At 43.4% G+C, this 72,089-nt stretch overlaps 1 protein-coding gene across 1 annotated transcript; it reads right to left on the bottom strand.

Moving 5' to 3' along the window:
* Positions 1 to 20,162: 20,162 nt before the first annotated feature.
* LOC112610956 (endoplasmic reticulum export factor CTAGE5-like) lies at positions 20,163 to 22,518 on the bottom strand. The gene is given in 2 exon segments (XM_025364604.1): positions 20,163 to 20,216; positions 20,218 to 22,518. Coding segments are annotated over 2 exon segments (2,355 nt in total).
* Between the last annotated feature and the right edge of the window lie 49,571 nt (positions 22,519 to 72,089).

Here is a 72,089-nt window from a genome sequence, read left to right as displayed (position 1 = left end):
ACTTACAACACAAACACATTATATAGCTGTACAAAAAGATTTTCTTTGTATCCTTATAAGCTTTTTTTCTATTAATTTTTTTTTAACTCTTTAATACTTTTTTGTTAAAAACCAAGACATAAACACACACATTAGCCTAGGCCTACAAAGGGTCAGGATCATCAATATCAGTGTCTTCCACCTCCACATCTTGTCCCACTGGAAGGTCTTTAGGGGCGATAACAGGCATGGAGCTGTCACCTCCTATGATAACAATGGCCTCTTTTGGATACCTCCCGAAGGACCTGCCTGAGGCTGTTTTACAATTAACTTTTTATATATATCTATATAAGTAGGAGTACACTGTAATGACAAAAATTATAGTACAGATTGGTCCAATGGCAGTGGGTTATCAGAATATATTAACATTTAGTGTCACTAAAGTTGGTATACAGCCCACCACTGTTAAATTTGAATGGCTTACTTTTAAACAAAACAAAAAAAGAAAAATAGGCTGGGTGCACTGGCTCGCATCTGTAATCCCAGCACTTTGGGAGGCCGAGGTAGGCAGATCACTTGAGGTCAGGATTTCAAGACCAGCCTGGCCAATATGCTGAAACCACATCTCTACTAAAAATACAAAAATCAGGCCTGGGGGAGCACACCTGTAATCCCAGCTACTCAGGAGGCTGAGGCAGGAGAATCACTTGAACCCAGGAGGCAGAGGTTGCAGTGAGCCAAGATAGATAGCACCACTGCACTCCAGCCTGCACGATAGAGTGAGGCTCTGTCTTAAAAAAGAATCATATAGTATATACATAAATCAGTAACATAGTTGTGTACTATCATTATCAAGTATTATGAACTGTACATAATTTTATATGACTGGCAGTGCAGTAGGTGTGTTTATACCAGCATCGCCACAAACATGAGTAACATGTTACACTAAGACGTCATGATGACTCTGATATCACTAGGCAACAGGAATTTTTCAGCTCCACTATAATCTTATGGGATAATTGTCATATATGCAGTCCATTGTTGACTGAAACATCGAGTGGTACATGACTGTACTTAAGATGGTCCCTGCCCTAAGGCCGGGCACGGTGGCTCACGCCTGTAATCCCAGCACTTTGGGGGGCTAAGGCGGGAAGATCACGAGGTCGGGAGATCAGGACCATCCTGGTGAACACAGTGAAACCTCGTCTCTACTAAAAATACAAATATATATATATTTATTAGCCGGGCATGGTGGCATGTGCCTGTAGTCCCAGCTACTTAGGAGGCTGAGGCAGGAGAATGGTGTGAACCTGGGAGGTGGGCTTGCAGTGAACCGTGCAGTGAGCCGAGATCGCACCATTGCACACCAGCCTGGGCGACAGACAGACACTCTGTCTCAGAAAAACAACAACAACAAAAAGAAGATAGCCCCTGCCCTCAAGGAACTCTGCTAATAATTGTAATTCATTCTTAAGTATGGCTCTAGATTATCCAAGATATGTTGATAATTGAGAAAAGCAAGTTGTTAAACATTTGTATGTATAATTTTATCCATTAAAAAAACCTAGAGCTTTATGCAGAGGAAAATGTATGAAGTAATGTATACCAAAATATTGTATCTTAGGAATAAGAATATAGAGAACTAGCTATTTTATATTTATCTGATCATTTTTCTACAGTTAACATGTATTATCTCACACCTGTAAACCCAGCACTTTGGGAGGCTGAGGCAGGAGCCCAGGAGTTCAAGATCAGCCTGGGCAACATCGCTGCACCCTGTCTCTACAAAAAAAATTTTTTTTAATTAGCTGGGCATGGTGGCACACATCTGTAGTTCCAGCTACTCAGGAGGCTGAGGTGGTAGAGTCACTCGAACCTTGGTGGTCAAAACTGCACTAAGCCCTGATGGCACCCATGCACTCCAGCCTAGGCAACAGAACAAGGCAAAAAAACGTTTTTTTCGTTCTTGAGTTTTAAAACTTTTTTTAAGTAAAAGGAAAGAAGGATGCTGTAATGAGGCCCATATACTTAACAATGGTGACTTTTACATACATAACTAAAAATCCAAAAAGCTGCGGTAGTGGCCAGGCGCTGTGGCTCATGCCTGTAATCCCAGCACTTTGGGAGGCTGAGGCAGGGAGATCACCTGAGGTCAGGAGTTAGAGACCAGTTTGAGCAACATGGAGAAACCCATCTCTACTAAAAATACAAAATTAGCCGGGCATGGTGGCACACACCTGTAATCCCAGCTACTTGGGAGGCTGAGGCAGGAGAATCGCTTGAACCTGAAAGGGTGAGATTGAGGTGAGACAAGATCGCACCATTGGACTCCAGCCTGGGCACCAAGAGTGAAACTCTGACTCAAAAAAAAAAAAAAAAAAGCGACTGTAGAATTACTTAGTTACAGGATACAATGCGTTCCATGGTGATTGATTTAGAAGGACCCAGACATGTTGGTCAACAGCATACCAAGCAATAGAACATACCCACTCTCTAGATCAGGGAGGGAATCGTGCCAGGGAAGCATGTGTGGTAAGCCAGTAATAGTAAATCCACATTTTATTGTTTTTATTTTTTCAGATGGAGTCTCACTCTGTCTGCCAGGCTGGAGTGCAGTGGTTCCATCTCGGTTCACTGCAAACTCCACCCCTCCAGGTTCGAGCGATTCTCCTGCCTCAGTGTCCGGAGTAGCTGGGATTACAGGCTTGCACCACCATACTCAGTCAATTTTATTTTTTTGTATTTTTAGTACAGGTAAGCTTTCACCATGTTGGCCAGGCTGGTCTCAAACTCCCGGCCTCAACTGATCCACCTGCCTTGGCCTCCCAAAGTGCTGCGATTACACGTGTGAGTCTCCATGCCCGGCCACATTTTAAGAAAGACACTGATGGCAGGTTGCGGTGGCTGACGCCTGTAATCCCAGCACTTTGGGAGGTGCAGGCAGGTGGATCACCAGGTCAGGAGATGGAGACCATCCTGGCTAACACGGTGAAATCCCATCCCTACTAAAAACACAAAAAAATTAGCCGGGTAGGGTGGCAGGCACCTGTAGACCCAGCTACTCTGGAGGCTGAGGCAGGAGAATGGTGTGAACCTGGGAGGCAGAGCTTGGAGTGAGCCGAGATCACACCACTGCACTCCAGCCTGGGGGGACAGAGCAAGACTCCCACTCACAAAAAAGAAAGAAAGGAAGGAAGGAAGGAAGGAAGGAAGGAAGGAAGGAAGGAAGGAAAGAGAGAGAGAGAGAGAGAGAGAAAGGAAGGAAGGAAGGAAGGAAGGAAGGAAGGAAGGAAGGAAGGAAGGAAAGAAAGAAAGAAAGAAAGAAAGAAAGAAAGAAAGAAAGAAAGAAAGAAAGAAAGAAAGAAAGAAAGAAAGAAAGAAAGAAAGACAGACTCTGATAAACCAGTGAAGGCTATGTGACTGCTGAGGCTCTGCTTAATTGATCTATGAATGAATGAATAAATAAATAATCCTAGAGGAAACTGAGAATGTTGGAAGAAAACACTCAATCCACTGAGTAATTGAAGTCAAAGTGACTTGCAAAGTGCTAATTACTGTAGGAATAAGAGTGGAAAAAATGGTCAAAGAAATCCATAGATTGATGTGTGTGCTTCTTGTAAAGGTATCTGAGGAAAGACAGTAATAAACGTGTTCAGATATCTGATAGCTCATTGCTTGAAAAAGATGAATAGATTCACTCTCTATTGCCTTGGAGGCTAAGAATTATTGAAATGTGCCAGGAAGTCATTTTCAGCTTAAGATGGTAAAGAACTTTGCCATGAGTTCACTGTTTGAAATTGTTACCTTGCAACATAATGCAAACTTCTGGTCCCTTGAATTGTTCTAACAGGCTGTTTTTAAAAATGTAGGGTTTATTCTTATTCAGGTATCATGTCTCAGTCCATTTTGGGCTGCTAGAACAGAATACCACAGACGAGGTAATATATAATAAATGGAAGTTTGTATCTCACATGTCTGGAGGCTGGGAAGTCTAAGATAAGGATGCCAGCATCTGGTGAGGGCCTTCTTGCTGTGTCATCCCATGGTGGAAGGCATCATCACATGGTACAAGGGCAAAGAGAAAGCAAGATGGGGCAAATTCACTCCCAAGGTAACAGCATTAATCTGTTTATGAGGGCCCTGCCCCCATGACCCAAACACCTCCCATTAGGCTCCAACTCCCAACACTCCCACAAAGGATCAAGTTTCCAGCACAGGAACTGTGGGGGACACATTCAAGCTATAGCATATGGCGAAGCTAACAGATCAGGAGATGTCTGCCCTGGAAAAAATAGTTTGCAACTCACAGTTTCCAAGAGCAGGACATGCCACACCATGCAATGCCACAAGCAAGTGCTTGCATCCATCTAGAGGCAGAGAGCTGTGGAGAAAGCATGGCCATGATTCTTTGTTGTGGTTTCCACAGCAAGGCAGGGTAAGCCAATTTAGGATTCACTTGCTTAAATAATTTCTCAGGCTCTGGGACATAGTGGTTGTATCCCTAGTTGTCTGGTACCTGGCACTGGGGTGACCAGGATGGGAATACTGACCTGGAGCCTAAGAGCCTGTATTATTTATGTGACTGCTCTTCATTAGCACAAATAAACAGCAGTTAATTATTCGCCCACCATCATCCCTGGGTTACATACAGAAAAGCAGGTATGGCCCTAAGGGCAGATAGTGAGAAAACATTTTGTGTGTGTGTGTTTGTGTTCCATTCTTGTAATTCTACATACACCAAGGCTCTGAAAATTCACAATTCTTGAAACTAATAAAGTTTACTACAACCTATCTCTTGCAGTTGGTACTCTTGAATTTTTTCCTAAACTATTTCTCCAACAAAATTGACATTAGAAAAGGCTTGTTACGGCCAGGCATGGTGGCTCTCACCTGTAATCCCAACACTTTGGGAGGCTGAGGTGGGTGGATCATAAAGTCAGGAGATCGAGACCATCCTGGCCAACATCATGAAACCCTGTCTCTACTAAAAATACAAAAAAATTAGCTGGGTGTGGGGATGGGCACCTGTAGTCCTGTGAGGCGGAGGTTGCAGTGAGCCGAGATCGCACCACTGCACTACAGCCGGGTGACAGGGTGATATTCTGTCTCCAAAAAAAAACGAAATGGCTTTTTACCTGTCGGGTTTTACAAATTCAGACTTTATGATATTCAATCTCTAAAATGTCTTTTCATAGTTTTATATTCAAAGGACTCTTTAAAGCAAATATTATATAAATTAGGTTGGGAGAAATGTGTAAAACCACCACAAAAACAATTTTCCAACATTTTAGAAGCATATGTCTCCCTATAGTTAACTGTCATGCTAGTTGTAAAACTGTTCCTGCCTATTTGATAGTGATCCTGGAAAATAAGATCGGCATAATTGGCATAATTTAATTATTTCAAGCCTATTCTCAAGGAACAGTGGTAGAAACTGCATAAGCTCTTATAATGCCAACATTATATAGCAAATGTCCTTTATGATTATTTTGGGAGGACTGAGCTTATTCATTCAGCAAATATTTTCGGCATCTATATATTTTCGGCATCTATATGCCATGGACAAGGCTGGGTTGCAGATGCAAAGCTGGGTAAGACACATGCTTTACCTTCAAAGAATCGTAGGACGATGCTCATGACTCCACCAGCGCTAACAGAAGGGAACTGACAGGGACTGGTCTTTTCTAGCAACATGGTGAAAATATTTCATGGTGACAATAGACTAGAATCCTTAGGATTAGTATCACACACCTTGGTTTAGGGAATTTGTATTGTCAAGAGAGAATATTTAGTTAGAAAATCTCTTTCGTTCCTACTGCAGAGTTAGATTTTTAAGAAGTAATGATTCAGGATCTTTATTACTATTATACTTTAAGTTCTGGGTTACATGTGCAGAACGCGCAGTTTTGTTACATAGGTATACACGTGCCCTGGTGGCCTGCTGCACCCGTCAACTCATCACCTACTTTAGGTATTTCTCCTAATGTTGTCCCTCCTCTAACCCCCAACTACCCCGACAGACCCTAGTGTGTGGTGTTCCCCCGCCTGCGTCCATTAAAAATAAAATGGGAAATACAGGCCGGCAGCGGCGGCTCACGCCTATAATCCCAGCACTTTGGGAGGCCGAGGCGGGCGGATCACGAGGTCAGGAGGACCAGACCATTTTAGCCAACATGGGGAAACCCCGTCTCTACTAAAAAATACAAAAACTTAGCCCGGCGCGATGGCTTGTGCCTGTAGTCCCAGCTACTCGGGAGGCTGAGGCAGGGGAATCACTTGAATCCAGGAGGCAGAGGTTGCAGTGAGCCGAGATCGCACCACTGCACTCCAGCCTGGCGAAAGAGCAAGACTCTGTCGCCAAAAAAAAAAAAAAGGAAACATAAACACTTAAAGCCCACAAAAGACAGCTCTATCCAAGCACAGTTGCTTCAGTAATCATTGCAAAAGCACTAGTTTTGCTTTAATTATTTGAGTAATTGCTGCAATCATTATTACATGTCGATTGCTAAAAATACTAATTCAGTTCATAGATACATATGCCTTGAAATAAACAATACATCTAATCTGCAAATACTGTTTTACTTGAATCTATTATAATGGCTATAAAATATGGCCCATTTGAACAGAGCCAAACATCATGGCTGACACCTGTTAATCCCAGCAACTCTGGACGCTGAGGCAGGAGGATCACTTGAGGCCAGGAGTTGTAGACCAGACAGGGCAACATAGCGAAACCCCTTCTCTTGAAAAATGTGCAAAACATGAGTTGGGCATGATGTTGGATGCCTATAGTCCTAGCTACTGAGAAGGGTGAGGCAGGAGGGTCACTTGATCCCAGGAGTTAGAGGCTGCATGGAGTGAGCTATGGTCATGACACCACTGCACTCCAGCCTGGATGACAGAGCGAGATGAGCACTCTTAAAAAGAAAAAAGAAAGAAAAAAAGGCTGGGCATGGTGGCTCATGCCTGTAATCCCAGCACTTTGGGAAGCCGAGGCTGGTGGATCACTAGGTCAGGAGATCGAGACCATCCTGGTTAACACAGTGAAACCCCGTCTGTACTAAAAACACAAAAATTAGCCGGGCGTGGTTGCGGCCACCTGTAGTCCCAGCTACTCGGGAGGCTGAGGCGGGAGAATGGCATGAACCTGGTAGGCAGAGCTTGTAGTGAGCAGAGATCGGGCCACTGCACTCCAGCCTGGGTGATAAGAGAGAGACCCCGTCTGAAAAAAAAAAAAAAAGAAAAAGAAATAGAAAAAAAAGGCTCATTTGAGATTTGTTTTTGTTTTTGTTTTGAGACGGAGTCTCGCTCTGTCACCCAGGCTGGAGTACAGTGGCACGGTCTTGGCTCACTGCAAGCTTCGCTTCCCGGGTTCACGCCATTCTCCTGCCTCAACCTCCCGAGTTGCTGGGACTACAGGCGGCCACCACCATGCCCGGCTAAGTTTTTGTATTTTTACTAGAGACGGGGTATCACCGGGTTAGCCAGGATGGTCTCGATCTCCAGACCTCGTGGTCCACCCGCCTCAGCCTCCCAAAGTGCTGGGATTACAGGTTTGAGCCACCGCGCCCGACCCCATTTGAGATTTTGAGATGATCTGTCGTTTAACCTTTTCTCTGATCTAGATTTATACAACACAGTGTTTCCTCAAAGTGTGTTTTATAGAACAGTAGCTCAGGAGGTCAACAGTTACTGTATTTACTCTGGGATTTTCAAAAGTCAACCTGGTAACCGAGGGAGTATATATGTACAACGTCACCGTAACATATAATCCAAGAACTCTTTTTCTCAGAACAGGATGCTGGGCAACACTTCTTCAAAGACTTATCTAATGAATGCAGAAAGGAAAATAACTGACAGTGGGTTCTAGGCATAATACTGTAACTTGCTTCTGCATTTCAAAGAGACCAGGAAAGAAAATAAAATTGAGCGTTAACTGTATGCCAGGCATTGTTTTAAGAACCTCACATGCATTGGCTCATTTAATATTCAAAGGACTTTATAAGATGGGAACAATCACCCCCTTTCTATAGATGCAGAAACTGTCCAGGTTTAGACAGTGGCAAGTGGCAGAATGAAAATTCAAACCCAGGTGGCCTCCAACAGAGACTGTTATTAACTATTCCACTACGCAGCATTTCTAGGCTTACCCTTCTCTTATCTTTTATTTTGTATAGATGGAGGTCTCACTATGTTGCCCAGGTTGGAGTGCAACAGGCTATTCATAGGCACCATCATAGCCCATTACAGCCATGAACTCATGGGCTCCAGCAATCCTCCCCGCTCAGCTCTCTTCCCAAGTAGCTGGAACTACAGGCACGCACCAGCACACCCAATCTTCGGCTATCTTTTTTGAGACAGGGTCTCACTTTGTCACCGAGGCTGGAGTGCAGCCTCCAGCTGGAGTACAATCTCAGCTCACTGAAGCCTCGACCTCCCAGGCTCAGGTTATTCTCCCACTTCAGCCTCCTGAGTAGCTGGGACCACAGGGAGTTGCCACCACGCCCAGCTACATTTTTGTATTTTTTCATGGGGAGGGGGGTCTCACTATGTTGCCCAGGTTGGTCTCGAACTCTTGGGCTCAAGTGATCCACTCGCCTTGGCCTTCCCAAAGTGCTGGGATTACAGGCAGTGAGCCACCGTGCCAGGCTCCTTCTGTTATCTTGATCTTGAGCAATATTAACTGATTTAGTTAATGTCACTTTCTAGAATTTTTCATATCCTACAGGACCCATATCCCCCCTGTACTCTTCTTTTCCAAGATTCTGATCACTATTTTCACTTGTTTATTCTTCCAGATAACTCACATTAGCTTGTAAAGTTCAAGAAGCAAAATAAAAATTCTGTGGGACTCTGCAGTTGTATTAAAACTCAAGGTTACTGTGGGAAGAATGGACATTTCAATTTTCTCATCTAGAAGTGTGATCTCCTTTCAGGATTGTTCTGAGGGTAGGAGGGGACAGGGTCTGGTTCTGTCACCCAGGCTGCAGTGCAGCTGTGGGATCTTGGCTCACTGCAGCCTCAGCCTCCTGGGCTCAAGCAATCCTCTCACCTCAGCCTCTGAATTAGCTGGAATTACAGGCGCACTACCGTGCCTGGTTAACTTTTTAATCTGTTTGTAGAGATGGGGTTTCACTTCGTTGCCCAGGATGGTCTCAAACTCCTGGGCTCAAGCGATCCTCCCGCCTCAACCTCCCAAAGTGCTGGGATACAGGAGTGAACCAGCACACCCAACCCAGGATTTTTTGAAATCTTGGGTCTTCTTTTATTTCTCAGGCAGTCTTATAGTTTCCTTCAAGTGTATTGTAAATCATTCCCTCTTTCTTTAGAGAATCTTTGGGTTAGGGGAACTCCCTCCAAAGCCATCTCAGCCCCTCCTACCATGCTATCCCCCCATCCCCAGCATTTGGCCCATCTTCTCATTCCATAATCTAGCCCCTAAACTGCACTTCCCTCTGTACTTCTTGATAGACTTTTGAAGTCTTCGTCTCCTATTTGATGCTTCTGTATTATTTATGCTGCTGCTACCATCCCCTGAAGTCCTCCAGCAAGGCCAGACCCCTGGACTCTACGTCCCGCAGAGCCATTTCCCTTGTACCCCTCCATCTACCATCGCACAGCCTGGCCCTCCCCCTGCCCAGACTTAGCTATTATTGGAATGCGACCCCCACTCGCATCACAGGGTGTACACCCACCATGAGATTAGAGTAATATTTCTCTTAGATATTACGAAAAATATCATCAGATGGTGTACATCCACTGCAATGTTAGGAGTAAGGCTCCCTTAGCTATTATGAATAATATTGCAGATGTATACCCACTGTGATATTAGGAGTAATATTCCCTTTAGATATTACAAATAATATCTTCACAGGGTGTATGCCCACTGTGATATTAGGAGTAATATCTCCTTAGATAGTACGAATAATATCATAACATGGTGTATACACAGTGTGATATTAGGAGTAATATCTCCCTTAGGTATTACGTATATCATCACAGCGAGTACACACAGGGTGTACATCCACTGTGATATTGGAAATATCTTCTTAGATGTTACGAAGAATATCATCATAGGGTGTAAACCCACTGTGATGCTAGAGTAATATTTCCCTTATATATTACAAAAAATATCATCACAGGGTGTACAGCCACTGTGAAATTAGGAGTAATAGCTCCCTTAGATACTATGAATAATAATATCACAGAGTGTACACCGACTGTGATATTAGGAGTAATATCTCCCTTAGATACTATGAATTATATCACAGGGAGTACACCGACTGTGATATTAGGAGGAATATCTTTCTTAGATATTACAAATAATATCACAGGGTATATAACACAGCGTGTACACCCACTGTGATATCAGGAGGAATATGTCTCTTAGATATTATGAATAATATCTCGGTGTACACACATTGTGAAAACCCACTGTAATATTAGGAAAAATATCTCCCTTAGATATTACGAATAATATCGTAACACGTCTACACACGGGCTGTACACTCACTGTAATACGAGGAGAAATAGCTCCTTTACATATTACCAGTAATATCATGGGTCTACAGTCACTGTGATATTATGAAGAATATCTACCTTAGATTTTTCCAGTAATATCACAAGGTGTACACCCACTATGGTATTAGGAGTAATATCTCCCTAAGATATTATTAATAGTATCATAACAGTATGTACACCCACTGTGATTTCAGGAGTAATATCTCCGTTAGATATTACTATTAATAGCATCACAGGGTGTAAACACAAGGTGTACATGCACCATGATATTATAAGTAATATCTCACTTAGATTTTAGAAATAATATCATCACAGAGTGTACACCCATTATGATATTAGGAGTAATAGCTCCCTCAGGTACTAGGAATAATATCATCACAGGTATGCACCCACTGTGATATTATGAGTAATATCTCTTTTAGATATTACAAATAATACCACAGGCTGTACACACACTGTGATATTATGAGTAATATCTCCTTTAAATATTACAAATAATATCATCACAGGATCGACACCCACTGATATTGTGATATTAGGAGTAATATCTCTCTTAGATATTGAAAATAATCTCATCACAGGCTATACACATACTGTGATATTAGGATTAATGTCTCCCTTAGATACTATGTTCATATCATTACAGGGTGTACACCCACTCTGATATTAGTAGTAATATCTCCCTTAGATATTTCAAATAATCTCATCACAGGGTGTACACTCACTGTGATATTAGGAGTAAAATCTCCTTAGATATTACAAATAACATCATCACAGGGTGTACACCCACTCTGATATTAGGAGTAATATCTCCCTTAGATAATATGAATCATATCATCACAGGGCGTACACCAACTGTGATATTAGGAGTAATATCTCTCTTCCATATTATGAATAATATCATTACAGGGTGTACACCCACTATGATATTAAAACTAATTTCTCTTCAGTATTACTAATATCATAACAGTATCATCACAAGGTGTATACACACGGTAACATTAGGAGTAATATCTCCCTTTGATATTATAAGTAATATCATCGCAGCCTTTACACCCACTGTTATATTAAGAGTAATATCACCCTTAGATATTATGAATAATATCACCACAGAGTGTCACCCACTGTGATATTAGGAATAATATGTTCCTTAGATATAGTGAATAATAACATCTCAGGGTCCGCATCCACTGTGAAATAAGGAGTAATCTCTTTCTTAGATATTATAAAAAAATAAAGTCACAGGGTCTAGTCATTCCTAATATCAAAGCCAGTGTACACCCTGTAATGATATGATTTACTACTCATATGATATTACTAGTCACTCCTAATATCACAGTCGGGGTAAACGCTGTGATTATGTTATTCATAATATCTAAAGGAGACATGACTCCCAATATGACCTTGGGTGTATACCCTGTGTATATACCCTGTGATATTATTCATAGTATCTCTCTTAGATATCTCTCATAATATCTAAGAGAGATATTACGAATAATATCATCACATGGTGTACACTTGTGGTATGTATTAGTATCTAATTAGAGATATTAGTATGATATTATGAATAATATCATAGGATATACACACAGGGTGTACGCCCACTGTGATATTAGGAGTGATATCTCCTTTGATATTATGAGTAATATTATCAAAGAACATATATCCACTGTGATATTAGGAGTACTATCTCCCTTAGATATTATCAATAATAATACAGCGGGGTGTACATTCACTGTGATATTAAGAGTAATATCTCCCTCAGATATTACAAATCATATCACAGGGTGTATACCTACTGCAATATTAGGAATAACGACTCCTTTAGATATTATGAATCACGTAATCACAAGGTTTACCCAACTGTGATATTAGGAGTAATATCTCCCTTAGATATTATGAATCATATGATCACAGGGTGTACACCCACTGTGATATTAAGAGTAATATCTTCCTTATATATTATGAATCATATCATGACAGGGTTTACAGCCAGTCTGAAATTAAGAGGAATATCTTCCTTAGATATTAAGAATTGTATCATCACAGGGTGTCCCCCCACTGTGATATTAGGAGTAATATCTCCCTAAGGTACTATGAATAATATCACAGAGTGTATAACCACTGTGATATTAGGAGGAATATCTTCCTTAGTTCTTATGAATAATAAAATCATAGAGTGTACATCCTCTGTGATATTTAAAGTAATATCTCCCTGAGACATGACGAATAATATCATCACAGGGTGTAAACTCACTGTGATATTAGGAGTAATTTCTCTCTTAAATATTATGAATAATATCATCAAAGGGTATACACCCACAGTGATATTAGGAATCATATCTCAGATATTATGAATCATATCATTACAGGGTATACACCCACTGTAAATTACAAGTTATTTCCCTTAGATATTATGAATAATATCACAGGGTGTACACCCACTGTGATATGAGAAGTAATATATCCCTTTGATATTATGAATAATATCATCTACTACAGGTGCCTGCTACCACGGCCGGCTATTTTTTGTGTATTTTTAGTAGAGACGGGGTTTCACCATGTTAGCCAGGATGGTCTCGATCTTCTGACCTCGTTATCCACCCGCCTCGGCCTCCCAAAGTGCTGTGACTACAGGCGTAAGCCACCACGCCCGGCCGCCCCTATACTCTTAAGTATGGTTTTATTTTGTTGTTTTGAATAGTTCTCGAGATTTCGGTTAAATTTATATCCAGTAGAATTTCTGTTTTTCTCCAGTAGAATACTCCTCTCATTTGATGATGAAGTCCAGCATACCAAATAAACCATAGTAACACCAGTGTTTCTGGGTTCTTCCACGTCCATGTGTCTGTAAGAACACAATCCTCTGTTGACATTTATTGAGTCCCCACTCTCAGCTGGGCACTGCAGAGAGTTTATTAACAAAAAGAGAAGGTGGCTGGCTGCAGAGGCCTGTAATCCCACCATTTTGGGAGTCCAAGGCAGGAGGATCGCTTGAGCCCAGGAGTTTGAGTCCAGCCTGGGCAACAGGGCAAAACCTTGTCTCTACAAATAAATTAGTTGAGCATTGTGGTGTGCACCTGTAATACAAGCTACTCAGGACGCTGGTGTGAGAGGATAATTTGAGCCCCAGAGGCAGAGATGAGGTAAGATGGCACCACTGCACTCCAGCCTGGGCAACACAGCCACGCTCTGTCATAAATAAATAAATAAATGAAGGCAGTGGCTCTTGTTCTTCAAATGTTCCCGTTTGTGATGTGTGAGTGTGGGACAGACTCCATCAGAAATCTTATTTTCTCAGCTTCTGCTCTGGGTAAAGACCAGGCCCCTGAGACTGTATTAAAGGGAAGCTTGTCATCCAGACACTTCATAAGGAAACAGAAGACCTCAAGAAAGCTTCCCTCAATCAGTATCACTGTCCATTTTCCTCCCTGAGTCATAGCCTGGATGGGTGGGAACCAGATCGTCACTGGACCATCCGTGTGGACAGCACAGGAACTGAGACTGGAAATGAAGGAAGTGAGTCCTTTAGGTTGTTGGTCTCCAGGGAAGAGGGGCAGAGGCTTCAGCATCTTACAGTCTCTGCTGTTTCCTAAAATAAACCTTTTTCAGGACGAAGAGCTATTTCATGCTCTGTTCCACTGTCTGTCCATTATTAAGGCAGTAGGTCTTTGGCTTCATCTTATTCAGGGAAATAAATGTTTATACTGATGGCTCAGAATGCAGTGGTCTAGAATGAAGAATGTGGCACTTTTACTAAAGGTAAAACTGCAGATGTGCCACTAGCAGATAGCTCTAAAACGTTGTGGCCTTTTAAGCCAGGCATAGTGGCGTGCACCTGTGGTCCCAGCTACTTGAGAGGCTGAGGCTGGAGGATGGCTTGAGCCCAGGAGTTTGAGGCTCAGGGAGCTATGATCATGCCTGTGAATCGCCACTGTGCTCCAGCACAGGCAACATAGCAAGACCCTGTTTCCAAATCAATAATAAAAATTTTAATAATTGTGGTCTTCTTAGTTATTACCAGTGGCTGAGCCACCCTCTTTTCTCCCCCAGGTTACTGCAGTGGCCTCCTCACTAGAGGACTGGCACCGAATCTGGCCCCTCTGAGTTAATAGGTGAATGTTTGATGTGTCTCTTAAGACTTCAACTCAATCTGTTGACTATAACAGGTATTTAGTGCAACGTAGTTAAGAAAAGCAAATATGAGCCAGGCGCAGTGGTTTAAGTCTGTAATCCCAGCATTTTTGGAGGCCAAGTGGGAGTGGATCACCTGAGATCAGGGGTTCGAGACCAGCCTAGCCAACATGGCGAAATGCCGTCTCTACTAAAACTACAAAAATTAGCCGGGCGTCATGGTGGGCATCTACCCAGCTACTCAGGAGGCTGAGGCAGGAGAATTGCTTGAACCCAGGAGGTGGAGGTGGCAGTGAGCTGAGATCACACCATTGCACACCAGCCTAGGTGACAGGAGCAAAACTCCGTCTCAAAAATAAAAGAAAGAAAAGAAAAGTAAAGAAAACAAAATACAATTCTGATCATTACCAGACAGAAACATTTTACTTTATTTTACATGTTTTTCTTTTATTAATCAGCTTTCTCAGGTTGAAGGAAACATTTTCATGAATTTGTTTCCATCCATCTGATGACTAGTTTTTGTTTGTTTGTTTGTTTGTTTGTTTGTTTTAGCTGGAGTTTCACTTTTGTCATCCAGGCTGGAGTGCAGTGGTGTGATCTCGGCTCACTACAACCTCCACTGGCTGCGTTCAAGCAATTATCCTGCCTCAGCCTCCCGAGTAGCTGGGATTACTGGCACCCGCCACCATGCCTAGCTAACTTTTTGTATTTTTAGTGGTGACGGGCTATCACCATGTTGGCCAGGCTGGTCTTGGACTCCTGACATCATAATTCACCCACCCTGGTGAATTCCAAAGTGCTGGGATTACAGGCTTGAGCCACCGCTCCTGGCAGACCACTAACTTTTGCTGAGCCTCTCCTGCATTCTGTTTTCTTCACGTCAGGCACTGGGCAGCCCCTGGTATGTAGGTAACTTGGTAAGACATGATGTTCTTTGCCTCTGAGGAGCTTACAGAGTGATCAGGACAAGAGATCTGTGAAGAGATCATTACAGCATGACTCTACAAAGAATATGTAATGGGAACACGCAGAGGGAACAATTACCTGTTCTTTCTTGGGATGGAGGAGGAATAGAACTAGTTTTTCAGAGATAAACAGCATAGTCTCAACCTAAAGAGACACACATTCCAGGCAGAGGAGGCAATGTGCACAAGCACAGGCCTGGCCAGGGAACAGTGAGCAGTAGGCAGGGGCGGGGGTGAAAGGAGGCTGGGGCCCACAGTGGCGGGTCTCATATGTAGGCTAAGGAAGTAATCCTTTATCCTCTAGGAGCCAAAGAAGCATTCTACATAGGCGGATCTAGTAACTCCAGCAGCAGGGTAGATGATGGTTTGGCGTAAGGAGAGAGCAGAGACAAGGAAACCAATAGGAGGCTGTGGCCAAGGTCCAGGAGACATTGAGTCTGAGATAATGTCTTAAATCTTGTGAAGTGGGCCAGGCATGATGACTCATGCCTGTAATCCCAGCACTTTGGGAGGCTGAGCTGGGAGGATCGCTTGAGCCCAGGAGTTTCAGACTAGCATTGGCAACATGGTGATACCCTGTCTCTACAACAACAGCAGCAAAATAAACATTAAAAATTAACCAGGGGTTGTGGACCGTGCCTGTCATTCCAGCTACCGGGGAGGCTGAGACAGGAGGACTGCTTGAGTCCAGGATGTCAAGGCTGCAGTGAGCTATGATTGTCGCACTCCACTCCAGCCTGGGCAACAGAGCAAAATCCAGTCTCAAAAAAAAAAAAATCTTGTGAATGAAGGGGAAATAACCAAGGCCTTCTCAATTCACTGAAAGGAAGATTTATTTCTCTGTAGCTTTCAAGGATACTCTTAGTATTAAATGAAGAGGGTTTTTAAAAACGGGTAAAAAAGACCAGCATGGTGGCTCCCGCCTGTAATCCCCTATAATTCCAGCACCTTGCAAGGCCAAGACAGGCAGGTCACTTGAGGTCAGGAGTTCGAGAGCAGCCTGGCTGATGTGGTGAAACCCTGTCTCTAGTAAAAACACAAAATGGCTGTGAAAGGCTGAACTTTGAGCTTGACCTTAGTGCTTAAGCTATCAGAAAAGTAAATAATGATTCTTATATGCTGTGTCAGAGACTGCTTGTTATCTTCTATATCTGTTCTGTTTTACTCTTCTTTGGTAATTTAATTTTTTGTTTTTAGCTGACCACGTGGCTATAGGGAATAATGATGGTGATTTTTAACCTCATTTGCAGCTAGATACACTACGTTGTTTATTTCTTCTGACCCACAGGATGTGAGCAGATGTGTTATGTGTCATTTCCAGGAAGTATCATTAAAGGGTGGAATGTGTACCTTCTTCCTAGCTCCCATCTTCTTATGACCAAAATGAGAAGGTAATGCCTACCACCTCCGCAGCCACTTGAACCACAGAGTGATCTACAGAATGGATGCAATGCACAGCAGAGCAATGAAATAGAAGGTTTCTTGGTCCCTATCATCATGAAGCTGCCCCGCACTGTTCACCATCAGACCTATACAGTAGAAGAACTAAGTTTCTCTCTTGTACAAACCATTTTTTATTTTGCACGCAAACCTAATCCTAACCCTAAGTGGCTTAAAATGAAACTTGAAAAGGAACCTAAAAGCTAAGCTTCATTTCAGCACCTTTTAGACTCAAATGATCTCAAAGCCCTTAGTGACTTAACCTTGAGGAGCTTCATACTTACTTGTACATTTGTTGCTGCTATAATAGAATGCTACAGACTAGGATGTTTACAGATAATTCAAGTTTACGTGGCTTATAATTCTGGAGGCTGGGAAGTCCAAGATCAAAGGTCTGCATCTTGTAAGGGCTGTCTTGCTACATCATAACATGGTGGAAGGCAGCACTTGGCAAGGAAGTACATGAGACAGAGAGAGGAATGTGGCTGAACTCCCAAATTAATGAACACACTCTTGTAAGAACAGCATTAATCCATTCATGAGGGCAGACACCCTCATGACCTAATTGACTCTTAAAGATCTTACCTCTTAGTACTCTTACAATGGCAGTTGAATTTCAACGTGAGTTTTGCAGGGAACATTCAAACCATGGCATTCATTTGTTTATGTAGTTTGGAAACACTACCACAATTTGGGAAAGGAAAAAGGAAATAATTGAGATGGCCAATATCACACAGCTTTTGGATTATTGTTGTTTCACCACAAGCTCCAGGAATCCGCCACCCTTGTTGGAGTTGCCTGGGCACGTCCACAGGGAATTCAGAGGTGTCTCATTTCCTCCAGGGAAGCACTTTTCTCCGCCCCCTTGAGCATGGTGGGTGCAAGTTAGGTTGGTCTGAAAGTGAATGTGCTGCTGTTGGCTGTTCTAACATGTCTGTCATAAAAAGCGACAGAGTGAAATCTCATTACTGAGGACTACACTTCTGTAACAAACTCAAGAAGAAATACATTTCCATAAAAGTTAATGATGCTATAGAAAAATTTTTTAAAGTGAAAAACAACTTCCATGAATAAATTCTCAACTAGTTCAAAAGAGCAGGAACACAATTTGAAATGCACGATGATTACCAAAACATCAGGAGTTCAGTCTAGGTCCTGCTGCTTACCCCAAAGAAAGCCAATCACTGAGACAATGATTCACTCAAAGATCACCCCAGAGTTCAAAGTGGCTGCTGAGGCTCTAGGCGTTGCCTCTTGCCAAGGAAGAAGGCTTTAATCAGGTGCTGCAGCTGAGAAGATGGAGATCAGTCTCAACTCCATCTCCCTGGACAACTAAAATTAGGGGTTTATATAGCAAGGAAGAAATGTAACAATGTGTAGGCAAATGGGAACTCTTGAGAGGCCTAAGGAAGAAATCACAATGAATGAGGGGTCTGGCATCTCATTGTCTGCATGTGGTGATCTAGTGAGTTTCAGTTCTTTATACTTTTTGAGAAGTCTGGGGTCCTTTACTGAGGAAGGAACTCAGATAAAACAAATATAAGTTTCAGGCTTTAAGACCAGAGGGGTAAATTTCTATCTTCATCAGAAAGAACTGTCTTTGGGACTATTGGGTGCGTTTCAGTCCCCTCTTTTATCAATTCCTCATTTTTGGGGAATCTGGTCATAGATCTTTCCGGCTGCTCTTTCGTAATATCTAAGGCAGATATTACTTCTAAAATCACAGGGTATACAGCCTGTAGTGATATTATTCATAATATCTAAGGCAGATATTACTCCTAATATCACAGTGGGGGTACACCCTGTAATGATATTATTTGTAATTTCTAAGGGAGATATTTATCCAGTATCACGGGGGTGGACATCCTTTGAAAATATAATTTGTAATGTCTAAGGGAGATATTACTCCTAATATCTTCTTTTAGATATTAGAAATAATATCACAGGGTGTACACCCACCCTGTGGTGATATTAGGAGTAATATCTTCTTTAAAATATTACTAAGGTTTTACATGACCTTGTGGCTTCTGCTGTCTTGAATGGCCTTTGACATCCCCTAAGGGAGCTCACTCTAGAGGCCTTCATCAGAGGCCACATGAAGACAGAGGCTCTGATACCATATTAACCATGTTTTTTTATGTATCCTGACGCTTTGACATCTAGGGCCTTGCTGACCTTGCCAGGCCTGTCCCTCCCAGGGTTAGCCAGTTCCTAGAGACAGTAAACAACTTGCCCATGAGCGTGCTTTTCACACACAAGCTAACCAGTCCAGAGCTCATGCCCCCAGTTACCTACTCCATCAGCCTTCCACAGGACTCACACACTCTAGGCCACTGTTCCTCTGCCCTAAGCACCCCAGGGCCAGGTACCAGACAACTAGGGACAGCCCCTATACCCAGAGCCTGCTGAAATTACTCAAACTTAATAGCTAACCTTAACCCTGCTCATCTTGCCTCACTCCTTCCCGTGGAAACCACCATAAAGGCTCTGCCCATGTTTTTCCATCACTCCTGCCTTCTCGCTGACCATAGTGCCTCCCTATATGGTGCTGCATGGCACAGCACTTTCCCTTCTCTTGGGATCTGTGAGTAACAAACTCTCTTTTCAGTGGTAATCGACCCTTGATCTGTCGGTCTCTCCGTACCTGAAGAATAATGCAACTCATATATATTTTTAAATCAACTAAAATTTATTTAATTAAGCATAAAGTTACTTTCACATTTGGCTATAACCACAGTAAATACAGTTCTTGGCATAAGGCCATGGCCTTTAAAATTTAAAGCCTCCCCACCCGCAAAATTACATATATAAAACTCCCACTATTGTTTCTATAATAGTGGATTTGTTCATCAAATTAAAATAGTTATACTATCTAGAATAAAATAAAATGGAAATAATTTACTCATAAGATTCATATTTAAATCATCCTTATTTACAATATACTATCCTGAGAATTATAATTCCATTAAGTTTCAATTTGAACAAAGTGTAATCATTGAAGTAACAGCAGTTACTTCAACTGAAATGAGAACAGTCAAAATGACTTTTGAAGAGAGCAAAAATATTGTCAGTTTTCTTGCCGTGGTTCTGGATCTTCAGTAGCAGGCTCATTTGAAGGCAGACTCAACCCTGAAAGGAACTCGCTCTATCTTCAGAATGTGGGGGTGGGGGGGCAAAATCCAGGTCTTGGGGGAAGGTAAGGAGGAAAACCCCTCGGTGGATAGACATTTCTCATTGCAAATGGAGCACGTGGTGGACCTGGGACATCCCTTGGTGGAAAATAATCTGGAGAAGCTCCAAACATGGTTCCTGGAGGAGGTGGAGGGAAAGGAGGTCCTCTTCTCATGAACGGGCCCCTCATATCCACTGGCAACAACGGACCTCTGATTGGAGTGAGAGCTGGAGGAACAAAGCCCGGGCCAGTTGCTTCATTTTCAGCGGGGAGAGATGAATCAGGCACATTTAAATTACCAAGATTATCTTTGGTATCATTTCTACTGGATTCCATTTCTGAAGGCATTGACCCATCCATTTTATCCGAAGAAGGCATATTAAAACTTCCGAGTTCTGCTGGTCCAGAGCGTCTAGCAGAATTAGAATAAAATGTGTCTTGCCTTTGTGGAGGAAGAGCTGAATCAGGATATGATTGTCCTGGTGGAGGAAACATCATCCTACGGTCCTGTTCCCACGGAGGCGACAGGGGCCCAGTGTCAGAAGGAGCCCTATGAGGACTGGTTAACCTCTCACAGCTTGATTCTCCTCTTTCATTGGTAATCTGATGGTCCAGAGGATTCCCTGGGCCTCTTGGGCCTCTCCCTCCTCCCATTGGAAGCGAAGGTGAGAGTCTCAGTGGACCCTCCGACAAAGTTGGAGGATAGAGAAAAGCTCTCATTTCAGATGAAGGCCGACCCAGTGGAGAGGGACCATATGAGGAATGCTGTCTGCCAAATGCTGTATTTGGAACATCAAGTGCATAAGGATCTTTTTCTAAAAGTTTCATTTTAAACTCTGTTTCGGCTAATTTTTGTCTGTTGTGAGCATTTTCTTTCCTTAAATCATTGAGGTTTCTTTCAGCAATCCAAGCTGCAAAATAATTACCATCTACTTTTTTCTTATAGGAAATAATCTTCCCTTGATAAAAATGAAGAACTCTCTCAAATTGTTCTTCCAGATCTTTGGCTTGCTTTCTGCAGGTCTCCAGCTCTCCAGTGCCATGGCTGATCGTTTCATCTACTTTAGAAAGTTTCTCTTCTTTCTCTAACCAGTAATTTCCCTCTACTAGTAATTTCCTGTATAGCTTCATTCTATTTTCTTGATATAATTCTGTCATTACCTTTAGTTTCTGTTGAAGCTTCTGATTCTCACTTTCAAAGTGTGTGTTTTCCGACTGCAAAGATGCTTGTTCCGTCTGAAGGTTTTTAATATGCTCTCTGAGTTCCTTCTTGGTTTCATCAACTTCAGATAACTGAATATAAAGTTCGTTTCTTTCTCCTTCTAAGGTTGTTAAAGAATCATTTAACTTATTTGCACGAATCAGTTTCTTCAAAGCTCGTTTTGGAGGATTGTCTAAGTTAGCACCATCTTCTGATTCACTGTTCATTTCGAATTCCAAGTTACCATCATCTGTTATGTCTTCTTCCAGCATAGCACCCAGATCTTTCATCTTTTGCAAGCGTTCAGTCAGAGTCTTGATGTGATTTTCTTTACCATTTAGAACTTGTTCTGCATGTACTTTGGAGTCTTCAAATGTTATTTTCTGTTTATTAAGTTCACTCACTTGTTCTTTCCATACTTCAGCTTCTTGCAAAAGCTGTTTCTGGCTTTCCCGAAGTTGAGAATTTTCATTCAAAGCATCTTGTATTGCTATCTTCAGTTGTTCTTCATTCATTTGAAATCTCTTCAAGGTCATTTTGGCTTCAGCTACTTGGGATTTGAGGGATTTTGACTCATCTTCTAGAGACTGTATGCCTTTGGAAATATCCGCCATCAATTCATCTTGTTCAGAATGTTTCGATTTCTCTTCTTTTAACTCTTTTTCTAGACAGAGTATTTCATGCTCAAGTTCAGAATTGGACCGGTTCAGCTTTTCACAGGTGGCCTCCAAACTTTGTGCTTCTGTTGCCTCCTCAGAGCTGGCATCCTCTAAAGATGACTCTACTTCATAGGCTTCATACTCTTTTTGAACAAGGCTAAACTTTTCAAGTAATCTACATTTTTCTTCAATTAGTCCAGAAAGCGCGTCAGCAAGGTTTTTCTCTCTTCCCGCATAAAGCTGACTCCTAACCGATCTAAAACTTCTCCACAAGAAAAAGGGAACAGCAAAAAATCCAACGACAGCTGCACGTATCACCAATTCCCATGGAAAACCATAAGGAGTCGAATCTGGTCTCCTGCCTTCAGGCAGTGCTGCCACAACCCTGCGTGGCTCCTCCAGGAGCAGCCCCCAGTAAGGCTGAGGGGTAGTCCCGGGCTCCTCCATAGCGCCAAGGCTGCTCTGGCGGTGGCCACCGCAGTAACCCAGCCGTCCGGGCCACAGTTAGCCGCGAAGAACACACAGGCTTAGGTTAGGAACAGAATCTGCACCTGGCCACCGGAGCAGACCACTGCGGTTCCGGCTGCGGGGGGAGCTGGGGGACGCGGGAACCCACAGACCTTAGGGGGACGCGGGAACCCACAGACCTCACAGGCCCATAGAAAACGTACAGTAAAAATATAGCATTAAAGATTTTTTTTTAAAGATATCCTTCTATAGAGTACTTATCATAAATAAATGGAGCTTGCAAGATTGAAAATTGCTGTGGATTAGTTAGTAAGTGGTGAGTGAATGTGAAGGCCTAGGGCATTACTGTACACTACTGCAGCCTTCACAAGCACTGCACACGTAAGCCACACTAATTAATTAAAATTGTTTTAGTCAATATAAATTAACCTTAGCTTACTGTAACTCTTTTACTTTATAAATGTTTAAATTTTTTTAACTTTTTTACTTTTTTGTAATAACACTTCACTTACAACCACATTGTATAGCTGTACAAAAATATTTTCTTTATATCCTTACTTTGTAAGCTTTTTTCTATTAATTTTTTTTTTTTTTTTTTTACTTTTTAATAGTTTTTTGTTAAAAACCAAGACATAGACACACACATTAGCCTCAGCCTACACAGGGTCAGGATCATCAATATCACTGTCTTCCACCTCCACATCTTGTCCCACTGGAAGGTCTTCAGGGTGGATAACACGCATGGAGCTGTCGCCTCCTATGATAACAATGCCCTCTGTTGGATACTTCCTGAAGGACCAGCCTGAGGCTGTTTTATGGTTAACTTCTAACCGTACACTCTAAAATAATGACAAAAATTATAGTACAGGTTGGTCCAGTGATAGTGGGTTATCACAACTTACAACATTTAGTGTCACTAAAGTTGGTATAAAACCCTCCACTGCTAAATTTAAATGGTTTACAGTTTTTGTGTGTTTTTTTCTTTTTGTTTTGTTTTTTGAAAAAAATAGGCTGGGTGCACTGGCTCATGACTGTAATCCCAGCACTTTGGGAGGCTGATGCAACCAGATCACTTGAGGTCACGATTTCAAGACCAGCCTGGCCAATATACTGAAACGTCTCTATTAAAAACACAAAATTAGTTGGGCATGGTGGTGCACACCTGTAATCCCAGCTACTCAGGAGGCTGAGGTAGGAGAATCACTTGGACCAGGAGACAGAGGTTGCAGTGAGCTAAGATAGCACCACTGCATTTCAGCCTGGGCAATAGAGCGAGACCCCATCTTAAAAAAAGAATAATATAGTATATACATAAATATCAATTCCTCATTCATGAGGAATCTTGTTGATCATTCCAGTTTCTTCATATTGAGGAGGGGCATCCTGGGCAACCTCATACCATGGGTAACTATGTCGTCCCCCAGGAATCACAGGTTAATCTAATACTGTCCTTTTCTTCTGAAACAATCTTTCTTTTTCCAGTCCCCTACTTCCACCAAAGATAAATGTCAGCAAGACAAACCTACCTGCAAAATAAGCTGCAGTCCCATGAACGTGGCCTGATTACCCCAGAAAGTGCAGCAAGAATTACTGTCCACGTAGGCTCTCCTAAATTGGCCTTGCTGGAACCTCTCACAAGGTCATTTCAGTCAAAGACCTGGGTAAATAGCCAGTTCATCCACCTGTGTCACAGTATAAAATACAATAGATTCTTATTGAACTTATGCAAACAAACACATTGCCATTAATTAAGAATATTCACAAATAATTTACAAATTATGAAGAAATTAGGCATAGAGAGAACTATACCTCAAATTCTGTTTGAGGAAAGCACATTGTATTCAATATACTTAAAGTATACTCAGAGGCAATGAAAGCTCCAAAGAAAAAAAATTCTCCAGGCTCTGAAAAACAAAAAAAAAAATCAGCAATATTTCAAATGAAAAAACCATAAAAAATTATTTAGTCTCCATTAATTCAGTCCATGCAATCAACTTCTGGTATGCTTCATACTGAGTTAGCAATCTTTATGAACATATCAGCATTTCAGTTAGTGCCCTGGAAGTTTTCTCTCTAATCCAATGGCACAGTCTACAAAGTTATCAGAAACCTGCATTCGAGAGGTTGAATTTTTCATAAACTTCCCCAAGGAAGAAAGCCCTGGACTGTAGCTGATTATAAGTCACTTTTTGAGAAGGATCAAAGCAAAACTACAATTGTGGATGACTAAAGTTTTAAGACAGCCATAGTTAAAGGCACAGTTAACGAGGGTACTTTGTTATTCCTGTGGCATACAAGTTAACATAATAATAATAATAGTGTGACAACATATATTAAGACGTATCAGAATTTTAGAACTCTCATATCATCCCGGAACTTCAGGAGGCCAAGGTGGGTGGATCACCTGAGGTCAGGAGTTCAAGACCAGTTTCGTCAACATGGCAAAACCTTACATCCACTAAACATACAAAAATCAGTTGGACATCATGACTCATGCCTGTAATCCCGGCTACTTGGAAGCCTGAGGCACAAAAATCACTTGAACCTGGGAGGCATAGGCTGCAGTGAGCTGAGATTGTGCCACTGCACTCCAGCCTAGGCAACAGAGCAAGACCCATCTAAAAAATAAATAAATAAATAAATAAATCCCAAAGGAAGCTGAACACCACCTCTGATTGACAATGCTTCCTACATAATTCTAACATAACAAACAAGCCAAATAAATGTAATATATCCCTCTTGGACTTCAGGGAACCTTATACCCAAAAAAGTTAGTTTGAGGTCAAAAAGACTGAATTTAGAACTTGAAATTTTGCCATTGGAAAGTTTGTCAGAGATGAAAGTTTTGAGACACCTGACATCACAAAATAGGATTATACAGGTCACTATAAAATAGCCATTCATTTAGCAAAAATGATAATACAAAACAGCTTACCCTTTGATAGTGAGGAGACTCAGCTTCCCAAACAATAAGCCGTAATAAAGAGAGCATGAGGCCAACTAAGAGGGAGAGACTCTCTTTTTCTGTAGTTTTACCCAAAAATCTCTTATCTCTTACATGAACATTTTGTTGAAGAGAAAACCAAATTTTACCTTTATATGGTATATTATTAATGTTAAAACTAATTTTAATAAAACCTTATAAACAAATCTATCCAATTGTAATCAGTTTGATCATAAGGTAAGATTTCCATAAACTTTTTATAATCTTTTACAATTTTCTATTAAGGAGTAGATTAATGCTCCAGAAAGGCCCAGATGCTGGCCTTGCATCAGTGTGGTTTTGGTGTTAATGTTTAATTTATAGAAAAACTGAAATAATTTTTTTTTTTGAGACAGAGTCTTGCTCTGTCACCCAGGCTGAAGTACAGTGGCATGATCTTGGCTCACTGCAAGCTCCGCCTCCCAGATTCATGCCATTCTCCTGCCTCAGCCTCCCGAGTAGCTGGGACTACAGGTGCCTGCCACCACACCTGGCTAATTTTTTTTTGTATTTTTAGTACAGATGGGGTTTCACGGTGTTAGCCAGGATGGTATCGATCTCTTGACCTTGTGATCCACCCACCTCAGTCTCCCAAAGTGCTGGGATTAGAGGCATGAGCCACTGCACCTGGCCCTGAACTAATCTTATCCCTCAAAACCAGCCCTTACAATCTCATGTGCCTACCTCTTCTGCAGTAGTCCCTGAGCCTAGAGGGATTGAATACTTTTAATTTCTGGCCCTGTGTCTTTTTTTTTTTTTTTTTTTTCTGAGATGGACTGTGGCTCTGCCACCCAGGCTGGAGTGCAATGGCACAATCTCGTCTCACTGCAAACTCCGCCTCCCAGGTCCAAGCGATTCTCCTGCCTCAGTCCCCCGAGTAGCTGGGATCGCAGGTGTCTGCCACCATGCCCAGCTAATTTTTGTATTTTCAGTAGAGATGGGGTTTTACCATTTTGGTCAGGCTGGTCTCGACCTCCTGACCTCAGGTGATCCACCCACCTCAGCCTCCCAAAGTGCTGGGATTACAGGCGTGAGCCACTGTGCCCAGCCAGCCCTGTGTCTTTTGAAAGCAGATCACGGCTGGGCACAGTAGCTCATGCTGGCAGATCACGTTAGGTCAGGAATTCAAGACCAGCCTGACCAACATGGTGAAACTCCATCTCTGCTAAAAGTACAAAAATTAGTCGGGCATGGTGGCACATGCCTGTAAGCCCAGGTACTCAGAGGCTGGAAGCAGAAGAATTGCTTGAGCCCAAAAGGTGGAGGTTGCAGTGAGCCAAGACTGCACCACTGACTCCAGCCTGGGTGACAGAGTGAGGCTCCATCTCAAAAAAAAAAAAAAAAAAAAAACCCAATCATTTTGATTGTCAGCTTCTCCCGGGTCTGACGACAAGGCTTTGACTGGTGTCAATGCTCAAGATTAAGCAGAAGTCGGTGCCTTCTTCAGACCCAAGAGTCAAAGCCCTGTAATTTAACAGCACAAGGATTAGTTAATAGATATTTTTACTGCAGAAAATCCTATCATTCTAATACGTCACAAATTAAAGCACTGTGATTTGGTGTTTAGGAGCTACTGCCTGCAGCACTTCAAACCACAGTATTAAAGTAGTTAGGCTATTCATTGCATGTGCCTAATTGCTAGCATTCTAGTGACAGAATTGTGGCTAAAAGCATAAAAAATGTGATAGGTCCTACGCGGAACTTATCAAAGTAAGACAACTAACATTTCTCTCCATCACTAAAATATGGTAAATACAAATACCAGTTTTGGAAATTCAGTATGAGGATAAATAATCTCCTTTCACTTAAATGCTATACAACGAAACAAGCACAAAGTAAGAACAAGCGCACAATAATTTCTTTTCAGCTATTTAAAAGAGCATCATTGTCAGGTATGGTGGCTCACACCTGTAATCCCAGCACTTTGGGAAGCTGAGGAGGGCATATCACTTGAGGCCAGGAGTTCAAGACCAGCCCAGTCAACATTGTGAAATCCCGTCTTTACTAAAAACATAAAAAAATTAGCCAAGCATGGTGGCACGTGCCTGTAATACCAGCTACTTGGGAGGCTGAGGCACGAGAATCATTTTAACCGGGGAGGTGAAAGTTGCAGTGAACCCAGATCATGCAATTGCACTCCAGCCTGGATGACAGAGTAAGATTCCATCTCAAAAATAAAATAAAATAAATAAATAAAAGAGCATCATCATACATTTCCAAGATTGGTTTCTAGATACAGTACTGTCAACTGACTAGGTAACTTTCACCACTAAAATTTTCAGACCAATGCAACATTTGTGGATATTTTGTTTTCAAGTATACATAGGAAGGCCCATCAGTGATAAACACCTTGGGATCAAAAATCACTAGAAAGTCTCATACTTGTTTTTGTTACTACTTAATCCAAGTTGATGCCACTTAATGTTTTTTGTTTTTTTATTGTTTTTGTTTTTTGAGATGGAGTCTTGCTCTGTCGCCCAGGCTGGAGTGCAGTGGTGCAATCTCGGCTCACTGCAAGCTCCACCTCCCGGGTTCACGCCATTCTGCCTCAGTCTCCCGAGTAGCTAGGACTACAGGCACCTGCTACCATGCCCAGCTAATTTTTACTATTTTTAGTAGAGACAAGGTTTCACCACGTTAGCCAGGATGGTCTTGATCTCCTGTCCTTGTGATCCGCCCACCTCAGCCTCCCAAAGTGCTGGGATTACAGGCATGAGCCACTGCACCTGGCACTTAATGTTAATAATAGTAAACACAACTAAGGTAGTTTGAAAAAAATCTCAATCAATATAATTTCCATAAGGACAAGGCCAGTTTTTCCTGAGCATTAAAATTTTGTACCCATATTACTGTTGTTCCTCATTAAAGGAAAACATCTGAAACCAACTCAAATTATTGATTTCATTGAATTACCTTGGAAATAGGCTAGACATAGTGGCTCATGCGTATAATCTCAGCACTTTGGGAGGCCAAAACGGGTGGATCATTTGAGGTCAGGAGTTCAAGACTAGCCTGGCCAACATGGCAAAACCGCGTCCCTACTAAAAATAAAAAAATTAGAGGTGGTGGTGCACGCCTATAATCCCAGCTACTCAAGAAGCTGAGGCACGAGAATCGATTGAACCCAAGAGGGCAAGTTGCAATGAGCCGAGATTGTGCCACTGCAGTCCAGTCCAGCCTGGGAGACTAAGCAAGACAATATCTCTAATATTAATAATAATATGAAAAGAGTCACCTTGGAAGTAAACACCATTTAAACATTTTAATTCTCACCTATCTTTTCAAACAGCAAAATAAATGTACTATCTGCTCAAACGTTATAAAAAACGACTTTTATTTATTTATTTATTTATTTGCCAAGAACCTTAAGGCTCTCATAGATCTCAAGATCATCAGAGGTAAGGAAACCAATCAAAACAATTGTTTTATAGTTTAAATTCTGGGATACATGTGCAGGACATGCAGGTTTGTTACATAGGTATACATGTGCCATGGTGGCTTGCTATACCCATAAACCCATCATCTACATTAGGTATTTCTCCTAATGTTATCCCTCCTCTTTAGGTCTTATGTTTAAATATTTAATCCATCTCGAGTTAATTTTTGTATAAGGTGTTTCAGTTTTCTGCATATGGCTAGCCAGTTTTCCCAATACCATTTTTTAAATAGAGAATCCTTTCCCCATTGATTGTTTTTGTCAGGTTTGTCAAAAATCAGATGGGTGCAGATGTGTGGTGTTATTTTCGAGGCCTCTGTTCTGTTCCATTGGTCTATATATTCGTTTTGGTACCAGCACCATCCTGTTTCGGTTCCTGTAGCCTTGTGGTATAGTTTGAAGTGCAATCTCCACCTCCTGAGTTCAAGCGATTCTCCTGCTTCAGCCTCCCAAGTATCTGGGATTACAGGCACCTGCCACCACGCCCAGTTAATTTTTGTTATTTTGGGTTTTTTTTTTAGTAAAGATGGGGCTTCACTGTGTTGGCCAGGCTGGTCTTGAACTCCTGACCTCGTGATCTGCCCACCTCAGCCTCCCAAAGTGCTGGGATTACAAGTGTGAGCCACCGCATCCAGCTAACGATTTTTTTAAATAGCCAGGACCTAAGTAAGAAACTTAAAGTTAAATATATAAGTATTTTTTGCCAGTAACTCAGAATATTCAGCTAACAACGTTAAATTAGTCTCATTTGACAAAGAAGGTACACAAACAAAGATTATTTTGTTTATTTAGGCTGGGTTCAGTTTTATAACCTTCTATGCCAAACCCTGACACCTCAAAATATCTAGCAGAGGCAAATATAAAACCAAGAAAAAAATGTATGCTGACAATTCTGAAGACATTTCTCCTTTTATTTTATCAATAATTTTAAAGCCGGTTTGTTTATTAAAGGTTTAAGTAAGTCATGTGAACTTGAAAAAAACTTTGGACTTAATGTATGAGTGTTTTTTTATTTATAAGCCAATTTGGTAGACACAACCTATAATGTACATATATAAACATATATAGACATGTATACACATATATAAACAAAGATACAATAGCCTTTGCCTTTGAACTCTAGCCCTGAGATAGCAATACAAATCACCAGTTTATGTGGCTATACTTTGTTTGCCTGGATAGGCAATCCAGTGAAGGCTGTGAACCAAAATTGTGGGTAAAGCAGTTTCCATGGCAATTTGTTTTTTAAAGGCCAGACCTCTCCAGACTCCAAAGAACGCTGAAACCAAACAGCACCATGGGAGAACATTGCATAATAACCAGACCCAAGGCTGGGCATGATGGCTCATGCCTGTATTCCCAGCACTGTGGGAGGTCAAGATGAGTGAATCACGAGGTCAGGAGTTCAAGACCAGCCTGACCAACATGGTGAAACCCCATCTCTACTAAAAATACAAAAATAAGCTAGGTGTGGTGGAGCACACCTGTAATCCCAGCTACTCGGGAGGCTGAGGCAGGAGAATCACTTGAACTCGTGAAGTGGAGGTTGCAGTGAGCTGAGATCATGCCACTGCACTCCAGCCTGGACAACAGAGTGAGACTCCATCTCAAAAATAAATAAATAAATAACCAGGCCCAACCCTGCTTAGAACAGCAGCACAAAAGCCTGGATACACAGAACTCCATCCCACTTTCCCATTCAACAGCAAACTCCAGATTCCAAACAATATTGGGGTCAAACAGTATTACAAAAGAATTTCAGTGTATTGAATTTTAATTTCCCATGGCACGCACACAATCACCAACACACAATCCAAATGCTACAGCAACAAACAAGCCCCAAGAGTGTCCAAGCTGAAACATTTGGGGTGCTTCCTCTCTATTGGTTGGGCTTGATCAACGTGCAAATAAAATTCCTTTGAAATTTCTCAAATTGAGAGGATCCAATCCTGCTGTGTGGTACCCGCAAGACACTCACTTACCTGGACACACACACACACAAACACACACACACACACAAAACACACAATTACAAACAAGCACCCAAGAATGTCCGCACTGAAACAGGGTGCTTCTCTCAAGTCAGTTGGGCTTGTTCAACCTGCAAATGGAAATTCCTATAAATATTTCCCAAATTGAGAGGAGCAGATCCTGCTATCTGGACCCACAAAGGACACTATCCTATGTGGATGCAGATGTCAAATTTCGAAGGGTGCTCTTTCTAGGCAATCAGGAACATGTTTGGGGCCAACAGCAGGACCAGGGGGAGACCAAAACTCACCTCCAGGCAAAATTGGGTGGGCAGCTGCTTAGGAGGGCTTCTGAGATTGCTGGCCTGCAGCAGCCAAATCATGAGCAATGTGTTCCTGGTCAGGGAACCAAATTCTGTTACCAAAACAGCAGGGTTTGGTTTAGGTCCTTCTGCTCCCCACACAGAAAGCCAATGACAGAGATGATGAGTACTGCCAAGGAAGAAGGCTTTAATCGGGTGCTATAGCCAAGGAGATGGGAGGTCAGTCTCAAATCCATTTCTCTTACCAACTAAAATTAGAGGTTTATACGGCAGGGAAGAAATGTAACAATGTGTGGGAAAACAGGAACTAGGGAGGAGTAAGAAAGCAATCATGATGAATGAGAAATGAGATTATCTCATTGTCTGCATGTGGTGATCTGGTGAGTTTCAGCTCTTTGATACGTTTTTTTTTTTTTTGGAGATGGAGTCTTGCTCTGTTGCCCAGGCTGGAGTGCAGTGACGCAATCTCGGCTCACTGCAAGGCTCCGCCTCCCAGGTTCATTCCATTCTCCTGCCTCAGCCTGCCGAGTAGCAGGGACTACAGGTTCCTGCCACCAAGCCCGGCTAATTGTATTTTCAGAAGAGATGGGGTTTCACCGTGTTGGCCAGGATGGTCTCCATCTCCTGACCTCATGATTCACCTGCCTTGACCTCCCAAAGTGCTGGGATTGCAGGTGTGAGCCGCTGTGGCCGGCCATTATCAAAGAAATAAAACAAATACAAGTTTAAGGCTTTAAGACCAGAGGGGTAAATTCCTGTGTTTATCCTAAAGAACTGTCTGTGAGACTATTGGGTCACAGATTGTCAGAGAAAACTGAAACACAGACAATGTCTTATGTAAAGAAGAATCACTGTCATTGCTATCTTTTAGAATAGAACTTATTTTATTCTGATTATAAAATGTTATAGAATTAGCCATCAGAGAAACACAAATCAAAACCACAATGAAATACCACTTCATACTCATTACGTTGGTTATAATCAAAAAGGCAGATAATAACAACTGTTGTGAGGATATGGAAAAGTAGAACCCTCATACACTGCTGGTAGGAATACAAAATGGTACACTGCTTTGAAAACACAGTCTGGCAGTTTCTCTATGTTAACAAAGAGTTAACATATGAACCAGCAATTCTACTCCTCAGTATGCACCCAAGAGAGATAAAAATATATGTCCACACAGAAACTTGTATATGAAATGTACATAACAGCATTATTCATAATAGTCAAAACTTTGAAATAATTCAAAGGTGAATGGATAAATAAAATGTGGTGTATCCAAATCAATGGAATATTTTTTGGCAGTAAAAGGAAATGAAGCACTGATACCTGCTACTACATGGATGGACCTTGAAAACATCATGCTACATGAAAGAAGCCAATCACAAAGAACCACATACATATGATTCTAGTTACATGAAATGTCCAAAACAGACAAATATATGGAAACAAATAATAGATTAGTTGTTTCTAGCCAGGTGCAGCATCTCATGCCTGTAATCCCAGCACTTTGAGGGGCTGAGGCAGGTGGATCACTTGAGGTCAGGAGTTCGAGACCAGCCTGGCCAACATGGTGAAACCCCATCTCTACCAAAAATACAAGCAAATTAGCCTAGTGTGGTGGTGCACGCCTGTAATCCCAGCTACTAGGGAGGCTGAGGCAGCAGAATCACTTGAGCCCAGGAGGCGGAGGTTTCAGTGAGCCGAGATGGTGCCACTGCACTCCAGTCTGGGCGACAGACCGAGACTCCATTTCAAAAAAAAAAAAAAAAATTAGTGGTTTCCTAGGGCTAGGGAGGTTGGAAATGAGAGGTGATTGGTAATGGGTATGGATTTCTTTCTGCTGCGATGCAAATACTCTAAAATTGTGGTGATGGTTGCACAACTCTGTGAATATATTAACACTTAAAACCATGGAATTGTATTCTTTGTTCTTTTTTTTTTTTTTTTTTTTTTTTGAGACAGGGTCTCACTCTGTTGCCTAGGCTAAAGTGCAGTGGTGTGATTACACCTTACCATAGCCTGGACCTTCTGGGTTCAAGTGATCCTCCCACCTCAGCCTCTCAAGTAGCTGGGACTACATGCACACACCACCACCACCACATTTGGCTAATTTTTATATTTTTTGTAGAGACAGTTTCGCCATGTTGCCCAGGCCGGTCTGGAACTCCTGGGCTCAAGCAATCCGCCCACCTCTGCTTCCAAAGTGCTGGGATTACAGGCGTGAGCCACCACACGTAGCCAAATTGTAGTCTTTAAGTGAGTAAAATGTATGGCATGTAAATTAGATATCAATAAAGCTGTTGCCAAAAACAGCTGTTTATTAATTGTGGAAAGAGAGAGAAAATTACATAAAACTAGTATGGCCTTCTTTGTCAATCTGCGATATGTAACAGTCTATCTCTTATTTCTCCAGGTGGTCACTCCACTCCCTTTGAGACCATGCATCCCACCAAAAAAGCCCTGGGCTTGCACATACAGAAGGGAGCCCTCCTTCCGTCACCAGAGCTCCAAGCCGTCACTCTTCCCTGCTTCTGCTCCTGAGGCTGGAACCACAATGTCATGTAACGCTGGCCATGGAGGTGCAGTGTGGTCAACACAGAGCTGCCCTTGAGGAGGTCACAGTTTAGAGAAACCACTCACATGTCCTTCCACAAAGGACTGCATCATACAAAAGGAAAATTGATACAATAATGTTATTATGCATAATTTGATCTTTTGAAATCATGTCTATATTTGTGTATGTTTATGAAGCCATAACATATTCCAGAAGAATGCAAATACTATATGTATTAGTCTTGAAGGGAATGGTGTAACAAATTGAGTAGCTCAAACAACAGAAATTTATTGTCACATTCCCAGAGCTAGAAGTCCAAAATCAGGGTGTTGACAGGCCCTTCCTGAGGGCCATGAGAGAAGGATCTGGTCCAAGCCTCTCTCCCTGATGGTGTCAATGGTGATTTGTCCTTGTCTTTACATTGTCTCCCCTGGACACATGTCTGTCTGTCTCTGCATCAAATTTCACCATTTTATAAGGACACTTGTCACATTGGATTATGGCTTACTCAAATGACCTCATTTAACTTGATCATCTACAAAGCCCTTATCTCCTAATGAGGTCACATTTCAAGGAATTGGGTATTAGGACTCCAACATATATTTGTGGGGGACTCAAAAGCCAACCCATAGCACTATTCAAGAAAATAATAAAACAGGCCGGGCGCGGTGGCTCGCGCCTGTAATCTCACCATGTTGGGAGGCTGAGGCGGGCGGATCAGTTGAGGTCAGAAGTTTGAGACCAGCCTGACCAACATGGCGAAACCCCATCTCTACTAAAAATACAAAAATCAGCCAGGTGTGGTGGCACATGCCTGTAATCCCAGCTACTCAGAAGGCTGAGGTAGGAGAAATTCTTGAACCCAGGAGGTGGAAGTTGCAGTGAGCCAAGATTACACTACTGCACCCCAGCCTGGGCAACAGAACAAGATTCCATCTCAAAAAAAAAAAAAAAAAAAAAAAGAAAAGAAAATTATAAAACAACTTTTTTCATGGAACCAAATGAATAGTTTAAGGTGTGAGGAAAAGGGATAAAGCAAGAATATGCTCACTTTTCAAACGGCTTTGATTAACACTGAAGGTATGGTTCTTACCCCTGGATGCCTATAATAGCCCAAAGCCAGGGCCAAATTCTGGACTAGTTAAATTTGAACCCCTGAAGGGACAGGGGGTGAATTCCAGGGATCAGTATTTTTTTCTTTTTAATAAACTTTAAAATTTTATCAGCACCACACTTCAACCGATTGAGCTAAACAGCCACTGAGAAAACTTTTAAATTTTAGAATAGCTTTAGATATATAGAGAAATTGCAAAAGATGGCACAGAGAGTTTCCCATATACTCCACATCCATTTCCCCCAAGTATTAATATCTCACATTAGCAAGGCAAATTGGTCACAGTTAATCAATGTTGAAACATTACTATCAACTAAAGTCCATACTTTATTCAGACTACTTTTTTCCTAACATCCTTTATCTGTTCCAAAGTCCCATCCAGGATCCCATATGACATTTAGCCATCATGTCTCCTTAGGCCCTTCGTGACTGTGACAGTTTCTCAGGCCTTTCTTGTTTTTGATGGTCTTAAAACTTTTGAGGAGTATTGGTCGAATATTTTGTAGAAGATCCCTCAGTTGGGATCTGTCTGATGTCTCATGATTAGACAGGGCCATGGGCTTTTGGGAGGAAGACCACAGAGGTAAAGTGCCATTGTCATCACATCATGTGAAGAGTACATACAATCAACACGACTCACCACTACTGATGCTGACTTGAACACCTGGCTGAGATGTCTCCATTGGAAAGTTACTTTTTTCCCCTTCCCATACTGTAATCCTTGGAAGAGAGTCACTGTGTGCTACTCACACTTTAGTTGTAGGCAGTTGTGCTCTAGCTCCTTGAGGGTGGAGTATCTACATACATTATTTGGAATTCTTGTGCACATTATTTGGAATTCTCCCACCACAAGTTAAATAATTAATTAACTTAATTGTATATTTATGTTAGTATGGACTCATGGATATTTATTTATATGTTGGGTCTAATACTATTTTATTAATTTTGTTGCTTAAATCATCCCAGCTTTGGTTATCGGTTTCAATCCTTTATAAAGCTAGGTGATTCCAATGTGCGACCAAGCCAGAGAACCACTGCTTTAAGTAAAACGTTGCTTAGGATTATGCCACCATGAAGGTCCCGATTTCTCTCAAGCTAGGACAAATGCAAACTGCAAGTAAAAAAAAAAAAAATCACCCATGTGGGCTGCAGATGCTAATCTACACCCACAACGGACAGTTCATTGGGGGTTCCTCCCATTCTCCTCCATTTCTAGCATAGACTACAGGAATACACAAAATAATACTTGTTTCTTGATTGGGACAAATTTTAAATAAGAGCCTATAGACTGTTTAAGTTGAGCAGTTCTTGAATCAACAAGCTGAGAGCAGCTCAGCTGCTCAGAAAAAGTTAAGACGGTGAGCCTCTGATGCCCACGGTGACTAGAAGCCCAGATGTGCGTCTGCAGGAACAGGGTGGTCATCTGGGATGCCATTTTTTCCAGCTTGGGAAAGCAAACTTGGCCTCAGTAACGTCACTGCCAGGGAAATCCTCAATACTGACTTCACGTAGGCCAGGACTTGATAGGGTTTCTCCAAGGATTCCTGAACCGTCTTTGCATGCATAAGTAATGACTCAGGAAGTGACTGCTTCGTTATTCTCAGGTAATTACTTCCCCAAGTCGCAGCCCAGTCAAAGGCATAGCTCATTTCTAGTCCTACAATTATTCAGGTTTGGGATGGAGACAGTCAGTCATTTCAATCTTCCAGTAACATCTAACAAAAATGGCTGCCATATGGGTTGGGATGGTTGGTTAAGGAGAACAAATGAAAGAAGGAATATTCTTAGACCAGCCCTGGCATAATTTTCACGGAACAGTGGGTCTCAAAGTATGTCCCTGGACCAGCAGCATCAGCATCACCTGATAAGTTGTTAGAAATGCCAATTATCAGGCCAGGTGTGGTGGCTCACACCTGTAATCCCAGCTACCTGGGAGACTGAGGTGGGAGGATCAATAAAACCCGGGAGTTCAAGGCTGCAGTGAGCCATGATTGCACCATTGCACTCAGCCTGGGCAACAGAGGGAGACCCTGCCTCAAAAAAAAAAAAAAAAAAAAGAGAGAAATATCAGTTATCAGGCCCTGAACCAGAGCTACTCAACCAGAAACTCTATTGGTGGTGGAGTTGGGGGGTAGCAGCAACTTATGTCTTAACAAACCCACCAGGTGATTCTGAAGCCCATTCAGGTTTGCGAACCAGTGCCTTAGAATAAATCCAAGCAATGTTTGCAGTTCAAGTTTCCATCTTTTTCTGGTGATTTTGTGATGAATAAAATAATGACTCAACAAATCTCAGTGTCTCAAGAGCTCCCAAATCTTCCTGGAACAGGGCAAGACCCATCCTGTGTTCTCAGAGCCCAGCCAAGGGCTTGGTACATGGCAGTTGCTCAATATATGTTGGGTCCAAGAAGTAAGGAATAATCAACTAGTGATCAAGTCAACATCACCCATTTTTTTTTTTTGGTAGAGACAATGTCTTGCTATGTCTTCCTGTTATTATTATGTCTTACTGCTATCACTCCAATCACTCCAGATTGCAACTCAATGTCCCATTCCCACTGGCTGACAAGGGCTTTCCATGGAGAGGCCACCAAGGCCCCTTCCCTAGGTTTCTTTCCCTTAATTGCAGGATAGGTTGTGTTGGTGCAGGGGAGGATGAAAGTGAAGCAACTAATGAACTATTCTCTGTGGCCCCTACCCTTGCTAATGACAGAGTAGTCGACAGAAGCGCCCTAGTCACAGGCTTAATTCTTGCACAGAGTGTCTCAAACTCAAACACCCATGAGGGCAGGGAGACACCATAAACAATGAGGCAGAGGGCACGTGCATTGGCTTAGTCCTGTGAGTTGGGGGAAGTGGGAAGTGGGAGGCCACCAGGTCAGACACTGCCCAGACCCCAACCCAACCACCAAGTGCAGGTGTGCGGGGCAGCCAGTGCTGAGCTGAGCTGAGCTGAGCTGAGCTGAGTACGTCCCCCTCCACTTCCCCAGTATCCTGTACAATTTCCACGTGTGCTCGGAGGGAAGCAGGTGGCCCTTGCCCCCATCTCAAGGGCAACTACCTCTCATTCACAGGTTCAAGAATGTGGGCTCAGAGTTTCCAAATCATTTTCCAAAAGAAGCCAGCTCCTGCTTGCTCACTCTCTCTCTCTCTCCCTGTAAAATATGCTGGTTTCAAAGTATTGGCTCCTGTGTATAAAACTATTCAAGGCCAAACAAAAGGTATCTGCCAATGGTCAGGTTGCAGCATCTGCTGGAAAAAATGGAATTTTTTTTTCTACTTCATACCCATTAAGAAGGCTATTATCAAAAAGTTGGAAAATAACAAGGAATGGCCAGGGCTTGGAGAAACTGGAATCCCTGTGTGTTGTCTGTGGGACTGTAGTACAACTGCTTTGGAAAACAGTTTGGCAGTTCCTCAAAAGAGTTAAAAATAGAATTGCCAGCCAGACGTGGTGGCTCACGCCTGTAATCCCAACACTTTGGGATGCTGAGGCAGGCAGATCACCTGAGGCTGGGAGCTCTAGACCAGCCTGGCCAACATGGAGAAACCCCGTCTGTACTAAAAATATAAAAATTGGCTGGGCGTGGTGGTGCATGCCTGTAATCCCAGCTACTCGGGAGGCTGAGGTAGGAGAATTGCTTGAACCTGGGAGGCAGAGGTTGCAGTGAGCCAAGATCGTGCCACTGCACTCCAGCTCGAACAACAGAGCAAAACTCCATCTCAAAAAAATAAATAGAATTACCATATAATCCAGTAATTTCACTAGGTATATACCCCCAAAGAATTGAAAGCAGGCACTTAAAGGGATATTTGTATACCCATGTTCATAGTAGCATTATTCACAATACTCAAAAGCTGGAAGCAACCTCAATGTCCATCAACTGATGAATGAATGAACAAAGTGTGGTATCTACATACACAGAATTTTATTCAGCCTGAAAAAGGAAGGAAACTCTAATTCACACCGCAACCTGGATAAACCTTGAAGACATATGCTAAGTGAAATAAACCAGTCTCAAAAGAACACATATTGTATGATTTCATTTATATGAGGTGCCTAGAGTAGTGAAATTCATAAAGACAAAAGTAGAATAGAGGTTGCCAGGGGCTGGGAAGAGGGGCAATGGGGAGTTAGTGTTGAATGGCTTTGAAGTTTCAGTTTGGGAAGATGAAACAGTTCTGTAAATAGGTAGTTGTGATGGTTGCACAACATTGTGAATGTATTAATGCCACTGCTTTATACACTTAAAATAGTTGAAATGATATTTTACCACATATAAAATGGTAAGTTTTATGTTATGTATATTTTGCCAGAAATATTTTTCTAAAAAATAGCTAACATTTATTGACTGTCTATACGTGCCAGAGACTATTCTGAATGCTTTGTGTTCTCACCACAAGCCTCTGACGTAATTACGACTATTGCCACAATTTGTGTGTGTGTGTGTGTGTGTGTGTGTGTGACAGAGACAGAGAGACAGAGACAGACAGGGTCTCAATCTGTCACCTGGGCTGAAGTGCAGCAGCCCTATCACAGCTCACTGCAGCACTGAATTCCTGGGCTCAAGCAATCCTCCCACCTTCAGAGTAGCTGGTACTATAAGTGTGTGCCACCACACATGGCTAATTTTTAAAAATTTTTTGTTGAGATGGGGTCTTGCTTTGGTACCTAGGCTGGTCTTGAACTCCCAGCCTCAAGCAATCCTTCTGCCTCGGCCCCCCAAAGTGTTGGGATCACAGGTATGAGCCACCATGCCTGGCCAAATTATTTTAGAGACAGAGTCTCCCTCTGTTACCCAGGCTGGAGTGAAGTGGTGCAATCATAGCCCACTGCAGCCTTAAAATCCTGGCCTCAAGTAATCCTACTGCCTCTGCCTCCCAAAGCCCCAGGTTTACAGGCTTGAGTCACCATGCTAGACCTTTGCTAAGTTCCGACATATGTATAAATCATGAAGCCATCACCACACTCAAGACAATGAACATACCCATCTCACCCCAAAACTTTCCTCGTGCCCCTTGATAACCCCCGTCTCTGCCTCTTTCTATCCCACCTCCTTTGTCTCTTTGTCACTACAGATTAAATACAATCTAGATTTTTATATAAATAAAATCACACTGTACATACTTCTTTTTAATGGAGGGGATCTGGCTCTTTTCACTCCACATAACTATTTTGAGATTCACCCATGTTGTGGTACGTATCAACCATTCATTCCTTTTTACTGCTGAGTAGTATTTCATTGCATGGATGTATCGAAATTTGTTTATTCACCTGTTAATTAATGGATATTTGTGCTATTCTTAGTTTAGTTATATTACAAATAAGGGTGCTACGAACATAGGCACACAAGTCTTTGTGTGGACATATGTTTTCATTTCTCAGGATAAATACTAGGAGGGGAATGGCTGAATCATGCAGTAGGTGTACATTTAACTCTTACCAAACTGCTAAACTGTTTTCCAACATTTAACCATTTAATATTTACACCAGAAGTATATGAGAGTCCAAGTTCTTCCATGTCCCTGCCATAGCAAATCATGGTCAGTCTTTTTAATTTTCACAGTTTCTGTGTGTGGTTTCAGTTGCATTTTCCCAATGACTAATGATGTTGAGATTTTTTCATGTACTTGTTTGCCATTTGTATATCTTCTTTGGTGGAGTGTTTGTTCAAATTTTTTGCCCATTATTAGGTTGTTGTTCTCTTACTGTTGAGTTTTGAGTGTTCTTTATGCAGTCTGAATTCAAGTGTTTTATCACATATATGCTTTACAAAGTACTTTTCAATGTCAAAAAAGTCTTAGGGGCCATGATAATAATTGTGATCTCACTATCTTCATAGTTAAGAAAATTAATTTTATTTTATTTTATTTTTGATACAGAGTCTCACTCTGTTACTCAGGCTGGAGTGCAGTGGTGTGATCTCAGCTCACTGCAAGCTCTGCCTCCCAGGTTCATGCCATTCTCCTGCCTTAGCCTCCCAAGTAGCTGGGACTATAGGCACCCACCACCAAGCCTGGCTAATTTTTTCTATTTTTTGTAAAGACAGGGTTTCACTGTGTTAGCCAGGATGCTCTCGATCTCCTGACCTCGTGATCTGCCTGCCTTGGCCTCCCAAAGTGCTATGATTATAGGCATGAGCCACCACACCCGGCCAAAAAAAGTAATTGTGAAAAGATCTTCAGTGATTTAATAATCTTTCTAAATTAATCTCTAATATATCCACCACAGCAGCATGTATCTCCCTCTTAAGGTGTCTCAGTCCATTTTTGTGCTGCTATAATACAACACCTGAGATAGGGTCATTTATAATAAATAGGAATTTATTAGCTCACAGTTCTGGAGGCTGAGAAGTCCAGTGTCAAAGTGCTGGCATCTGGTGAGGGCCTTCTTGTTGCATCATCACATGATAAAAGGCAGAAAGGCAAGAGAGGACAAAAGGGGGTCAAACTCTCCCTTTTATAACAACATCAATCCACTCATGAAGATGGAGCCTTCATAGTTTTACCACTTATTAAAAGTTCCACCTCTTAATACTGTTATGATGGCAAATAAATTTTAACATGAGTTTTACAGGGGACAAACACTCAAACCACAGCAGGAGGTAATCCAACATGGTGGTTAAGGACTAGTGTTGATCAGAAGAAAAAAAAAAGTCACACGTAGCCATTTATAAGCTGTTAACACTACATATTAGGAAGGTGCTCAACCCCTAAGCACCTAAAGCACTGCTTCATCACTAGTGGTTTCTTGGAGAGAAATTGCCAGGACACACGTTGTCGGGTCTGGTCGCCACTGTCACCCCAAGAGTATCTTCAGGTTGAATCCCGTCCAGCCTCCATCCTGTTTTCCAGTCACCCCCAACCCACCTGTTTTTGTGTTGCCATATCTGTCCTCCAATATGATACAAGTACTACCTCTCCAACACCTCACTGTGTTCTCAGAAGCTCCTTTCTGTGATCTTAAACTCTCCCACGTCCTCCATCTCTTCTCCTGCCCTACCTGAAACATGGCTGTCCCCAAGGCCACTGTGGCACTTAGGCAGTGTCCTCATGGCTTGCAGTTGCAGTTTCCAATTTCTATTCCCTCCTCCAAAACATCCAGCTCTTCTGAAGATCAGGTCATCTAACTCCCTTGACCTTCTCCTCCTTGAAGCTGTGAGCTACTTTTTGGCCATGCCCCTCCATGCAGGAGGGACTTGAACTTAGCTTCCTGCTTTCCCCTCCTCCCCAACTCCTACCATGTCATTTTTACCCATTCTTGTGACCTCAGCATTGATTGGTTGGAACCACCTAACACCATGTAGTTGAACCATTCAATGCTCTGGCTTCTTAGGTCTTTAACAGACGTGTCCTCAATGATCTTTTTCACCATTCCACCTCAGCTACACACTCACACGGTCACTTCCTTGGAATCAACAGAATTGAATGCACTTGTGAAATCTTTATTTAAGCATCTTACCTTCTGACCACTACCTCTTTCCTTTCAATTCACTTACTCAAGTGCGTCCACTACCATACTCCTCCAGCCTGTTCAAAATCTTCAACCCAGTGGCCCACCCCAGCATGGCTTGACATCCATCAGCTCCTATATGACTTCATTCTCCTCCTCGTCTTGCCTAGATTTCATGGGCTGAAGTTTAGATTGAAGTAAAACATGCTTGTAGAAAAGTGTAGAAAAGCAACAGCTCAGATGAATGAGGAGCAACTGCTGATGGGTATGGGGTTCCCTTTTGGGGTGAGGAAAATATCTTGGGACTAGATAGAGGTGGTGGCTGCACAATGTTGGGAATACACTAAATCCCACTGAATTGTCCACTTTAAAATGGTTAATGGTCAATTACATGTTATGTGAATTTTACCTAAATTTTTTTTTTAAAGTTGGCTAGGCACGGTGGCTCACGCCTGTAATCCCAGTATTTTGAGAACTCGAGGCTGGTAGATCACAGGGTCAAGAGATCAATACCATCCTGGCCAACATGGTGAAACCTCATCTCTACTAAAAATACAAAAAATTAGCCGGGCGTGGTGGTGCGTGTATAGCTGAGTATAATCCCAGCTACTCAGGAGGCTGAGGCAGGAGAATTACTTGAACCCAGGAGGCAGAGGTTGTAGTGAGCCGAGATCTCACCACTGTACTCCAGCCTGGCGACAGAGTGAGACTCAGTCTCAAAAAAAAAAAAGTAAACAGTTTGATTAATTACCACACAGTGAATACACATATTTAATCACCACGTAGTTCAGAAAAGAGAACCTCACCAGCACCCCAGAAAACTCCTTGATGCCACTTCCACTTGCAACCTTCTATCTTGCCCAAAGGCAACCACTATTTTGTGTCTGGATTCTTTTGTCCAATGTTTATGAAATTCATCCATGCTATACATAAATTGTAGTTCATTCATTTTCAATGTTGTAAATATTCCTTTTTTTTTTTTTTACATTAAGGTAGTTACTTTATTTTGAACAAGGAAGTAGTGTAAGCAACTCAGTGCGTGCCCTTAAGATGGGAGCTCTTCCCCCATATCACTCCCCACCCCAAGGAATAATTTTGGGAGAAAAAAAGAGTTTTCTATCTGGGTACCTGTGTTATCTATGATTTCACCTTCTTATATGGCAGGCACGTCATCATGTCCAGACGAGCATCTAAGGAACTGCATTTTGGGAGCTGAAACTTTCATTTGGGTCTAAGATGAATGCATGAACTAACACAGGGCCATCTCCCCTTCACTATTTTGCATCCTCGTTTAATTTCTGACTGCTTTTCTTCCATAATCTTTTATTCTTTTTTTTTTTTTTTTTTTTTTTGAGACGGAGTCTCACTCTGTCACCTAGGCTACAGTGCAGTGGCATGATCTCGATCTTGGCTCACTGCAACCTCTGCCTCCTGTGTTCAAGCAATTATCCTGCCTCAGCCTCCCGAGTAGCTGGGATTACAAGCACGCACCACCATGCTGGCTAATTTTTGTATTTTTAGTAGAGACAGGGTTTCGCCATGTTGGCCAGGCTTGTCTTGAGCTCCTGATCTCAAACAATCTGCCTGCCTCGGCCTCCTAAAGTGCTGGGATTACAGGCATGAGCCACCATGCCCAGCCATAATCTTTTACTCATTTTTAATAGCTATTATGCTTTTACTTTTCTTTGCGTATCTTAAACATACTTATTTCAAAATCTTTGTCACACTACCCCCTTACTATAGGTAATGTACTCATGAAGAAAGAGAACACCCAGGAGGAGTCTGGAATTGGGAAGCCTGGTCCCTGACTCTTCCCTGTGCATTGAACCCCACAGCCAATGAAAGTAACACCCCCTGCTTCCCATTGGACATGCCTTTGCATGGGCTGTGGCCTGAGGATTGAGTCATATCATTGTACATTATCCCCTCGGCCTCCATACTAACCTATCTGAGGTGGTGTCTACAGTAAATGACAGATTTATGCTCTAGAGCTGTAACTAAGAGTGACAAAACTCAGAAGTTAGGTCCTGATTCAACATTCATGGCTCAGCAAGATTTCTAATATTACTAATGAAATACACTCTAAGTGAAATTCAAAGGTAGTTAAAGGGGGTTTAAAAAGAGCTATATTGCCAGGGAACTCCAAGTTTGGCAAAAAAAGGATTGAGTCTGTGATTATACAATTCCGTGTACCATCTATCTATGGGACATGAGCTGCCAAGGCAAAAAGCATGCAGGATCCTCGCCAGTATCCCTGTAAGGGTACTGCAATGGTTTGAATGTTGCTGCCAAAACTCATGTTGAAATTTAATTGCCATAGTAATAATATTAAGAGGTGGGGCCTTTAAGACCCTGTTAGGTCATGAGGGCTCTGCCCTCTTGAATGAATTAATGCCATTATTGGATTATTTATCTTGAGAGTGGGCCACTGATAAAAGGAAAAGTTCACCACTATTCGCTCTCTCTGTCTCCTGCACTTGCTCACCACATGATGCCTTCTACCATGGAATGATCCTCACTAGAAGCCAGCATTGCACTCTTGAACTTTCCAGCCTCCAGAAACATGAGCCAAGTTATTGGGGGAACCTGCCCCCAGTATTTGAGCGTAGGTTCTTTCTATTTTCCATAAGTGTTGGCCGGCTGAGAAATAAAGAGTGACAGTAAAAGAGAGGAATTTTACAGCTGGGCCACCAGGGGTGACATCACATATCAGTAGGACCATGATGCCCGCCTGAGTTTCAGACCAGCAAGTTTTTATTAAGGGTTTCAAAAGGGGAGGGGGTGTAAGAACAGAGAGTAGGTACAAAGATCACATGCTTCAAAGAGCAAAAAGCAGAACCACTAACAAGGGTCTAACAAAGATCACATGCTTCCAAGGGAATAGGACAAAGGGCAAAAGCAGAACCACTGATAAGGGTCCAACAAAGATCACAGGGCAAATGGCAAAAGGAGAACCACTGATAAGGGTCTATTTTCAGTGGGGCACATATTGTCTTGATAAATATCTTAAACAACAGAAAACAGTGTTCGAGAGCAGAGAACTGGTCTGACCACAAATTTATCAGGGTGGAGTTTTTCCCCACCTTAGTAAGCCTGAGGGTTCTGTAGGAGACCAGGGCATATCTCAGTCCTCATCTCAACTGCACAAGACAGAGAGAGCAGCTGTTTATAGACCTCCCTGAAGAAACGCATTCCTTTCCCAGGGTATTAATATTAATATTCCTTGCTAGGAAAAGAATTTAGCAATATCTTTCCTACTTGCACGTCCATTTGTAGGCTTTCTGCAAGAGCTAAAATATGGCTCTTTTTGCCCGACCCCACAGGCAGTCAGACCTTATGGTTGTCTTCCCGTGTTCCATAAAAATCACTGTTATTCTGTTCTTTTTCAAGGTGCACTGATTTCATATTGTTCAAACACACATGTTTTACAATCAATTTGTGCAGTTAACACAATTATCACAGTGGTCCTGAGGTGACGTACATCCTTAGCTTATGAAGATAACAGGATTAAGAGATTAAAGACAGGTGTAAGAAATTATAAAAGTATTATTTGGGAACTGAAAAATGTCCATATTAAGATGAAATCTTCACAATTTATGTTCCTCTGCCGTGGCTCCAGCCAGTCTCTCCATTTGGGGTCCCTGACTTCCTCCAACACCAAGAAAGCTTCTTGTCTTGTCTTGTGTTGTCTCATCTTTTTCTTTTCTTTTTATTCTCTTTTTTATCCTCTCTCTCTCTCTCTCTCTCTCTCCCCCCTCTCTCTTTCAGGCAGGGTCTTGCTTTGTTGCCCAGGTTGGGGTACAGTGGCACAATCACAGCTCACTGCAGCCTCAACCTCCCTGGCTCAAGCAATCCTCCCCCCTCAGCCTCCCAAGTAGCTGAGACTATGGGCACATGACAGCACGCCCAGCTAATTTTTGTATTTTTTGTAGAGACAGGGTCTCGTCATGTTGCCCAGGCTGGTCTTGAACTTCTGGGCTCAAGCAATCCTTCCCTGGCCTCCCAGAGTGCTGGGATCACAGGTGTGAGCCACTCTGCCTGGCCTAAACTCTTTTCTTATGAATGACCCAATCTGTGGTCCTTGGTTATAGCAGCAGAAAAAAAAGAAAATGACAGGTACAACAGACAAGGAAGATCCTCTCACATGGGTGAGAGGGTGGTTATTTTGGCTGACCAAAGAACTCAGCATACTTCCGGAAAATGAGAAAAGGTGATATGGTTCATGCTGCTGACCCACACTGTATTTGTTGCTTCTCCACTCCCATTTTCACAACTTTATGGAAGTATAATTTTGAATAATAAACTGCATATATTTGAAATGCACTATTTGATACATTTTAGTAAATATATGTAACTATGAAACCATCTCCACAAACAAGATGCTGAACATTTCCATTGCCATTGAAGGTTTTCTCATGCCTGTCTGCAGTTCATTGCACCTTTTAACCTGTCCCCAGGCAACCACTGATCTACATTCTAGCTACATAAATCAGTTTTTATTTTCAAGAATTTCATATAAGTGAAATAATATAATACATTTTTTTTGTCTGGCTTCTTTCAGTCAACATAATTACTTTGAGATTTAATCAAAATCAGTTTTGATTTTGCTCAAGTGATCCTCCCAACTCAGCCTCCCAAATAGCTGCCACTATAGGCACGCACAACCCTGCCTGGCTAATTTTTAGAATTTTTTGTAGAGGTGGGGTCTTGCTCTGTTGCGTAGGATGGTCTCGAAATCCTGAGCTCAAGTGATCCTCCTTCCTTGGCCTTCCAAAGTGCTGGGATTATAGGCATTTTGGGTCTCTTGCTTCCAATTCTGGCAGGGGAAAAGCCCGATTTCTTTTTCTCTTATTTTATCAGCATTCTTGGAGCCTCTACTGATCAAGGCCAAATTCAGTAACAAAGCATACTTTTAACTGGCCTATTTAACAAGTATTTTAAAGAGCAAAAATCTTTTCTATCAACTTCCACAAAGGTATCCAAAGTCATGCTTTTAAACTGGAAAGAGTTCTTAGGGAATTACACAATGGTATGTACAAACCTGAACAGGCTGTACTCATGAGGACAAATATGTGATTTATCTAAGCATAGTAAATACTTCAGAGTTTAGTTTGCAGGGTTGGAATGTCTACTGTAAACAGTAGCAATCACTATCTCTGTAGCAAAATTTCCAAGCATAAGAAGAAATCAAGTTTTTTGAGAGAACATTTGCTCAGTAATACCTTTGCCCTTTTATTTATAGGGTAAAAGAGGGAAGAAATATGAGAAACATGCTTATAATACTTTTTTCTTCCCATATCCTTTTCCTTACCTTAAAAAAAATGTTCTGTGGACTGGAATTCAAGATCAATGATGCATCACTGAAGCCATGAAGTCCTGCAAGTTTACATCATGGTGATTCAGTGCTCCTGGACTGGCAAACCTTCCTCTCTGTGTGTGAGCCTCCCTCAACAATCCCAGGCCCCTATGTCAGTACTGCTTCTGAACAACTCACTAGTAAGCCCTTGAAAGAATGCAAACCTCTTTAATATAGTCAAATGAAACAGATTTGTGCTCTGTCAACTTAGTCTTGACTTTTGCCTCCAGATTGTGGATTACTTGAGATGCCTGAAATATATTGTCTTTAAAACTGAAAGGCAGCTCCATCATTTCAAAAGCAGATAGTAGAGACGTTTACCAAGAAAAACACAGCCAAAACATCACATTCCAACCCATGGGCAGTGAAGATTAGATTTTCCTGTTATCTTCCACCTGTTTTTGTTGTTGTTGTGGCTTTTTGGCTTGTTTTCATCCCTGCTGTAATCCCTGATTAACTCTTAATTTTTCAGGTTGTTGTTTCACGTATTTTGGCCCACCCCTTCCTGCCAAAACTATCTGCTATCTGTACATCTCTAGAGGGTTCTAGCAACTATGCTCTTCTTTTTTATAGGAACTGATTCTTTTTTCTTTTTCCCACCCACTGAGCTGATTCTACTTGAACTCAATGAACTTTCAGTCTCTGTGTTTCTTTATTTTAATTAATTGAGCTTTCTATCTAAATTGGCACACTAAATTCTGAACAATCCAGATCTGCATGTTTGGTCTAGATTGGTTAGCCACACTGCAAGTCACAGAGTTAGCGTGGAAAACATATTCCAATTTCTAGACCCTTGTGAAAATCAGAATTAGCCAGAAGCACCAGTTTGTAGAATCATGGACAAATCTGGAAAAACCCAACAATTTGGAGGATGTTTAGTCCCAGATGCACAGGATTGAGTTAGTTCTAATCGACCAGATGCGATGGCACGCACCTGTAATCCCAACACTTTGGGAGGCCAAGGCAGGTGGATCACCTGAGGTCAGGATTTTGAGACCAGCCTGGCCAACATGGTGAAACCCCATCTCTACTAAAATTACAAAAATTAGTCGGGCATAGTGGCACACGTCTGTGGTCCCAGCTGCTCGGGAGGCTGATCCAGGAGAATTGCTTGAACTCAGGAGACGGAGGTTGCAATGAGTGGAGACTACACCACCCGGCTCCAGCCTGCGCAACAGAGCGAGACTCTATCTCAAAAAAATAAATAAATAAGCCAGGCACGGTGGCTCACATCTGTAATACCAGTACTTTGGGAGGCCGAAGTGGGCGGATCACGAAGTCAAGAGATCAAGACCATCCTGGCCAACATGATGAAACCCTGTCTCTACTAAAAATACAAAAATTAGCTGGGAGTGGTAGTGTGCACCTGTAGTCTCAGCTACTCGGGAGGCTGAGGCAACAGAATTGCTTAAACCCGAGAGGCGGAGGTTGAAATGAGCCAAGATCGTGCCACCACACTCCAGCCTGGCAACAGAGTGAGATGCCATCTCAAAAATAAATAAATAAATAAATAAATAAATAATAAAATTGAGGATGGTTTCTTTGCCTTTATTATTTTGAGAATACCATACCTTTCCTCCACCATTTTTTGATTTTCTTTTTTATTTTTCTTTTCCTTTTTCCTTTCTTTCTTCATTTTGTTTTCTTTTTTAGAAATGGAGTCTTGCTCTATTGCCCAGGCTGGAATGCAATGGTGTAATCATAGCTCTCGACAGCCTCAAACTCCGGGGCTCAAGAAATCCTCCCACCTCAGCATCCTGAGTAGCTAGGCCTACAGGAGTGCACCATTGTGCCCAGCTAATTTAAAATATTTGTTTAGAGATGGGGTCTCACTGTGTTGCTCAGGCTGGTCTCAAACTCCTAGTCTCAAGTAATCTTCCCATCTCACCCTCTGGAGTAACTGGGATTACAGGTGTGAGCCATTATGCCCAGCTCATTCCGCTATTTTCTTACATCAGTTGTGGCTGTTAAAAAATCTGATGTCAGGTCAGGCATGGTGGCTCACGCCTGTAATCCCAACACTTTAGGAGGCTGAGGTGCGCAGATCACCTGAGGCCAGACCAGCCTGACCAATATGGTGAAACTCCATCTCTACTAAAAATACAAAAAAAATTAGCCAGGCATGGTGGTGGGCTCCTGTAGTCTCAGCTATTTAGGAGGCTGAGACAGGAGAATTGCTTGAACCCGGGAGGCGGAGGTTGCAGTGAGCAGAGATCATGCCACTGCAGCCTGGGTGATACAGCGAGACTCTGTCTCAAACAAACAAACAAACAAACAAAAAAATCTGATGTCAATCTGACCTCAATCCTCTTTTTGTGATGTTCTCTTTCTCATGACAATCTTTTAGAATTTTCTCTGCTTCTTTGAAATTCTTTTTTCTTTCTTTTTTCCCATTTAAAAAAATTTTTTTATTTTTAGATGATATCTTGTTCTGTCACCCAGGCCGGAATGCAGTGGTGAAATCAGTTTACTGCAGCCCCAACCTTCTGGGCTCAAATGATCCTCCCACCTCAGCCTCTTGAGTAGCTGAGACTACAGACATGCATCATCATGCCTGATTAATTTTTGAAACTTTTTGTAGAGACGGGATCTCACTTTGTTGCCTATGCTTGTCTTGAACTCCTGGGCTCAAGTGATCCTCCTGCCCCAGCCTCCCAAAGTGCTGGGATTACAGCTGTGAGCCACCATGTCCAGCCTAGAAAATTTTAATTTTACTATTCTTATCTTTTCTCTATAACCTTTTTTATCTTTCTTTCATCTTTTTACAGTTACAGAAGATCATCTCATTTTTCTTCAAATATTTATTTCTGTTCATTTTTCTTCTTTCTAGAATTCTTATTCCCTGGATGTTAGTACTTCTGTCTTCCACATAACCTAGTTTTTTCTTTATATTTTATACGTCTTTATATTTTATATGTTAGTTCCTTCTCGCTTCTGAAAGATTTCCTCCACCTGTTCTTCCAAGTTGACAATAAGTTTTGCAAATTGTCATTTTGTTATTTTTTTATTTTGTTTTATTTTTTATTTCTATCCATTTTGTTATTTATCCATGTGATGTGTTCACTTCAACTATGATATTTTACATATCTAATATTTCTTTTCTATGTTTTCTTGTTCTTATCTACATTGTCATTATCTTCTTTTATCTCTTTTTGTATATTTATTAGGCCATATTACATTATCTATGTAACTGTTTTTATATGCATAGTTGGATTCTGTAATCTAAAATGCAGTTTTTCATTTCACGTAGTTGTGATTCTGAAATCTGCCACTTTGACCTGTGAATTCATGTTTTCCTTTTCGGGGAAGTGCATATAGGGAAAGGCCAGTCCTAATTAGCTCATTCCCAGTCAGCCCCAGTTAGCTCTGAGGGTGGGAATGGATGAAGCCCAGGGGGAGAAACAAGCCAGGGCACAAGGAAACCACTGTCATTTACTCTCCACCTCACAACACAATGGGGTCAGAGCTTCACTCTGCCTTCCAGGGCACTCAGCATTCGGAGGAGACCTTGTTGGACTGTCATTTGCCAGCTCTGGGGGTTTGGTGGGAAGGGGAACTGATACCCCAAGGTAATTCGTCCTCACTTCAGGCACAACTATTAAATTTAAGGTTGTGAATGTGATTTGATGCCCTTATGTGGTATCACTGGGAGGCAAATCCCTGGGTGATTATCCATCACTGGGCACTATTTGCACTAATATTCTCCCCCAGTGGGTACCGTGAAATCCCCCTTTTCCAGAAACATCACTTTTTCAAGAATTCCCCTATTCCAATCCCATTCTTTTGTACTTCTTCCCTTGTGATTCTTCTCCCTCCTTTTCTTCTTCAGACATTTGTTAAGGGCCTAATGTGTGTCATGTACTAGGTTGTGAGTCTGACAGGTGTGAAGAGCAGATGTGTTTGAAGAATAAGAAAAATAGGCTGGGCGTGGTGGCTGACGCCTGTAATACCAGCACTTTTGGGGACTGAGGCGGGCGGATCACGAGGTCAGGAGTTCGAGACCAGCCTGACCAATATGGTGAACCCCGTCTCTACTAAAAATACAAAAATTAGCTGGATGTGGTGGCATGTGCCTGTAATCCCAGCTGCTCAGGAGGCTGAGGCAGAAGACTCACTTGAACTCAGGAGGCAGAGGTTGCAGTGAGCCGAGATCATGCTACTGCACTCCAGCCTGGGCAACAGAGCGAGACTCCATCTAAAAAAAAAAAAAAAAGGAATAAGAAAAATGGGAACCAAAATGGAGTCAAGGTTGCAGAACTAAAGACAAATTTGGCCTCCTTTCCCTGGCAGCGAAGCAAGGAAAGGGCATAGCCTTCCTCTGAGGCGGAGCCTATCAAATGGTGATGGGAAGGTGCTCTAGTCAATGGTTCTAATCTTGACCTCTCCTTAGAACCACCTGAGGAGTTTTGTTTTAATCCCAGCGTCTAGACACACTTAATTGGCACAACTATGTCAACTATGTGCCAATTAAATCGTAATCTCTTGAGGTGAACTCACAACCATATATATACACACATATATATGTATATATTCACATTTTTTTTTTCGAGACAGAGAGTCTCACTCTGTTGCCCAGGCTGAAGTTCAGTGGTGCCTTCTCAGATCATTTGCTACCTCCGCCTCTTGAGCTCAATCTAGTCTCGTGTCTCAGCCTCCTGAGTAGGTGGGATTACAGGCGTGTGGCACCACGCCTGGCTAATTTTTGTATTTTTAGTAGAGAAGGGGTTTCACTATGTTGGCCAGGCTGGTCTCGAACTACTAACCTCAGGTGATCCACCCACCTTGGCCTCCCAAAGTGCTGGGATTACAGGCATGAGCCACCACGCCCGGTCCACAAACATATTTTTTTTTCATTTCCAGGAAATCCAATATATATCCACGTTTAAGAACCACTGCTTGGGCCGGGCGCGGTGGCTCACGCCTGTAATCCCAGCACTTTGGGAGGCGGAGGCAGGTGAATCACGAGGTCAGGAGAAAGAGACCATCCTGGCTAACACGGTGAAACTCCGTCTCGCTCTGTTGCCCAGGTTGGAGTGCAATGGCACAGTCATGGCTCACTGCAGCCTCAATCTCCTGGGCTCAAGCAATCCTCCCACTTCAGCATCCCTAGCAGCTGGGACCACAGGCGTGTGCCACTATGCCCAGCTAATTTTTTAATTTTTGTAGAGAGGGCTCTCACTGTTGCCCAGTCTGGTCTTGAACTGAGCTCAAGGGGTCCTCCCTCCTCAGCCTCCCAAAGTGCTGGGATTACAGGCGTGAGGCACCGTGCCCGATCTTACTGAGAGGTTTAAATGGGTGAAGTAAGTGAAAACATCCTGCACAGAGATAGGAACGTAGTAGGTGCTCAGTAAAGGTGCGTTAAATCTGAGTCTTTCCTGCCTAAACAAAGAAACTTTTCCAGTTTAACCCACTGTGGTCAGTTCAGTAGCCTGAGGGTGCAGGCTGGTGCAACCGGATTCCCTCTAGGGCTCCCAGAAACGATGGAACAGCCTTTGTCCACTCTGGTAAACGGAAAGGGAAAGGTAGCCCCCTTTCCATGCTGTCCATCGGCTTAAGGCGCCCCAACACTTTTCATTCAGCGTTGTCTTTGACGCAACTTTTGAAGTCGGCCACTAGAGGGCGGACTGTCTCCACAACCCGCAGCATGAGCGCCAGCGGCGCTCAGCGGCGCTCAGCGGCGCTCAGCGGCGCTCAGCGGCGCTCAGCGGCGCTCAGCGGCGCTCAGCGGCGCTCAGCGGCGCTCAGCGGCGCTCAGCCTGGCTGGCGGGAGAAAACGCGGAAGGCGGCTCTGGCCGCGGGCGGTGCTCACCCCCGGTTATCCTCCACCGTCCCCGCAAGCCGTTTCCAGGCAGTAATCCCGGGCGGGCGAGGTCCCCTGCGTGCCGGCGCGGCCCCGAGTGTGCCCTGACGCCCAGTGTGCTACTTCACTTACTCCGAACAGTCCTATTGTTCCTCCCAGGTGAGTAAATTAAGGCTCAGAGACAGTAAGCAAATGACCGAGGGTCACACAGCTGTGGGAATTAAATCTAGGCAGTGACAGATGTCTGCTTGACTCCAAAACCAGCGACACACTTGTGGTCAAAATGAGCCCCAATGCCCAGCCCTCCACAGGAGGGCAAGTGACTTGCAGAGCTACTCAGAGGCCCAGCAAGAGACCCCAGAAGCAAGGAGGGTCAGAACAGCCTCTGTTACCCTCCCTTCTCTGCCTGGAGCCCCGCTGCCGCTGCCACGGCCCTGAGCCAGTGTTTGCCTCCACTGCTCATCTTTTTTACTGCCCTAACCTAGTCTGAAAATGAAGATGTTAAAGTAATTCCTTTTGTTTTTCTTTTCTCCCCCTTTGTATCCATGAGGATGATCGATTTTTGCAGCCACTCCAAAGGAGTACTTAGGATGATTTAGAAGCGGGTTTTAATTGCTTACTGGCTCTCCATTGAAGGAGCCAGGACCCATTAAAAAAACAAAAACAAAAACAGTGGTAACTACATGTACTCGACTGCTGGTGTCTAGGCTGCAGGGCAGTGGGAGAGGTGTTCCCCCAAGACATAGCCTTTCATACCAGAAAAACTAATTTGATGTTCTATGTCACTGAACTTGTATTTGGAGGCGGTCCAGGGGATATTCTGCAACTTCTTCCAGCAATCACCCATCCCTCCCTTCCTCCCTCCCTCTCATGCAAGGCTCTGTGCTGTGGCTGTGGAGACATGGCCCCAGCCAGACGTCTCTCCACAGGACATTTGTGATCCAGCACAGTGAAGCTCACTCTCAGGAGAACTGGTACCAAGAGCACGATCAGAAAACACTTTTTTCTTCGACAGTCTTGCTCTGTCACCCAGGCTGGAGTGCAGCGGCACCATCTCGGCTCACTGCAACCTCCACCTCTCGGGTTCAAGCGATTCTCCTGTCTCAGCCTCCCGAGTAACTGGTATTACAGGTGCTTGCCACCAGGCCTGGCTAGTTTTTTTGTATTTTTAGTAGAGACGAGGTTTCACCATGTTGGCCAGGCTGGTCTTGAACTCCTGACCTCAAGTGACCCTCCCTCCTTATCCTCCAAAAGTGCTGGGATTACAGTCATAAGCTACTGCACGTGGCCAGAAAACATTCTTTATTTTTATTATTGATGTATTTATGTAGAGATGGGGTCTTGCTCTGACACCCAGGCCAGAGGGCAGTGGCATGATCATAGCTCACTGCAGCCTCAAACTCCTGGGTTCAAGTGATCCTTCCACCTCAGCCTACCAAGTACCTAGGATTACAGGTGTTGGCCATGGCGCCTGGCTAATCTTTTTTATATTTGTAGAGATGGGGTCTTGCCATGTTGCCGGGGCTGGTCTTGAACTCCTGGGCTCAAGCGATTCTCCCATCTTGGGTTCCCAAAATACTGGGAATTAAAGGTGTGAGCCACTGCGCCCGGCCGGAAAAGTCTTTCATGAAGGCCGTGCTCATGCAGAAGATGCCAATTCTTCCCGGAGTTTGTGTTGTTTGGGCGCGGCAATTTTTTTTTTTTTTTTTTTTTTTTGAGACAGAGTCTCGCTTTGTCGCCAAGGCTGGAGTGCAGTGGCAGCTCACTGCAACTTCCACCTCCTGGGTTCAAGTGATTCTCCTGCGTACCTGGGACTATAGGCACCCGCCACCACACCTGGCTAATTTTTTGTATTTTTGGTAGAGACGGGGTATCACCTTATTAGCCAGGATGCTCTGGATCTCTTGATCTCGTCATTCATCCGCCTCGGCCTCCCAAAGTGCTAGGATTACAGGTGTGAGCCACCACGCCCGGCTGGCAGTTCTTTTTAAGAGGATTAAAGCCGTTGAGTAACACATGGGGAGGCTGGGATTCTGTTGCGCTGAACAATCCTGGGCCTGGAGACAAGGCCCTCGGTTTCTGTGTATATGAGATAGGGAACATGGGCTCCTTCCTGGCTCAGCCCATCTCTCATGTCACATGCTGGTGTCATCAACTAGCACAGCTTTGAAACTCCTCTAATCGCTCTCCTGCCTGTACCAAAGTTCACAAGGCATAATGCTGTTCGTGGGTAAAATGGGCTGTATTAAGACCCCCGGAAAAGAGACCCCAGGGCTGTGGCAGCCTCCTTCAACCCCCTCCGCCCCCGTGCATTTGTTCTTTTGTTTTGTTTTGCTTTTTTGAGACCGAGTCTCACTCTGTCACTCAGGCTGGAGTGCAGTGGCATGATCCTGGCTGACTGCAACCTCTGCCTTCCAGGTTCAAGCAATTAACCGGCCTCAGCCTCCCAAGTAGCTGGGATTTCAGGTGCCTGCCACCAGGCCCGGCTAATTTTTGTATTTTTAGTAGAGAGGGGGTTTCACCATGTTGACCAGGCTGGTCTCAAACTCCTGACCTCAGGTAATTTGCCTGCCTCAGCCTCCCAAAGTGCTGGGATTACAGGTGTGAGCCACTGCAGCCAGCCCCTCTGCGCATTTGTTCTATAGGTTAGAGGACGCAAGGAGCCCACCTGCCTCTGGAGCCCTCCCTGGGCCCTTAGTTCTTCCATCATCTCTGTTGAAACGTTTCACCGCCAAATGTCTAAGCAAATAGTATTGGGTGCCACGGAAGGTTGAGACATTAGAGAGCTGCTTGTGAATAAAAGTCATAAGAGCAGAGCAGAAAGTCCACAGAGCAATTCCTGTGCTTTGGGTAGGGTCACCTGAATCTGATCCTCAAGCCCCAGCCTTCGGCATCCTTTCCTTGTCCAGCTAAGCTCCCTTTCCCCAGGCTTGATGCCCAGTGCCCTGACCCTGCCCATCCAAAGCTGCTTGCAAGAGCAGGGAGACTACAGCATCACAGGCAGGCACAGTCAGGTGCTGGCTCTGCCCTCCACGAGCTCTGTGAATTTGGCTAAGTCCCCTGGTCTCTGAGCCGAATGTCCTCATCTATAAAGTGAGCATAGCAATATCTAGTGCACAGGACTCCTTCAAGGCATATGAAATAGTGACTATGAAACACCAGCACGTAGTATGCAGTAAATAAAAGGTAGGTATCTTTTGTAGAGTGTTACCATTCCAGGGGTACTGCAATTTTATAGGCAAAAGGTCCAGTCAAAGGATTGACCTCATACAGTGAATTGAAAGCCATAACCAGGAAGGAAAGTGTGTTTGAAGGGATTGGTCATCTTTCTACTGCCATCACATGATAGCAGGTGGGCAGCTACCAGCAAGAAAAGCAGTTTTGATAACAGAATATTAGAATAATTATTAGACTATTTGGAATACTGCCTTATATTGAAAAAATTTTAGAATTACGAATAAATTTGGATTTGCATTGGCTCATTTGGCTGTAACAGTGTTCCCTTTAGGTAGTTCAGGCAGATACTGTAATCCCAGTTTAAGAAGTGCAGAAATGGTGGGGCGTGGTGGCTCACACCTGTAATCCTAGCACTTTGGGAGGCGGAGGTGGGTGTATCACAAGGTCTGGAGTTTAAGACCAGCCTGGCCAAGATAGTGAAATCCCATCTCTACTAAAAATATGAAAAAAGTAGCCGGGCCTGGTGGCAGGCACCTGTAATCCCAGCTACTCGGGAGGCTGAGGCAGAGAATTGCTTGAAGCCAGGAGGCGGAGGTTGCAGTGAATGGAGATCATGCCACTGCCCTCCAGCATGGGCGACAGAGTGAGACTCTGTCTCAAAATAAATAAATAAATAAATACAGAAACAAAATAAATACAAAAATAAAATAAAATAAAATAAATGCAGAAATGGGCTCACAGAGGTGAAATGACTGGTGGGAAAAGACTTAACCCCGGGGCTGATTCCTCTGGATTCCAGGCTCAGTGTGCTTTCCACCATGCCCTCAATTGCAAGTGTGTAATATTGGCAAGCTTAACTGGACCACAGACAGCTACCGTGTGTCATTGTCACACCATGTCCCAGAGCCACCAGTGTAGCTTTCCTCCAAGAGCGTGTCTTGCATTTCACGTGGGGAACTAGGGCAGAATGTGGTTCTTGCCCACAGCGTTACTTTCCAGTCAGCTTCTGTGGAACACATGTGCCCCATGCAGTGGACAGAACAGAACTTTTGATCTTGCCCTGCCCCTTGGCTCCTCCTCCAGCCTTCCCCATGCCTTTGGGGTACAGGATACTCCCAGCCATCCACTTCCTCCTCCCAGAAACCTGGCGCTTCCCACTCCTTCCCTGCTACACCTTGCTACCCTGTCCTTATTCTTCCCCTAACAAGCTGTAGCTTCATCCACTCCCTCTCCACTGCCCTAGTCCTTTCACTTCAGCTTACATCAGAATCACTGGGGGAGCTTGTTAAACTCCAATGGCAGGGCCCCCCTAGAGTTTCTGATTCAGTAGATCTGAGGTGGGGCCCCAAAATGTGCATTTTTAACAAGTTCTCAATGATGCTGATGCTGCTGGTCTGGGGTCCACCCTTTGACAACCTCAGTCTTAGTAACTGTAATAGCCTCCTAATGCCACTGAACCTCCCTCCAATCTGTTCTCTATATAGTAGTCCGAGAGATCTTTTCAAAATCTAGCTGGATCATGTAACTTCCTTGCCTAGAACCCTTCCTTGCTTAACCTGCTTCACTTAGGAGGGAGACTACGTCTATCTTCTATCCCAGTGCCTTGTAGATGCTACACAAAGCTCCCTTGAAATTCATGCCATCAGACGAAAATCCTGCCTCCTTGCTGGTTACTGTCACCTGCCAGTACCCTGGTCATTCCTCCTTGTCCCTTAAGGACTTGAGCATTGGGCTCGCTGCCTTCATTTTCAACATCTACTAGTGTCACTCTTTGGAGAGTGATCCATCTGACACCTTGGTCTCTCAGTTCCTTGACCTTCGTGCCTCAAATGATCTTGAGCCTCCTACTCTGGAGGTCACATGCCTTGACCTTGTCATCACCAATGACCGTGTCACCCCTTATTCTCACTTTCAAGCCCCTCACTTCCTGACCACCTTGTCCTCTCTTTCCAGTTTAGTGGCTCTGATGCTCCCACACCAGCAATTATTTAATCTCATGAAGAACCATGATTCATTGGCCTTGTAAACAGGTCTCAGTCAATTTACGAAGTTAATTTTGCCAAAGTTAAGGACGCACACCTGGACACAGCCTCAAGAGGTCCTGATGACATGTGCCCAAGGTGGTCTGAGCACAATTTGGTTTTGTACATTTTTGGGAGGCATGAGACATCGATCAACATACATAAGATGAACATTGCTTTGGTCCAGAAAGGCAGGACAACGCGAAGAAAAGGCAGGACAACTCAAAGTGGGGAGAGGGCTTCCAAGCCACAGGTAGATAAGAGACAAATGGTTACATTCTTTTGAGTTTCTGATTAGATCAGATATGCAGTGAGCAGAGGGGTGACTTTGAATAAAATGGGAGGTAGGTTTGCCCTACACAGTTCCTAGCTTGACCTTCTCCTTTAGCTTAGTGATTTGGGGGTCCCAAGATTTGTTTTCCTTTCACAGCCCCTATCATCATCCATCATCTCTTAGTTTTTCACTTCATTCCTGACCCAGCTCAGATTACATGGTACATCATTAAAAACACTTCCTTTCAAATATTACTATCTCTTTGGCTCTGCCTTCAGCCTTGATTAAACCCACTTACTCCATCTCTGTGCCCAAGCAGCAAGAGAAAAACACCAGCTGGGTGAATGGACTCACTTTAAATTGAGGCCACAAACCTCCAAGGTCCATGCTCGCAAATCCTATGCACCTCTTGTCTCAGTCTGTTTGTGCTGCTATGAAAAAGCCACAGACTGGGTGATTGATAAGTCATAGGAATTTATCTCACAGTTCTGAAGGCTGGAAAGTCCAAGATCAAGGCATCAGCAAGTTCAGTGTCTGGTGAAAGCGGTTCTCTCTGCTTCCAACACCACCATCCCTTGCTGCTGCATCGTTTAGAGGGGATGAATGCTGTGTTCTCACATGGAGGAAGGCAGAAGGGCTAAAGGACCCAGCTAGTTCCCTCCAGCCCTTATATAAGGCTACGAATCTCATCCATATGAGGGCTGAGCCCTCATGACTTAACCACCTCCTGTAGGCCCCACCTCAATATTCTTGCATTGCGGATTAAATTTTAACATGAATTTTGGAGAAGACACTTTCAAACCATAGCACTTCCCTTCCTAACCAAAACGTGGTGCTGGACCAACAGCACAGGCATCAATGGGGAGTTTGTTACAAATGCAGGAGGCCAGGCCCCACCCAGACCTACTGAATCCGAATCTGCATGGTAACGAGGTCCCCAGGCGCCCAGGTGATTCATTTCCACAGTTAAAGTTTAGAAGCACTGCCCTAGCGGTTTGCTTTTTGGATCATCAGGACAGTCATTCATTCTCGTCTTTTTCTTTCCCTCTCAAACCTTCTGAACCCCTGTGGCCATCACCCTGAGCCTCAGACTCCATTGAGAAACCGGAAGCAGTCACACGAAACCCCTTCACCTTCCAATCACCACATCTCCAACCTGCTTCCATCTGCATCTGCATCCTGCCTTCCCTCCTGCTATTTTATTTCTATTTTTATTTTATTATATTTTTATGAGACAGGGTCTTACTCTGTCACCCAGGCTGGAGTGTAGTGGCACAATCTCGGCTCACTTCAACCTTGCCTCCCTCATTCAGGCAATTCTCCTGCCTCAGCCCCCTGAGTAGCTGGGACTACAGGTACCCACCACCACACCCAGCTAATTTTTGTATTTTTAGTAGAGATGGGGTTTCACCAGGGTGGTCTTGAACTCCTGACCTCAAGTAATCCGCCCGCCTTGGCCTCCCAAAGTGCTAGGATTACAGGCATGAGCCACTGCACCCGGCCCCCTCCTGCTGTTAATACAATGGGAGATAGGGCCCAGCTCCGGTCAGAGGCCATTTCGTTTCATTGGTCTCTGGATTTCACCTCTCCTGCATCCCTGAATCACGAGTTGCTCCTTGGCAATAGACACATTCTAGTCCCATCTTGTTCTAGTCCTGTCTTGAAAGACTCTCTCCTGATCTCGCATTCACTCCTCCTGCCATATATATATATATATATGGAAGGAAATATATATGACTACATATATAAATATATATATGACTACAGGCACATGCCACCATGTCTGGCTAATTTTTTGTATTTTTAGTAGACATGGGGTCATCCTCATGTCTACTACTAAAAGGCCAGGCTGGCCTTTAACTCCTGAACTCAGGTGATCTGCCTGCCTCAGCCTCCCAAAGTGCTGGGATTACAGGCGTGAGCCACTACACCTGGCCCTCCTCCCATATTCTTGTGGTTCACTCCCTCTCTTCATTTAGGTCTTGGTGAAAATGTCACCTCTGCAGAGGGGCCTTCCCTCACACCTTCTGTAAAATAGCACACACATACTTATTCAGCTTTAATTATGTTTATAACTCTACCATCTGGTGTGTCCTGTGTTTCTTGATATCTGTCTCTCCTTACTGAGGGTAAGTTCCAGGGAACGGGGACTTTGTTCGAGGCCATATCCCTGAGGCCTGCTGCTCACTCTTGTTGTGCAGATGAGTGGGAGCCAGCTGGAAATACCACATACCAGGAAGAAACACCAGGCGACCAAGAAGACAAGGCCACAGTGACCCCTATGTTTGCTAACAGGAGATGGGACCAATAATAGTGTCTTTTTCTCCCTTCATCGCTTTCTTAGGGTCTGTCTGCTCCAAGGACATAGAAATGTGCTTATAGACACAAGGGAAAAAGGGAGGGGAGCAGCTCTTCTAAGAGCAAGCAGGGTCTCCCTGAATCCCTTGCAGGAAGTTCACAGGGGCCTCCCAGGCATTGGGAAGTCACCAGATGGCCTTCAGTGATTGTCCCCTCCCTGTATTCGTGCCTGGTGTGGGGCCCTCCTACACAGGATGGGCTTGGCCTATGTGTCACCAATAGGATTGTGGAAACAATGGCATGTGGCTTCTGAAGTTAGGTCATCAAGGACATTGCAGCTTCTGCCTGCTCCCTCTTGGAGCCATGAAAGCATCTAGAAAGATCACTTAGCAGAGGGAGCTAGTTTTCCCAATAGTGGCCCTCTCCTTCTCACATTGGAATAGAGTTTTTATTTGGGCACATGACAATCCAAAATAAAGACAGCATTTTCAGCCTCCTTTATAGCTGGGTGTGGCCATGAGATTAACGTTCGTACAATGGGTTGGGTGGAAAAATAGTATGTGCAACTCCCAAATTATACCCTTAAAGAGAAATGTCCCAGCCCCTCCTTCCTGGTTCTCTCCCTCCATTGTACTGCTGAGCCAGCGTGGACCACATAGATGAGAGTAACCACCCAGGGCTGCATGATGACTTTCTTTTTGAGACGGAGTCTTGCTCTGTCGCCCAGTAGGCTGGAGTGCAGTAATGAGATCTCGGCTCACTGCAACCTTTGCCTCCCGGGTTCAAGTGATACTCCTGCCTCAGCCTCCTAAATAGCTGGGATTATAGGCATGTGCCACCATACCCAGCTAATTTTTGTAATTTTAGTAGAGACGGGATCTCACCACGTTGCCCAGGGTCTGGAACTGCTGACTTGAAGTGATCCACCCGCCTTGGCCTCCCAAAGTGTTGGGATTACAGGCATGAGCCACCGCGCCTGGCCTGCATTATGACTTTTGGGAACCCTAAGCACCTTTGCCTTTGTGGGCCCCTTCTTCTGTTAAAAAAAATATATATTAAAAATTTGTTTTTACTACTGTGTTAGTAAAATGGCAAAAATAATTCAGCCTGGATTTATCATTATATTCATTTTTTCCTTCTGATTCTAAATGAAATTAAAACATTTTCATGGGCCCTAGGCACTGTGTCTGCTGTGCCTCACGGATAGGTCGGCACATAGAAGAGTCCAGGCACTGGGAGGGCCTTCACTGGGCAGGACTCTCCCTTGGAAGAGAATTAAAGGTTTGCCTTTTTTCTAAGTTGCTGTTACTTTGGGTCTCTCTGACATCCATCTGAACCTTCATTGGGGGCCAGGAGGCTTCCTGTAGAGGTGACATCATGAAGGTTGAATAGAATGTGACCAAGTGGGCGGGGGACAGTGGAGGAGCGTGTTTCTGGCAGATAAAACAGCTTGAGCAAAGGCTAAGAGGAGACAAGGTGAGAGGAACTGGAGGAACTTCATTGTGGATGGAGCTTAGAATGCAAAGCTGTGTGTGTGTGTGTGTGTGTGTGTGTGTGTGTGTGTGTGTGTCTGTGTATGTCCTTTGATCTCTTCTTGGAGCCACTCTGGAATTTGGCCACACCCTCTAATCTCTTTACCACCAATGTCTGCAGGAGCCAGCCCAGGCATGAATAAGTGAAACAGCCACAAGACAGTGACAGTGACTCTCCTCTCCAAAAGGAGAGTGAGCGTGTATGAGGTCGAAGGGGCCACCACTGCCCGGCTGCTGCCATTGGCATGTGAGATTGCCAGTTCAGGGGTGAAAGAAAGAGCTACCCATTTTTTCTAGAGAAGCCAGAAGTTTACCTGTGAAACTCCTTTTAAGTGTAGGCCATTAATTAAATAACAGACACTGTCTGCCCTGTGAGTCCCTGAGCCACCACCTGGCACCGTGGCTTGTTGAACCCCTTGGGCCCCTGTGCTGGGTGCCACCCTTTTCTCTCCACAGTCTCCAGCGTCAGCAGCTTCAGTTTGGGATGGGGAACAAGGCCAGATTTGGAATCTTTAAAGGGCTAAAACAGCCGTTGCCCGAGCTGTTTTATCTGCTTTGATTCAATCTGGATTAATACCATTGTTCAATCTTATGCCACAAGTTTCAGTGACACTTAATGGAAACTCTGAGTGAAAAAAGAAAAGTAAAACACAATCGATTTGAGGATCCAAAGCGATGACTGTGCACATGGAGATGAAGGGGGAAGGTCAGCGAAGATTTATGTATTGCTCACCATAATATTTAAGTTAAGTCTGTCTTCTTTCTGTAGCCAGACATCATGTAGTTGGGTTTCTGGTACTTAGAAGGGCAAAAAGCCTTCTTGTCATAGAGTTTAATTTCAATAGTTCTCTTCCAAGGACAGTTGACTTGTAACCTTGACACTATGCATATTTGTTAGAGAAAATTGCATTTGTTGAAATGTTTGTGGTAAAAAATGTATTTCTTGACTGGGCACGGTGGCTCACGCCTGTAATCCCAGCACTTTGGGAGGCCGAGGCAGGCAGATCATGAGGTCAGGAGATTGAGACCATCCTGGCTAACACAGTGAAACCCTGTCTCTACTAAAAATACAAAAAATTAGCTGGGCGTGGTGGTGGGCACCTGTAGTCCCAGCTTCTTGGGAGGCTGAGGCAGGAGAATCGCTTTAACCCAGGAGTCGGAGGTTGCAGTGAGCTGAGATCCTGCCACTGCACTCCAGCCTGGGTGACAGAGCGAGACTCCAACTCAGAAAAAATGTATTTCTTAAGCCAGGCATGGCGGCTCACACCTGTAATCCCAGAATTTTGGCAGGCTGAGGCGGGCGGATCGCTTGAGCTCAGGATCTCGAGACCAGCTTGGGCAACATAGTGAGACCCACCCCTGTCTCAAAAACAAAACAACAAAAAAAGAATGTGTTTCTTCACTTAAAATGACCACCACTGTGGTTTTTCTAGAAGGTTGCATTTGCTCCCCAGTCTTGTCATAAATACCTGCTGAGAATGACCTCATTAATGTAATTCAATTATTATATAAACTGTCCATTTTCTTATTTAGTTAGGCAAAGTGTGTGGAAGCCTCTTTTCTCTGCAAAGGGAATTTCTGCAAGTAAAGCCAGTCAGGGGCTTCAACAGATTTCTTTTTAAAGCACAAAGCAAACTCCGATCCTCCCATGTCATGTAGATAGTTGTTGAAACCCCGGGGTGTGTAAGAGATTGCTCAGAAAGAGTGAAGACTGAGAGGAAAAGAGAGCTGTGAGAAGGGCCCCAGCGGAGGGGAGCTCAGCATCCCAGACACCTCTGGGCCTGTCTCCCGCCCCCGGCCCATCCTTTTTAATTTTGTTTAAACTTCAGTTATTGCTGTGGCAATGGGTTCAGCTGATACCCCGGCCATCCCTCCCCTCAGCCTCCTGTCGAATCTCTAGCATCTATCGGGGGCTGGAGATCCTTGTGGGGACCCACTGAGCCATTCAGATTTGTGTGAAAACCTGGAAGTGCTAGAGAGTTCTTCACCTTTGGGCACACCTCGAGCAGTTGGGGCTGTCAGACAATGCTGAGGGCTGTTCTCCCCAGCAACTTAGGGTCCCCAGTGGGATGGCGTCCTAGGGCCCACAGCAGTACTGGCTTGAGAATACTGCCTTGAACTCACTCTCCCTCCATCCTGCTTTTACTCAGACACCACTGCCATTCCTGGGGTCCCTTTCTAATGAAACAGTTCTGTCCAGGGCCCCACCAGTGAAGTAGACAGCACTGAGTGTTTTAAACAAAGAGAATTTATTCGGAGAAATGGTTACATATGTGACAGAAGAAGTTGAGAAGCCCACCAGGGGCAGGGAGACCCCAGTCAGAAGTCATTGACACCTCCAGGCAGGAGAGACAAAGGACAGGGGTGATGTCACTAGAGCCTAGAAGAAGGCAGAATCACAGCGGTGGGGGGGGGCCTGTCCAGCAGGCCCTGGAGCTGCGTCTGGAAGTGCTACCCCCACCTCCAGCTGGTGCCGCACTGGCCTGGCCAGAGTCCAGCCAGCAGCCGGCTGACCTGGGAACCTAGGAGACGTCAGGGATCAGCTCCCTGCAGGAGGCCGTGGAGCAGAGGGAGGGCAAGGAAGGGATTCGAGGACAAACTGGTCTGGACTTGCACAAAGAAACAGGCACTGGGAAAAGGAAAACAAAAGAGACTGAGACTGAGCAGCCAGAGAACTCTAAATTGGTCCAGTTTTTCAAAGTGTGCTTTGTAAGATTAAAGGAACCTTCCTGACTATTACACACACGTATATTTTCCTGCTCTGTCAGCTGAGAGGGCCTGGAATTAATGACACCCCAGTGGTAATGACACAGCTAGAGCCCAGCTCTTGGTTCGTAATACCATTCTTCACGAAGAGGAACTAGGGCTTATTGAAGAAATGGCTGACTCTAGGACTGGGTGAGGAAATACACAAGGTGAACCTGGAGCATCTTTAGTGCCAGAAAGTAATAAACTGTTAAAACAAACAAACAAACAAACCGAACCCCACCCCCAACAATGATTGGGGTATGCCAAAGGGACACAGAAACCAACTGACAGAGCTCCCAGTGGCCGGAGCTGGGAAAATTTGAACAACAAAATAAAGCAGTACTAGGCTGGGCGCAGTGGCTCACGCCTATAATCCCAGCACTTTCGGAGGCCAAGACGGGTGGATAACCTGAGGTCAGGAATTCAAGACCAGCCTGGCCAGCATGGCGAAACCCTGTCTCTACTAAAACTACAAAAATTAGCTGGGCGTGGTGGCACACGCCTGTAATCCCAGCTACTCAGGAGTTTGAGGGAGGAGAATCGCTTGAACCTGGGAGGCAGAGGTTGCAGTGAGCCGAGATCCCGCCACTGCACTCCAGCCTGGGTGACAGAGTGAGACTTCATCTCAAAAAATAAAACAAAATAAAATAAAGCAGTACTAGATGATGGCCCAAAGTATAAAGCAAATATCCATGAGTCCATACTGATATAAATAAATGATTGAATAAATGAGAAAGGATAGACGAATCCCCAGGGCAGAAGAATTCCAAATAATTTATGTTGGTACTGCACCCTCAAGGAAATAGGGTATAAACCACCATTCCTAAAATGTGGGCTGCACACAGTGACTTTCTTCCAAAGCCTACAATATGGAAAGGGGGGAAACGAGCAACTTTACAGTGGAGAAATCTGGCAGACAGTACCTCAGCCAGGTGATCAAGGTCAACATCATCATGGTAAGTGATATTGATAGTACGTACCCTTGATATGATGTGATCCCAGTGGCACTTTAACTATCTGGTCTTCCTCCCCAAATCAACCCCAGTCAAATCAGAACAAGAACATCAAAAAAATTACAATCGAAGAACACCCTACAAAATGCCTAACCAGCATTACTCAAAACTGTCAAGGTCATTAAACAGAAGGAAAGTCTGAGAAACTGTCACAGCCAAGAGGGGCCTAAGGAGACATGACAAGTAAATGTAATGTGGGATCCTGGAACAGAAAAAAGGACATTAGGTAAAAACGATGAAAATCTGACATAGTGTGGACTTTAATTAATTATAATGTATAAGTATTGGCTCATGAATTATGCCAAATGTACCATACTAATGTTAGATATGAATCATACGGGCACTGGGTGCAGAGCACATAGGAACTCTAGGAACTCTTTGTGCTATCTGTGCCATTTTTCTGTAAATCTAAAACTTCTAAAATTTAAACTTTTTTTTTTAAAAAAAACTGACACAAATGTAATTTTTTTTTTTTTTTTTTTTTTTTTTTTGAGACAGTCTCGCTCTGTCACTCAGGCTGGAGTGCAGTGATGTGATTTCAGCTCACCACAACCTCCACCTCCTGGGTTCAAGTGATTCTCCCCACCTCAGCCTCCCCAGTAGCTGGGATTATAGGCTCCCACAACAACACCCGGCTAATCTTTGTATTTTTAGTAGAGATGGGGTTTTGCCATGTTGGTCGGGTTGGTCTCAAACTCCTGACCTCAGGAGATCTGCCCACCTCAGCCTCCCAAAGTGCTGGGATTACAGGCGTGAGCCACCACGCCCAGCCCAGTTGTCTGCATTTCAATGACCACTCACCACACCCATCCATGAGTATCAGACTTCTCTCAGCCTCATCTGCTTCCTCAGGTGCCTGCTTTGCCTCAGCTACTGTGTGTGGCCCACACACCTGCTCGCTATCTGGGGTTATGGCTCCTCCAACCACCTCCAGACTCAGATAAACAGCCAACCCACAAGGCCTGGGAGCTAACCTCCCTAGCGCCTGCTAAAGAGGCTGCATGACACCACCCAGGAGGAAGGGGTTCTCGACTCCCCATGGGACAAACTTGGGCCAATAGAGACAAGAGACAGGGCAGAGAGGGCAGCAAACTCCCTCTCCCCTTTTCTCTCCCATGGATCATTCTGAGGTGTGATTTTTCCACACAGCCAGTGTTCCCTAAGGCCAAGAAGCCATTCCTGCCATGAGACCAGGTGTGGTGCTTCGTGGCTCACAGTAAAGTGGTAGCCAGTGTAACATCAGCAAGTTGTCTGGCCCTCAGTTTCCTCATCTGTAAAATGAAAGAAATAATAATACCTAACTCATAGAGATTAAATGAAATGATTCATGTAAAACACTTAGGTCAGTATTTAGTATATAGTAAGAGGTTGATAAATATTAGCTATTGTTATCTAGAGCAACCTCTCAATCTTACAACTGCAGCTTATAAGGTTCAGAGAGCCTGAGGGAATTGCCCAGAATCACTTAGCAGTCAGTGGCAGAAATAGGATGAGAACCCAAAGGGTTGCACTTTTTATACTTGAGTGAACTCAAGAACACAATTGTATTAGTCTGCTCTCACGCTGCTGTGAAGAAATACCCAAGATTGGGTAATTTATAGAGGAAAGGAGGTTTAATCTCACAGTTCCACATGGCTGGGGAGTGTTCACAATCATGGTGGAAGGTGAAGGAGGAGCAAAGTCATGTCTTACATGATGGCAGGCAAGAAAGCATGTGTAGAACTGCCCTTTGTAAAACCATCAGATCTTGTGAGATTTATTCAGTGTCACTAGAACAGCATGGGAAAGAAAACCTGCCCTCATGATTCAATTACCTCCCACTGAGTCCCCCACCCTCCCATGACACGTGGGAATTATGGGACCTACAGTTCAAGGTCCCATAATTGAACTGTAGGTGGGGACACAGCCAAACCTATCAATAATACTTACAGACATTACACATTATAAACATAATACATTATAAGTGATATAATGAACATATAACAGTGAAGGCTGGGCGTGGTGGCTCACGCCTGTAATCCCAGCACTTTGGGAGGCTGAAGCGGGTGGATCACCTGGTGGTCAGGAGTTCGAGACCAGTCTGACCAATATGGTGAAACCCCATCTCTACTGAAAATACAAAAATTAGCTGGACATGGTGGTGGGCGCCTATAATCCCAGCTACTCAGGAGGCAGAGGCAGGAGAATTGCTTGAACCCAGGAGGCGGAGGTTGCAGTGAGCTGAGATCACACCACTGCACTTCAGCCTGGGCAACAGAACAAGGCTTTGAATAAAAAAATAAAATAAATAAAATAAAATAAAAACATATAATGATGAACATAATACGTTATGAGTAACATAATGAATACAGAACACATAACCATGAACATAATACATCATGAATAACAATGAATGTATAACAATGAACGTAATATTAATACATTATGAATAACCTAATGAACATCTATGACAATGAACAAAATAATGAATATTAATGTTCATAAACTATTGATTTTATATTAACGAGGAGGTCTTGACTTTGCAGCTGTTCCGGTGGGGCACACAGTGTAGACATCAAACTGTGGTACCCAGAGCCCTCCTTGCAGGCATGTTCAGGAGGAGATCAGTACCATTTCAGGGATACTGGGAAGGTTGTTAATACTCTCTAGAGTCTTTTCTCATCCATAATTTGTTGCCTAAAATTTGACCTTCAGTATTTGTTTTTCAAAAGGATTTAACTCTTGTTTATGCAAATACTCCAGGGACAGATAATACTTTGAGGTTTTTACCTAATGGTTAATCTTTTTTGAGGGGGGTGGGGGAAACAGGGCCTTGCTCTGTTGCCCAGGCTGGAGTGCAGTGGCATGATCAGAGTTCACTGCATTCTCAACCTCCCAGGCTCAAGGATCCTCCCACCTCAGTTCCCTTAGTACCTGGGACTACAGGCACACGCTGCCATGCCTGGTTAACTTTTTTCATTTTTGGCAGAGATGGGAGGGTCTTTCTCTATGCTGCCCAGGCTGGTCTCCAACTCCTGGGCTCAAGCAATCTTCTCACTTCAGCCTCCCAATGAACTGGAATTACAGGTGTGAGCCACCGCGCCCGGCCTTCTAATGGTTAACCTAACACAACTGTTTGTACACAGAAAGCCCTACGGAATAAATACTACTGAGTAAACAAATTCGTAAAAGTGCCTACCTGCACTTTGGTGGCTATGTCATATAATAATGATCCCGTGGGGATGGCTTAGGTGAGACGAAGATGCTTCAGAGTCCTGAGAGACAGGGTCTGAGGAAGAAGTAGGAAGGTCCAGCAATTAGAAAAAAGGTGAAGATGGAGCAAGCTAAGGGTCTGGAATTTTATCTTACTCTTCAAAAATTTTTCCTAATAATGATAGCAAAATTCTCTATTGCAATAAAACTCTTGCAGATGTTGTGGATACCTAGGGAACTGAAGGAGTTTCAAATGTAGAATTGCCAAGCATGAGGGAACCCCCCCTAGTACAGAGGGAGCAGGAAGTGGCATGAAGAGGCAGTGACAAACCAAAAGCAGAAGCGACGGGGGTGTCAGTTCTGCTAACTGCTGCCAAGGAGAAAAGTCCTCAAGGACTAGTGGATATAATCTGGGACAGATCGCAAAGACGCATAGGATTTAGTGTCAGGGGCTTTCGCAGGTTAAATGACATATTCTCCTGATTATCAACTTAAAATAAGGATGAGGATAATGATAATAATAATAGTAATACTTTATTGGGTTGTGTGGATTCAAATATCCATCCTAATTTCTATCATCATTGGTTTCCAGTTTAGATACTGGAAAGTCACTTTACTTCGAAAAGTGTCCTTTTCGCAGGAACTCCTTTTGCTGAAATTTGTCTTAGAGTCAATTTACTGCAGGCAAAACCTCTCCATCCTCAGTCCTCCGAGAGGACAGCCAGCAGGCTGGATCTGGGGATCAGGACCAGGCAGAGCACTAAAGATGCCTACCTTCAAACAGAGGGCTAACACTTGGATATTGTTTTCATGTTATTTGATAATGATTCAAAGGACCCATGTTTGAGTAAATAAATGGGGGAGGAGAGATACATCTCCCATGCAGAAATCTAAATAATTTCTGTAAACACGTCACCTGTAAGGATGTGCAAATGACTCCCACTCCTAGTGTGGACTGTCATAATGACTTCCTTCCAAAGGGTACAGTGTAGAAAGGGGGAGAGGAGAATAACTTTACCGCAGAGAAACGTGACAAACATCACCTCAGCCAGATGACCGAGGTCGACATCAATCATAAGTCATAAATCATGTCAACAATATGTACACCTGATGTGATGAAAATGTCATTTTGCATCTGTGATCTTCTTCCCCCAAATCCATAACCCCAGTCTAATTATGAAAAAAATATCAAACAAATCCCAATAGGGGGCCTTTCTACAAAATACCTGACCAATACCTCTCAAAATTCTCAAGATCATCCAAAAAAAAAAGTAAAGTCTGAGAAACTGTCACAGCCAAGAGGAGCCAAGGAGACATGAGGTCTAAATGCAACGTAGCACCCTGGAACAGAAAAACTAAGAAAATTTGAATAATGCATAAGCTTTAATATTAATGTATCAATATTGGTTTATTAAATGTAACAACTGTACCATATTAATGTAAGATGTTAATCATAGGGCAAACTACATGGGTATATGGGAACTCTATTTTATCTGTAATTTTTTTGTAAATCTAAAACTGGCTTGAAAATAAAGTTTGTGTTTTTAAAAGTTTAATAAGAAAAACAAAATTAATTTTAAAACAATAGTGGAAGAGATGTCCCAGTGCCTAATACAATTAATCGACAAATTAATTATAGAGAGAATAATTGTTCTGAAAGTTCAGTAGAGAGAGAGAGAGATCACTTCAGGCTAAAGTTGCCAAGGAATGCTTTATGGAGACAGCAGGATAAGAAAAGTCTCACTCTGTAGCATAGGCTGGAGTGCAATGGCGCGATCTCGGCTCACTGGTACCTCCGCCTCCCGGGTCCCGGTTCAAGCAATTCTCCTGCCTCAGCCTCCTGAGTAGCTGGGACTACAGGCACATGCCACCATGTACTAATTTTTGTACTTTTAGTAGAGACGGAGTTTTAACATGTTGGCCAGACTGATCTTGAACTCCTGACCTTGTGATCCACCTGCCTCGGCCTCCCAGAGTGCTGGGATTACAGGCGTGAGCCACCCCGCCTGGTCAGAAATGTCTCTTAATGATTGATCAAATGTTTACAAATAAAAATTGCACCAACTATACCTTACGAGTGTTTGCCATATCTGGATTAACTTACTGATGAATTGTTCTGTAAGTCCAAAAGTAAATTTAAACACTGCTAACACTAGTTAGCTATCTGTAAGTACTGGTTTTAATCCATCAATTTTGAGACCAGCCTTTGAATACAAAGGGAACTTGTTCATGCCCTTTCTAAAAAAAATAAATAAATAAAAAAATTTAAATAAAAAAAATGGGAAACAAAACAAGTAACAAAAA

This window comes from Theropithecus gelada, chromosome 17 (genome assembly GCF_003255815.1).
Source record: "Theropithecus gelada isolate Dixy chromosome 17, Tgel_1.0, whole genome shotgun sequence".
In the NCBI taxonomy this organism is placed as follows: Eukaryota; Metazoa; Chordata; class Mammalia; order Primates; family Cercopithecidae; genus Theropithecus; species Theropithecus gelada.
The sequence above is the reverse complement of the archived record's forward strand: the minus strand, read 5'-3'. Positions and strand labels throughout refer to the sequence as shown.